The sequence below is a fragment of the Aegilops tauschii genome, chromosome 3 (genome assembly GCF_002575655.3).
Source record: "Aegilops tauschii subsp. strangulata cultivar AL8/78 chromosome 3, Aet v6.0, whole genome shotgun sequence".
In the NCBI taxonomy this organism is placed as follows: Eukaryota; Viridiplantae; Streptophyta; class Magnoliopsida; order Poales; family Poaceae; genus Aegilops; species Aegilops tauschii.
Window position 1 is genome coordinate 469,344,072 of NC_053037.3, and position 72,089 is coordinate 469,416,160.

Sequence of the window (72,089 nt, forward strand, 5' to 3'; positions counted from 1 at the left end):
TTATCTGGGAGGGAGTTATATATATCGACAACGACGACATACATACATGGGAAAATAATGTTATCGGGGAGGGGGTATATCGACCCCCCCCCCACGTGTTGAAGTTATCGGGAGGGGGTCATATCGACAGCGACGACATACGTACATGGGAAAATAATATTATCGGCGGGGAGGGGGTATATCGACCCCCCTCGTGTTGAAGTTATCGGGAGAGGGGTATATCGACGACGACAGACCCGATAAAACATAAGAAAACGAAGAAGAAATAAAAAGAGGAGAAGAAGAAAAGGAATAGAGGAGAAGATCAAAGAAAAAAAAGAAGAAAAAAAAAGAGGAGAAGAAGAAAGGAATAGAGGAGAGAAGAAGAAAAAATAGATTTTTTTTCTATTTTTTTCTTCTTCTCTTCTATTCCTTTCTTCTTCTCCTCTTCTTTTTTCCTCTTCTTATTTATTTCTCCTCTTCTTCCTCTCCTCTTCTTCTCCTTTCTTCCTCTTCTTATTTTCCTTTTTATATGAACATATCATCATATATATGAACATACATTTTCTTTGCATATGCATATGAACATACATTTTCTTTGCATATGCATATGAACATACATACATACATACATTTTTCTTTCATATGAACATACATACATACATTTTCTTTGCATATGACCATACATACATTTTTCTTTGCATATGACCATTCATACATTTTCTTTGCATATGCTTTGCATATAAACATACATACATACATACATATAAACATAACATACATACACAAAAAATTCTAAAAATCTGCCTAAAAAATCATATGAAAAAAAAGCATACATCATCCATCCATCCATATAATGAACATATACATCATCCATCCATCCATATAATCAACATATGCATATGAAAAAAAATTATATGAAGAGGATCGAGGGGACAGGGAGGAAAGGGGGTCGCCGGAGCCGGACCGAACGGGGAGGAGGGGCGGCGTCGAGGCAGGGGCGGCAGTGGGGGCGGGCGCCGGCGACGACGACAATGGTGGGGGCGGGCCGTGGCGCGGCCGCGCGTGCTCGGGGACGGGGCAGGGGCATGGGGCGGCGGCCGGCGTGGGCTCGGGCGCGGGGCAGGGGCACGGGGAGACGGGGATGGCGGCCGGCGGCGGCGACGGCGACGAGGAGCGCGCGAGCGATTTGGGCAGCCTGGCGGCGGGGGCAACTGGCGAGGGAGGCGAGGGAGATGTGAAATTTTCACAAGTCCTGGTTATATAGCAAGGGCATTGGTCCCGGTTGGTGGCACCAACCGGGACTAAAGGGGGGGCATTGGTCCCGGTTGGTGCCACCAACCGGGACCAAAGGCCTCTTGCTGCCCGCGTCGCGGCCAAAAGTTTAGTCCCACCTCGCTAGTTGAGAAGGGCTCGGAGTGGTTTATAAGCCCCGCTGCGGCTGCTGTCTCGAACTCCTCTCTATAGCAGGCTTCTGGGCCTAACTTTGGCGCGCTGCCCGTTGAGCCCTCTAGCCCTTCTGGGCCTGTATTTGCAAACCCCGAGGGTTGGAGGGCCCAGCGGGCAGCGCCCCAACAATTTTTTTGCGACGCAAAGGGCGGGAAGGGGCGGCCTTTGGTCCCGGTTGGTGGCACCAACCGGGACTAAAGGGGGGGCATTGGTCCCGGTTGGTGCATCGAACCGGGACCAAAGGCCTCTTGCTGCCCGCATCGCGGCCAAAAGTTTAGTCCCACCTCGCTAGCCGAGGGGCGCCCGCACCAGTTTGAAAGCCGCGGCGCGGCTGCTGTTTCGAACTCCTCTCTATAGCAGGCTTCTGGGCCTAACTTTGGCGCGCTGCCCGTTTAGCCTCCTAGCCCTTCTGGGCCTGTATTTGCAAACCTGAGGGTTGGAAGGCCAAGCGGGCAGCGCCCCAACAATTTTTTTTGCTGTATTTAGTTTTTTTGTTTTCTTTTTTGCTTTATTTATTTTGTTTTGTTTCTACTTACAACAAAAAACTTATTTATTTTATTTTATTTTGTTTCTAATTACTTATTTATTTTACTTTATGATAATTCTTTTTGCTATTAAAGTTTCTATCAAAAAAAGTTCTTTATGAATTTTTTTTGTTGTATTTAGTTTTTTTGTTTTCTTTTTTGCTTTATTTATTTTGTTTTGTTTCTACTTACAACAAAAAACTTATTAAAAATAAAAAAGAGGCGCAATGCTCGTTGATTTGCTTCAAGCCTTTCGGAATAGTGTAGACTGCACTGCACATAGCTCGATGCAGTCTACCTTATTCCTCAAGGCTTGAAGCTAAGCAACGTGAGCATTGCGCCTCTTCTTCATCGTCTCTGCACTCAGGGCTTATAAACCGCTCCTAGTGCCTCTCAGCTAGCGAGGTGGGACTAAAAAACTGCTTAGTAAGAAACTCTAGTACCGGTTCGTGCCACGAACAGGTACTAAAGGTGCTCGTGGGGCCACAGCCTCATTAGTACCGGTTCGTGGCACCAACAGGGACCAAAGGGTGGAATTGGTCCCGGTTCGTGCCACCAACCGGGACCAATGGCCTTGCACAGCGGCGTGGTGGTGAGTTTAGTCCCACCTCGCTAGCTAAGAGAGAGTCGCACCTGTTTATAAGGTGCGGTGCGCCTGAGCTGTCGAGCTCCTCTCTAAAGCAGGCTTACGGGCCTAACCTCTCTGTACATGCCTGTGGGCCTACTGGGCCTTCTGCGGGCCTGAATCCTGGCCCATGGATGGGTTTCTAATCGTATTCAGGCCGTGGTGGCCCAGTAGGTGGCATAATTTTTAATTTTTGGCCTGTTATTTTTCTTGCATTTACTAATTATTTTGAGCTATAAGACCCTAAAATTGAAAAACATTTCAAATGAACTCTGAAAAGGTTGAAAGTTGGCATGGTATCATCATTTCATCCACAAGCATGTGCAAGAAAGTTGAGAGGGTTACGGCAAAAACTAGATGCACTTCTTGTACAAAACGGACAATGGTATCATACTCGTCTATTACAAAGTTGGCATGGTATCATCATAATAGTTGCCAGAGAAAGTCTTCACTTTTTCTTCGCTTGTGTCATTTGCTTATTGCGCCGTAACCATGGATAATCTTCATCGTTTATCAGGATGCTTGGGTCAGCCTTGACTTTGAAGGGAGGAATTTTCATGAAACTTTTCATATCTTCAGACATGTCTGCCTTGCCCTCCACTCCCACGATGTCCCTTTTTCCTGAAAGAACTATGTGGCGCTTTGGCTCATCGTATGATGTATTCGCTTCCTTATCTTTTCTTTTCCTCGGTCTGGTAGACATGTCCTTCACATAGATAACCTGTGCCACATCATTGGCTAGGACGAACGGTTCGTCAGTGTACCCAAGATTGTTCAGATCCACTGTTGTCATTCCGTACTGTGGGTCTACCTGTACCCCGCCTCCTGACAGATTGACCCATTTGCACTTAAACAAAGGGACCTTAAAATCATGTCCGTAGTCAAGTTCCCATATGTCCATTATGTAACCATAATATGTGTTCTTTCCCCTCTCGGTTGCTGCATCAAAGCGGACACCGCTGTTTTGGTTGGTGCTCTTTTGATCTTGGGCGATCGTGTAAAATGTATTCCCATTTATCTCGTATCCTTTGTAAGTCAATACAGTCGAAGATGTTCCCCTGGACAATGAGTACAACTCATCACAAACAGTGGTGTCACCTCTGAGACGTGTTTCCAACCAACTGCTGAAAGTCCTGATGTGTTCACATGTAATCCAGTCGTCACACTGCTCCGGGTGTTTGGAGCGCAGACTGTTCTTGTGTTCATCGACATACGGAGTCACCAAGGTAGAGTTATGTAGAACTGTATGGTGTGCTTGAGACCAAGAATATCCGTCCCTGCATATTATTGAGTCCCCCCTCCAAGCGTGCCTTTTCCAGTCAGTCTCCCCTCATACCGCGATTTAGGGAGACCTATCTTCTTAAGGCCAGGAATGAAGTCAACACAAAACCCAATGACATCCTCTGTTTGATGGCCCATGGAGATGCTTCCTTCTGGCCTAGCGCGGTTACGGACATATTTATTTAGGACTCCCATGAACCTCTCAAAGGGGAACATATTGTGTAGAAATACGAGCCCCAGAATGACAATCTCGTCGACTAGATGAACTAGGACATGCGTCATGATATTGAAGAAGGATGGTGGGAACACCAGCTCGAAACTGACAAGACATTGCGCCACATCACTCCTTAGCCTTGGTATGATTTCTGGATCGATCACCTTCTGAGAGATTGCATTGAGGAATGCACATAGCTTCACAATGGCTAATCGGACGTTTTCCGGTAGAAGCCCCCTCAATGCAACCGGAAGCAGTTGCGTCATAATCACGTGGCAGTCATGAGACTTTAGGTTCTGGAACTTTTTCTCTGGCATATTTATTATTCCCTTTATATTCGACGAGAAGCCAGTCAGGACCTTCATACTGAGCAGGCATTCAAAGAAGATTTCTTTCTCTTCTTTCGTAAGAGCGTAGCTGGTAGGACCTTCATACTGCTTCGGAGGCATGCCGTCTTTTTCGTGCAAATGTTGCAGGTCCTCCCGTGCCTCAGGTGTATCTTTTGTCTTCCCATACACGCCCAAGAAGCCTAGCAGGTTCACGCAAAGGTTCTTCGTCATGTGCATCACGTCGATTGAAGAGCGGACCTCTAGCTCTTTCCAGTAGGGTAGGTCCCAAAATATAGATTTCTTCTTCCACATTGGTGCGTGTCCCTTAGCGTCATTCGGAACAGCTAGTCCGCCAGGACCCTTTCCAAAGATTACGTGTAAATCATTGACCATAGCAAGTACGTGATCACCGGTACGCATGGCGGGCTTCTTCCGGTGATCTGCCTCGCCTTTGAAATGCTTGCCTTTCTTTCGACATTGATGGTTGGTCGGAAGAAATCGACGATGGCCCAGGTACACATTCTTCCAGCTTTTGTCCAGGTATATACTTTCAGTGTCATCTAAACAGTGCGTGCATGCGTGGTATCCCTTGTTTGTCTGTCCTGAAAGGTTACTGAGAGTGGGCCAATTGTTGATGGTTACAAACAGCAACGCGTGCAGGATAAATTCCTCCTATTTGTGCTCATCCCACGTACGTACACCGTTTCCATTCCACAGCTGTAAAAGTTCTTCAACTAATGGCCTTAGGTACACATCAATGTCGTTGCCGGGTTGCTTAGGGCCTTGGATGAGAACTGGCATCATAATGAACATCCGCTTCATGCACATCCAAGGAGGAAGGTTATACATACATAGAGTCACGGGCCAGGTGCTGTGATTGCTGCTCTGCTCCCCGAAAGGATTAATGCCATCCGTGCTTAAACCAAACCATACGTTCCTTGGGTCAGCTGCAAACTCAGCCCAGTACTTTCTCTCGATTTTTCTCCACTGCGACCCGTCAGCGGGTGCTCTCAACTTCCCGTCTTTCTTACGGTCCTCACTGTGCCATCGCATCAACTTGGCATGCTCTTCGTTTCTGAACAGACGTTTCAACCGTGGTATTATAGGAGCATACCACATCACCTTCGCAGGAACCCTCTTCCTGGGGGGCTCGCCGTCAACATCACCAGGGTCATCTCGTCTGATCTTATACCGCAATGCACCGCATACTGGGCATGCGTTCAGATCCTTGTACGCACCGCGGTAGAGGATGCAGTCATTAGGGCATGCATGTATCTTCTGCACCTCCAATCCTAGAGGGCATACGACCTTCTTTGTGCGTATGTACTGTCGGGCAATTCGTTATCCTTTGGAAGCTTCTTCTTCAATATTTTCAATAGCTTCTCAAATCCTTTGTCAGGCACAGCATTCTCTGCCTTCCACTGCAGCAATTCCAGTATGGTACCGAGCTTTGTGTTGCCATCTTAGCAATTGGGGTACAACCCTTTTTTGTGATCCTCTAACATGCGATCGAACTTCAGCTTCTCCTTTTGACTTTCGCATTGCGTCCTTGCATCGACTATGACCCGGCGGAGATCATCATCATCGGGCACTGGTTCCTCTTGATCTTCAGCAGCTTCCCCCCTTGCAGCATCATTGGGCACATCGTCTGGTTCCTCTTGATCTTCAGCAGCTTCCCCCGTTGCAGCATCACCGTATTCAGGGGGCACATAGTTGTCATCGTCCTCTTCTTCTTCGCCGTCTTCCATCATAACCCCTATTTCTCCGTGCCTCGTCCAAACATTATAGTGTGGCATGAAACCCTTGTAAAGCAGGTGGGTGTGAAGGATTTTCCGGTCAGGGTAAGACTTCGTATTCCCACATATAGGGCATGGACAACACATAAAACCATTCTGCTTGTTTGCCTCAGCCACTTCGAGAAAATCATGCACGCCCTTAATGTACTCGGAGGTGTGTCTGTCACCGTACATCCATTGCCGGTTCATCTGCGTGCATTATATATAATTAAGTGTGTCAAAAACCATTACAGAACATCATGAATAGATAATTAAGTGACCAAATTAATAGAAGTTCATCATCACATTAGAACCAAAGTACATACATAGTTCTCATCTAACAACATATATATAGCTCTCCAGAGCATCTAATTAATTAAACCATACATTGAAACTATGTAAAACATTTCAATGCGAAAACAAATGCGATCATAATCGCAACCAAGGTAACAATTGATCCAACGGCATAATGATACCAAGCCTCAGTATGAATGGCATATTTTCTAATCTTTCTAATCTTCAAGCGCATTGCATCCATCTTGATCTTGTGATCATCGACGACATCCGCAACATGCAACTCCAATATCATCTTCTCCTCCTCAATTTTTTTATTTTTTCCTTCAAGTAATTGTTTTCTTCTTCAACTAAATTTAACCTCTCGACAATAGGGTCGGTTAGAATTTCCGGTTCAACCACCTCCTAGATAAATAAAATCTATGTCACGTTGGTCGGTATATTTGTCATAAACAATAAATGAACCAAATAGTTATAAAAAGATAATATATACCACATCCGAATCATAGACAGGACGAGGGCCGACGGGGGCGGATACCAAAACCATCGCACTATGTAATAAGAAGGAATAATAAAAGTAACAAAATTAGACAAGTAACTATCTAAAGTAAGAATTTTTTCCTTTCAGAAAGAAGATAAGAACAAGAGGCTCACCACGGTGGTGCTGGCGACGAGATCGGCGCGGGCGATCGACGGCGGTGAAGACGGGGACGGGACGTGACGGACCGCTAAACCTAGACAAATCTCGGGGAAAATGGAGCTCGGAGGTCGAGTTTCGAGAGGACAAAGATTAACTAGTGTGGCTCAGACATTTCATCGAACACCTCATGTGCATAGGAGGTGAGCTAGAGCACCCAAATGCCCTCCCCTCGCCGGCCAGAAAAAACAGAGCACTGTGGAGTGCTCTGCTGTGGCGATGGGGTATATATAGGGAACTCTTTGGTCCCGGTTCGTGGCACCAACCGGGACTAAAGGCCTTTGGTCCCGGTTGGTGCCACGAACCGGGACCAATGCCCCCTTTAGTCCCGGTTGGTGGCACCAACCAGCACCAAAGGCCTTGTGCTGCCCCGCGTCAAAAGTTTAGTCCCACCTCGCTAGTTGAGAGAGCTCGAGAGTGGTTTATAAGCGCTGCTGCGCCCACCCTCTCGAACTCCTCTCAACTGCAGGCTTTCGGGCCTAACTGTTCTCTTTGCCTGTGGGGCCTACTGGGCCTTCTGCGGGCCTGAATCCTGGCCCTTGGATGGGTTTCTAGTCGTATTCAGGCCGTTGTGGCCCAGTAGGTGGCATAATTTTTTTCCTCTGTTTTTTTCTCTTTTGCTTTATTTGTTTTGTTTTGTTTCTACTTACAACAAAAAACTTATTTATTTTATTTCTAATTACTTATGTATTTTACTTTAATTATTTTATTTTTATTTATTTTACTCCTGCTATTTTTATTTATTTTACTGCTGCTATTTTTACTTAATTTATTAAGGTTTATTTATTGTAGTTACTATAGTTTATTTTATTTTATTTTATTAAGGTTTATTTAGTTTTATTTATTTTATTAAGGTTTATTTATTTTATAAATATAAAAAAATGAACATAGATGTGCTTATAGAGAAAATTAAACCTAAATTCATAGTAAATTTCTATAAAATTTACTGTGAATTTAGGTCAAATTCCCTGTATAAGGGCATCTATTTTCACTTTAAGAGAAGCTCAACAAGGCATAGAGGGACGGGCTTATAAACTAGTGTGAGCGCCCTTCGGTTGGCGAGGTGGGACTAAACACTGGCCGCAACTAGGACCAGCCCTTTAGTCCCGGTTTGTGGTAGGAACCGGGACTAAAGGGTGGTGGGCCAGGAGCGTGGCCCATTGGTCCCGGTTTGTCCCACCAACCGGGACCAATGCCCCCACGAGGACCGGCAGGCCCCTGGCCGCACGAACTGGGACCAGTGCTCACATTAGTCCCGGTTCGTGACTGAACCGGGACTAATGTGAATATTGCCCTGTGACCAAAGCCCAGTTTTCTACTAGTGATAGTTCATAGAGGAAAGTACCCTTTCAACAGATTTTGACAAAAAGATACATTAGTAGATCACTACATGTCTACATCTACATCACAAGAACAATTACATCTAAACCACAAGAACAAAGTAGCAAATCAGTGGCATGGACTTATAAAAAAGCTTGTGATTTGTTAAAAATCAAAGAAGACATTAACTGAAGAAACTTGTTGTGGCAGCAGTACTGGCCGTGGATGGATGTTTTGGGGGCTTCGGGAGGCAGCCAACCAGGACAGCCGTCAACCGGAGGAGCGGGACTGCGGTACGGGAGGCCTGCCGCCGCAAAAACCTGGCTCCTCGGAGCGACGGAGGGAGAGGGCCGCCGCCGCTGCCCGGCTGGGCGCGTGGTTGCCGTCGTTGGCCGGCGCCGCCGTCAGGAGTCAGCTAGGGTTGGGAATCGGCCGACTGGCAGGGAGTGCGATCGTTCGTGTCGAGTGTGGCGTGGAATGGACCTGTGGATGCAGAGACTGACGGGTGGGCTGCCCTGCCGCTTTGGGCTTCATTCCCTTTTCTTTTTGGATGGATTTGGAGGGAAGCCGCGTCTTCCTCCTTTCACTCCGGAAAACCCCACTGCTCTCCGTCTCGCTCTAAAGAAAGAAAACCCTACCCCGTCGCTGCTGCCGGGCGGCTGCCACCCACGCCATGCCCCGTCCGGCCGTCGCGCTCGGGCATTCGGCGTTCGCTCTACCCAGCAGGCTGGCAATCTCCCCCTTCAGTCTCCTTCTTCGTTGCTTCCCCAAGCAATTGCCCCGGCGAGGCGTCGACCCCGTTCGATCTCGAGGAGGAGCAACCCCGGCGGCCTGCGCCCTTCGGCATTCCGCCTCAGCAGCAGCAGCAACAAAGGTATACCGCATCTCAGACTCTCCCGATTCCCAGATCCCAATTTTCATCTTGTTAATGCTGAAAAGAGATGCCTCTTATGTGTTTATCAAATGCTGAAATACAAAGCGATGCATTTATCTCTTTTCTGTTGTTGCTGACCTCAAACATATAGCCATTTGCCTGGATTGAAACATGATCTTCAATTCCATGGATATAGCCATTTGCCCTGGTTCGAGACTTTCAGCCTGTTATCTGATAACACCGTAACTTGAAAGCTTTACATGCGTTTGTTTCACATGGCCTGTACTTAGGTCCCATATAATCGGTTTACATCACAGCTCATGGTCGATACCGCACACTCCCCAGCTGAATTGGAAACCGTTACCGGGTCGAGCGAATCGCTCACATTTAGGTTCTCCCACACAGATCCTGCATGCCTGGCAATTTACATGTGCAATTTTGATCCTTTTCATCCATTTGTTTTGGATTTGGATCCATTACTTCCTTTTTTTCAAGGTAATGCAGAGTTGCTGTTCAGAAAAGATTTTTGCTAACTGTGTTCACTAGTAGGAAAAGGGGCTTTTACCCCGGTTTGTAAGGGCCTTTTGTCCCGGTTTTCGAACCGGGACTAAAGGGTCGTTACTAAAGCCCTAACCCTTTAGTCCCGGTTCTTACACGAAGTGGGACAGAAGGTCCTCCACGTGGCCACTGCTGCCAGCCCAGGCAGGGGGCCCTTGGTCCCGGTTGGTGCCACCAACCGGGACCAATAGGCAGGGCCTTTTGTCCCGGTTGGTATATCACCAACCGGGACCAATACATCCACGCGTCAACATTTCAGGGGCTGAGGTTTTTGTTTTTTTTTGAAAGGGGGGGTTGGGGGGTTAATTTAGGTGTTTCATATATTGTGTTAGCTAGCTAATTAATAGAGAGAAGTGTCCTCTCTTATCCCCGTGCTTGGTCGACGCTACGTACTATATCCGTATGGAGAGGAGTAGACACGCTAGCTAGTAATCAAATGAAGGAAACAGAAGATCGTCATGAACATATGCATACAGAGAGAAGTGATATCGACCACCTCTCCTTCTCCGAGATATTGGTCGAACAACAAGTTCTCGTATATCTATCCGACACTACCGGCTACATATATACAATAATTATCTCTTACAATACAATCTACTAATTAAATTGTAGGAACACAGGGTCCACATAGTATTCTCCGTTTTTAGCGATCACGTGGTCAAGGAAGAATGCCGCCAATTCCTCTTGAATTCCTCGCATACGATCTGGTGCTAGGAGTTCATCCCGCTTCCGAAACATCTAATTTGAAGAAGGGGGTCAATACATATATATATGAATAAATGAAACTCAACACAAATGATGGTAATAAAATAAAATTGTGAATATTATTGCTTACGCACTTCATATTGTTCTTCAGTGTAGCCCCGCTCACAGGTCGTGTAGCGGATGGACTCGCAAACGTAGTATCCATAGTAATTATTCCCGGGTTCCTGCCACAACCACTTTACAAGAAATAGAGGTCAATCAAACTGATAAGCAAGTATGCTAAATGGTATTGATGAAACTAGCGCTTGAATCACTAGGAGATGCGCGGAACATGCTACTATAGTACTTACTTTCGGGTGATTAAATTGCAGCTTCTTCGGCAGTCCCGGAGCTTTTGAGGTGAATTTTCTCCAAACCCTGCCAGACAAAGAAAACAATTACTTGATATCAGGAAATGAACAAAGTTGCTGATATGGTGGATAATGATCGATTTAACTTACTTCTCGAGCATTTGAGTCATGTTCGCATAGTCCTGGGGATCTTTTCATCTCGAGTCTAAGACGGTTACTACTCCCTGCTCAAGCTTAATCTCTAGGAGAATATAGTGGAAGCTGTGCATGCATGCATAAGTCATCAATTACATTACCATAACCTGGACTAATAAGGGAAACCGAATATGCACAAGACAGTAACACTCACTTGAAGTTGTAAGGAAAGAGTATTATATCTTTGTTTTGATTTAATACCAACGATTGTAGCAAGTTGGCCTCGGCTTCTTTGGGATGTTTTTCAACCGTATATGCATCTATGAGATTTGTGTTAATGAACCCAATATCACCGATTTGTCTTTTCTTCAATTCGGCGATCTTCAATCTGCGTAATATAGTGAGGATAATTATAAATACATGCAATGAAAGAGCTGACCTATATAGAGAGACTTAATGACAGAAGTAGTACTACTTACAGACAGTAGCAAGTGATCGTTGTTTTATCGAGGGCCTTTTGATTGTAAAACTGGAAGAAATCCTCAAATGGAACATTCAGCAGATCAATTCCAACGAGGTCATGCTCCGGTTTAACTCTCAGCGTCAAAGTATTCCTCCCATCAGACTCTCTGCAGGTTTTCATGTATCAATCATGTAGTCTTCGCATCATCGTTGTTAGAGATCTTTCATCTTTGACGAGAGGCTTCCCGTAATGGTATCTGTGTTCGTCCACCTCCATGATTTCATAATGTACATCGTCGGGCAGGTAATCTCCAAGATTGCTATAACCGGGCACCATACTCGGATCATTAGCGACGATGTCTTTTGACACCTTGAGCGGGGGGCACGATTGGTTCGCTTGTTCGCTGAGCTGGGCAATTTTTTTCCCAGCTCGTCGTTCTTTTAACCTTTGATCACTGACAGTACTTCCCGACCGCTCCGCTTCGGCATATGTCTTTGCAAGAATGCGCTCATAGTTGCCTCTCGGCGGAGACTTTGGTGGTTTTGTCAGCGCAGCCAGAGTGCGCTTTGCTTTCACCGGATCTACCTTCTCCTCCGGAGGTGGATGTTTCTTTGCTTTCACCCCTTCAAAGAAGTTTGTCACTTCAGCTCGCACGATCTTCCTGGTTTCCTCCTCGGTCCTCTCGTATGGTAACTTCTCTGGAGTCTTCAGAGAAGGACCGAATCTGTATTGCCTCCCGCCTCTGGCAGCTGTACTGCTAGACGCTGGCAGAGCAGACGAAGCGGTTGCGGCTGTCTTCTTTCCTTGCTTACGAGGCGGAGGAGAAGGACTACAACGCGCCGGAGCAGCCGCAGCGGCGGCGGGTCTCTTCCGCCCTTGCTGACGAGGCGGAGAAGGAGGAGGCTGGCTGCTCTGGCGCGCCGGCGCAGGCGAAGAAGGAGGCGGAGTGCCGCCACGCGCCCGAGAAGGAGGTTGAGTGCTCTGATCACTCGCCGGAGGAGGAGGCGGAGGAGGAGGCGGAGTGCCGCCACGCGCCAGAGAAGGAGGCTGAGTGCCCTGATCACTCGCCGGAGGAGGAGGCGGACTGCCCTTACTCGCCGGAGCCGTCCAGTTCGGAAGGTTGATGAGCTCCTTCCGCCATAGGCACGGAGTCTTCAGAGCTAAACCCAGCCGAGTCTCCCCTTCACCGGTAGGGTGGTCAAGCTGGAGGTCCTCAAATCCCTCCGTTATTTCATCCACCATCACCCTAGCATATCCTTCTGGAATCGGCCGGCAATGGTAGGTTGCGCCGGGTTCAGGAGGTAAAACAGAGCCAACAGCCGCCTTGACTTTGAAGTTCTGCCATTGCGCCATAAGGTGGCAATGTTGAGACTCCGTGATAGCATCCACGGGGTAGCTAGCAGGAGCCGTCAAGACATGCTCCAGCTGAAGCAGCTCGGTGGAAGCCACGCTGCTTCTCCGCTGAGATGGCGGGGTAGCTTCGGGGGTAGTTTCGGCATGTCGATTGCTGTCTCGTTCCTCTAGTGCTTGAACCCTTTCGTGCAGCTTCTGAATTTGGGTCTGCTCCATTTTTTTCCTCCTCTCCTGGCTTTTGTAACCGCCTGCGTCCGGAAAACCAGCCTTCCACGGAACGGAGCCTGGCGTGCCTCGTGTCCGTCCAGGGTGCTCAGGATTCCCGAGGGCCATTGTGAGCTCGTCGTTCTCTCTGTCTGGAACGAACGTCCCTTCCTGCGCTGCATCGATATATTGCTGAATCTTCTTGACTGGTATTCTCAAAAGCTCGTTCGTCCAAACGCACCTCCCTGATACAGGGTCCAAGGTTCCGCCAGCCCCGAAGAACCAAGTCCGGCAAAGGTCTGTCCAGTTCATTGTCTGTGGTTCGATCCCTTTTTCAAGCAGATCATTCTCAGCCTTGGCCCACTTAGGCCGGGCTTTGAGGTAGCCACCTGACCCCGTGCGATGGTGAAGCTTCTTCTTCGCAGCATTCTTCTTGTTTGTCGCTGACATCTTCTTACTCTTTTCCGATGTCTTGTGGGCCACAAATGCGGGCCAGTGATCTCTGATCTTCTCATACCGGCCGATGAATTCTGGTGTCTCTTCTTTGTCGACAAACGTTTTCAGCTCATTCTTCCACCTCCTGAATAGGTCTGCCATCTTCTTAAGAGCATGAGACTTGATTAATTGCTCTTTAACTGGCTTCTCCGGATCCTCCTCTGGCGGTAGGGTGAAATTTGCCTTCAACTCAGTCCAAAGATCATCTTTCTGCATATCATTGACATAAGACACCTCAGGGTCTTCCTTCTTAGGCTTATACCATTGGTGGATGCTGATCGGGATCTTGTCCCTAACTAGAACCCCGCACTGAGTAGCAAATGCATCCTTTGTCCGGATGGATTCAATCGGTTGGCCGTCGCGCGCGATTGCTGTGATCTCAAACCTTTCATCCGAGCGCAACTTTCTCTTCGGGCCTCGTCTCTTTACCGCAGTTGTGCTCGATCCGGAGGGCTAGAAAAAAGAAGAAAGACGAGTGTTAATTAATATGTGTACATACCAAAACAATGAATGCATCAATTAGCTAGTCAGCATAGGCTTAACTAATATATTTACATGGCCGGACTCTGTTCGGTCACCGGAGCCATCACCACGGGCTCCTTCTTGCACCAGCATTGGGTCACCGGAGCCATCATAATCATGTCTTTCCTCCTCCACTCTTCGATCACCGTAGCCTGCTTCTTCACCCTGTTCTTCCAGACCATCATTGTCGTTAAGATACGACAAGATATCACCTCAGGCTAAGATTATGTCCCCCAACACCTCTTCTGCTTGCTCGTCTCGTCCGTGCTCCATTGTTTCTACAAATATTACAACATGGCAATTATTACACAAACATGACAGCAGGTGGTTAGTGCAAACGTAGACCTAGCTTATTCCGGGTTTGGGGTGGCCTAGGCAACGCTTCAAGGGTAGGGGCGCGGCGGGAGGGGGTAGGAGACCGACATCGTTTTTTTTCTACGGTTTGGGTGTGATCGAGAGTTTTGGTCGAGCGAGAGGGCCGGGGGGTGCTCCCGTGGTATAAGTTATCACGGTCGAGAGGGGGTATAAATATCGACCGTCCATCATGTCGAAGTTATCTGGGAGGGAGTTATATATATCGACAACGACGACATACATACATGGGAAAATAATGTTATCGGGGAGGGGGTATATCGACCCCCCCCCACGTGTTGAAGTTATCGGAAGGGGGTTATATCGACAACGACAATGAACGTACATGGGAAAATAATATTATCGGGGAGGGGGTATATCGACCCCCTTCGTGTTGATGTTATCGGGAGAGGGGTATATCGACGACGACAGACCCGATAAAACATAAGAAAACGAAGAAGAAACAAAAAGAGGAGAAGAAGAAAAGGAGTAGAGGAGAAGATCGAAGAAAAAAAAGAGGAGAAGAAGAAAGGAATAGAGGAGAGAAGAAGAAAAAATAGAATTTTTTCTATTTTTTCTTCTTCTCTTCTATTCCTTTCTTCTCCTCTTCTTTTTCTTCTTTTTTCCTCTTCTTATTTATTTCTCCTCTTCTTCCTCTCCTCTTCTTCTCCTTTCTTCCTCTTCTTATTTTCCTTTTTCCTCTCATTCATAAAAAAAATTCAAATAGAAAATTTCGAAAAAATGTAAAGGTTTTGCCTAATGCATTGTTCATATGAATATATAAACATTTGCATATTCTACAATAATTAATATCACCAAAAAAATCTATAAACAGAAAAAAATCCTAACTTTTCTAAAAATCTATCTTTTGCATATATACATGAACATATATATACACAGAGAACATATATACATACATATACACAGAGAAAATGCAAAAAAAAGATCTAAAAAAAGGACATATAAACAGATATACACACATACATATACTCATAGATATACATATAAGCATATAAATGTGCAGAAAAAACAGGGAGGAATTAGGGGGCAGTGTCGGCCCTGACCAAGGCGACGGCGGCGCGTCGGGGCAGGGGCAGAGGCGACGGCGGCCTGGTCGGGGCAGGGGCAGAGGCGTCGGCGGCGAAGGGCGGGGCAGGGCGACGGCGACGACGGGGACGGGCCGGGGCGGCGCGCGTCGGGGCAGGGCGCGGCTGATGGCGAGGGCGCGGGCAACGGCGACGGCGACGACGGGCACGGGCGACGGCGACGGCGGGGGCGGCGGCCGGCCTCGGGGCAGCCTGGCGGCGTCGGGGCGGCGGGCGGCGTCGGCGTCGTCGGGGCGGCAACTGCTAGGTAACTCTGAAAATTTCCTAAGTGTGAACTTATATAGCAAAGTCTTTAGTCCCGGTTCGTGGCACCAACCGGGACTAGGTAGGCATTGGTCCCGGTTGGTGCCACCAACCGGGACCAAAGGCCGCCGCTTCCCGCCCTTTGCGCTGCTGAAAAGAGGGCTTTGGTCCCGGTTGGTGGCACCAACCGGGACTAAAGGGGGGCATTGGTCCCGGTTGGTCCCATGAACCGGTACCAATGCACCCCTTTAGTCCCGGTTGGTGGCACCAACCGGGACCAAAGGCCTCTTGCTGCCCGCGTCGCGGCCAAAAGTTTAGTCCCACCTCGCTAGTTGAGAAGGGCTCGGAGTGGTTTATAAGCCCCGCTGCGACTGCTGTCTCGAACTCCTCTCGATAGCAGGCTTCTGGGCCTAACTTTGGCGTGCTGCCCGTTGAGCCCTCTAGCCCTTCTGGGCCTGTATTTGCAAACCCGAGGGTTGGAGGCCCAGCGGACAGCGCCCCAACAATTTTTTTTGCTGTATTTAGTTTTTTTGTTTTCTTTTTTGCTTTATTTATTTTGTTTTGTTTCTACTTACAACAAAAAACTTATTTATTTTATTTTATTTTGTTTCTAATTACTTATTTATTTTACTTTATGATAATTCTTTTTGCTATTAAAGTTTCTATCAACAAAAAGTTCTTTATGAAAATTCTTTTTGCTGTATTTAGTTTTTTGTTTTCTTTTTTGCTTTATTTATTTTGTTTTGTTTCTACTTACAACAAAAAACTTATTTATTTTATTTTATTTTGTTTCTAATTACTTATTTATTTTACTTTATGATAATTCTTTTTGCTATTAAAGTTTCTATCAAAAAAAGTTCTTTATGAAAATTCTTTTTGCTTTTAAATATTTTGAACAGAAAATACTTCGATAATTTTAGTTGCATCAATTTTATATGATTTTAGTTCCAATAGTACTAGAGGTTTCTTATAATGTTTTGAACAAAAAAATACTTCGTTAATTTTAGTTTCATAAATTTTATTAAAGTTTATTTTATTTTGTCGGAACACAAGAAGTCCGGAGTTGTAATAAGTTATTAAAAATAAAAAAGAGGCGCAATGCTCGTTGATTTGCTTCAACCCTTTCGGAATGGTGTAGACTGCACTGCACATAGCTCCATGCAGTCTACCTTATTCCTCAAGGCTTGAAGCTAAGCAACGTGAGCATTGCGCCTCTTCTTCATCGTCTCTGCACTCAGGGCTTATAAACCGCTCCTAGTGCCTCTCAGCTAGCGAGGTGGGACTAAAAAACTGCTTAGTAAGAAACTCTAGTACCGGTTCGACCGGTACTAAAGGTGCTCATGGGGCCACAGCCTCATTAGTACCGGTTCGTGGCACCAACCGGGACCAAAGGGTGGAATTGGTCCCGGTTCGTGCCACCAACCGGGACCAATGGCCTTGCACAGCGGCGTGGTGGTGAGTTTAGTCCCACCTCGCTAGCTGAGAGAGAGCCGCACCTATTTATAAGGTGCGGTGCGCCTGAGCTGTCGAGCTCCTCTCTAAAGCAGGCTTACGGGCCTAACCTCTCTGTACATGCCTGTGGGCCTACTGGGCCTTCTGCGGGCCTGAATCCTGGCCCATGGATGGGTTTCTAATCGTATTCAGGCCGTGGTGGCCCAGTAGGTGGCATAATTTTTAATTTTGGCCTGTTATTTTTCATGCATTTACTAACTATTTTGAACTATAAGACCCTAAAATTGAAAAGCATTTCAAATGAACTCTGAAAAGGTTGAAAGTTGGCATGGTATCATCATTTCATCCACATAGCATGTGCAAGAAAGTTGACAGGGTTACAGCAAAAACTAGATGCACTTCGTGTACAAAACGGACAATGGTATCATACTCGTCTGTTACAAAGTTGGCATGATATCATCATAATAGTTGCAGGAGAAAGTCTTCACTTTTTCTTCGCTTGTGTCATTTGCTTATTGCGCCGTAACCATGGATAATCTTCATCGTTTATCAGGATGCTTGGGTCAGCCTTGACTTTGAAGGGAGGAATTTCATGAAACTTTTCATAATATTCAGACATGTCTGTCTTGCCCTCCACTCCCACAATGTCCCTTTTTCCTGAAAGAACTATGTGGCGCTTTGGCTCATCGTATGATGTATTCGCTTCCTTATCTTTTCTTTTTCTCGGTCTGGTAGACATGTCCTTCACATAGATAACCTGTGCCACATCATTGGCTAGGACGAACGGTTCGTCAGTGTACCCAAGATTGTTTAGATCCACTGTTGTCATTCCGTACTGTGGGTCTACCTGTACCCCGCCTCCTGACAGATTGACCCATTTGCACTTAAACAAAGGGACCTTAAAATCATGTCCGTAGTCAAGTTCCCATATGTCCATTATGTAACCATAATATGTGTCCTTTCCCCTCTCGGTTGCTGCATCAAAGCGGACACCGCTGTTTTGGTTGGTGCTCTTTTGATCTTGGGCGATCGTGTAAAATGTATTCCCATTTATCTCGTATCCTTTGTAAGTCAATACAGTCGAAGATGGTCCCCTGGACAACGAGTACAACTCATCACAAACAGTGGTGTCACCTCTGAGACGTGTTTCCAACCAACTGCTGAAAGTCCTGATGTGTTCACATGTAATCCAGTCGTCACATTGCTCTGGGTATTTGGAGCGCAGACTGTTCTTGTGTTCATCGACATACGGGGTCACTAAGGTAGAGTTCTGTAGAACTGTGTAGTGTGCTTGAGACCAAGAATATCCGTCCCTGCATATTATTGAGTCCCCCCCTCCAAGCGTGCCTTTTCCAGTCAGTCTCCCCTCATACCGCGATTTAGGGAGACCTATCTTCTTAAGGCCAGGAATGAAGTCAACACAAAACCCAATGACATCCTCTGTTTGATGGCCCATGGAGATGCTTCCTTCTGGCCTAGCGCGGTTGCGGACATATTTCTTTAGGACTCCCATGAACCTCTCAAAGGGGAACATATTGTGTAGAAATACGGGCCTCAGAATGACAATCTCGTCGACTAGATGAACTAGGACGTGCGTCATGATATTGAAGAAGGATGGTGGGAACACCAGCTCGAAACTGACAAGACATTGTGCCACATCACTCCTTAGCCTTGGTATGATTTCTGGATCGATCACCTTCTGAGAGATTGCATTGAGGAATGCACATAGCTTCACAATGGCTAATCGGACGTTTTCCGGTAGAAGCCCCCTCAATGCAACCGGAAGCAGTTGCGTCATAATCACGTGGCAGTCATGAGACTTTAGGTTCTGGAACTTTTTCTCTGGCATATTTATTATTCCCTTTATATTCGACGAGAAGCCAGTCGGGACCTTCATACTAAGCAGGCATTCAAAGAAGATTTCTTTCTCTTCTTTCGTAAGAGCGTAGCTGGCAGGACCTTCATACTGCTTCGGAGGCATGCCGTCTTTTTCGTGCAAACGTTGCTGGTCCTCCCGTGCCTCAGGTGTATCTTTTGTCTTCCCATACACGCCCAAGAAGCCTAGCAGGTTCACGCAAAGGTTCTTCGTCACGTGCATCACGTCGATTGAAGAGCAGACCTCTAGCTCTTTCCAGTAGGGTAGGTCCCAAAATATAGATTTCTTCTTCCACATGGGTGCGTGTCCCTCAGCGTCATTCGGAACAGCTAGTCCGCCGGGACCCTTTCCAAAGATTACGTGTAAATCATTGACCATAGCAAGTACGTGATCACCGGTACGCATGGCGGGCTTCTTCCGGTGATCTGCCTCGCCTTTGAAATGCTTGCCTTTCTTTCGACATTGATGGTTGGTCGGAAGAAATCGACGATGGCCCAGGTACACATTCTTCCTGCATTTATCCAGGTATATACTTTCAGTGTCATCTAAACAGTGCGTGCATGCGTGGTATCCCTTGTTTGTCTGTCCTGAAAGGTTACTGAGAGCGGGCCAATCGTTGATCGTTACAAACAGCAACGCGTGCAGGTTAAATTCCTCCTGTTTGTGCTCATCCCATGTACGTACACCGTTTCCATTCCACAGCTGTAAAACTTCTTCAACTAATGGCCTTAGGTACACATCAATGTCGTTGTCGGGTTGCTTAGGGCCTTGGATGAGAACTGGCATCATAATGAACTTCCGCTTCATGCACATCCAAGGAGGAAGGTTATACATACATAGAGTCACGGGCCAGGTGCTGTGATTGCTGCTCTGCTCCCCGAAAGGATTAATGCCATCCGCGCTTAAACCAAACCATACGTTCCTTGGGTCAGCTGCAAACTCAGCCCAGTACTTTCTCTCGATTTTTCTCCACTGCGACCCGTCAGCGGGTGCTCTCAACTTCCCGTCTTTCTTACGGTCCTCACTGTGCCATCGCATCAACTTGGCATGCTCTTCGTTTCTGAACAGACGTTTCAACCGTGGTATTATAGGAGCATACCACATCACCTTCGCAGGAACCCTCTTCCTGGGGGGCTCGCCATCAACATCACCAGGGTCATCTCGTCTGATCTTATACCGCAATGCACCGCATACCGAGCATCCGTTCAGATCCTTGTACGCACCGCGGTAGAGGATGCAGTCATTAGGGCATGCATGTATCTTCTGCACCTCCAATCCTAGAGGGCATACGACCTTCTTTGCTGCATATGTACTGTCGGGCAATTCGTTATCCTTTGGAAGCTTCTTCTTCAATATCTTCAATAGCTTCTCAAATCCTTTGTCAGGCACAGCATTCTCTGCCTTCCACTGCAGCAATTCCAGTACGGTACCGAGCTTTGTGTTGCCATCTTCGCAATTGGGGCACAACCCTTTTTTGTGATCCTCTAACATGCGATCGAACTTCAGCTTCTCCTTTTGACTTTCGCATTGCGTCCTTGCATCGACAATGACCCGGCGGAGATCATCATCATCGGGCACTGGTTCCTCTTGATCTTCAGCAGCTTCCCCCCTTGCAGCATCATTGGGCACATCGTCTGGTTCCTCTTGATCTTCAGCAGCTTCCCTCGTTGCAGCATCACCGTATTCAGGGGGCACATAGTTGTCATCGTCCTCTTCTTCTTCGCCGTCTTTCATCATAACCCCTATTTCTCCATGCCTCGTCCAAACATTATAGTGTGGCATGAAACCCTTGTAAAGCAGGTGGGTGTGAAGGATTTTCCGGTCAGAGTAAGACTTCGTATTCCCACATATAGGGCATGGACAACACATAAAACCATTCTGCTTGTTTGCCTCAGCCACTTCGAGAAAATCATGCACGCCCTTAATGTACTCGGAGGTGTGTCTGTCACCGTACATCCATTGCCGGTTCATCTGCGTGCATTATATATAATTAAGTGTGTCAAAAACCATTACAGAACATCATGAATAGATAATTAAGTGACCAAATTAATAGAAGTTCATCATCACATTAGAACCAAAGTACATACATAGTTCTCATCTAACAACATATATATAGCTCTCCAGAGCATCTAATTAATTAAACCATACATTGAAACTATGTAAAATATTTCAATGCGAAAACAAATGCGATCATAATCGCAACCAAGGTAACAATTGATCCAACGGCATAATGATACCAAGCCTCGGTATGAATGGCATATTTTCTAATCTTTCTAATCTTCAAGCGCATTGCATCCATCTTGATCTTGTGATCATCGACGACATCCACAACATGCAACTCCAATATCATCTTCTCCTCCTCAATTTTTTTATTTTTTCCTTCAAGTAATTGTTTTCTTCTTCAACTAAATTTAACCTCTCGACAATAGGGTCGGTTAGAATTTCCGGTTCAACCACCTCCTAGATAAATAAAATCTATGTCACGTTGGTCGGTATATTTGTCATAAACAATAAATGAACCAAATAGTTATAAAAAGATAATATATACCACATCCGAATCATAGACAGGACGAGGGCCGACGGGGGCGGATACCAAAACCATCGCACTATGTAATAAGAAGGAATAATAAAAGTAACAAAATTAGACAAGTAACTATCTAAAGTAAGAATTTTTTCCTTTCAGAAAGAAGATAAGAACAAGAGGCTCACCACGGTGGTGCTGGCGACGAGATCGGCGCGGGCGATCGACGGCGGCGAAGACGGGGACGGGACGTGACGGACCGCTAAACCTAGACAAATCTCGGGGAAAATGGATCTCGGAGGTCGAGTTTCGAGAGGACAAAGATTAACTAGTGTGGCTCAGACATTTCATCGAACACCTCATGTGCATAGGAGGTGAGCTAGAGCACCCAAATGCCCTCCTCTCGCCGGCCAGAAAAAACAGAGCACTGTGGAGTGCTCTGCTGTGGCGATGGGGTATATATAGGGAACACTTTGGTCCCAGTTCGTGGCACCAACCGGGACTAAAGGCCTTTGGTCCCGGTTGGTGCCACGAACCGGGACCAATGCCCCCTTTAGTCCCGGTTGGTGGCACCAACCGGGACCAAAGGCCTTGTGCTACCCCGCGTCAAAAGTTTAGTCCCACCTCGCTAGTTGAGAGGGCTCGAGAGTGGTTTATAAGCGCTGATGCGCCCACCCTCTCGAGCTCCTCTCAACTGCAGGCTTTCGGGCCTAACTGTTCTCTTTGCCTGTGGGGCCTACTGGGCCTTCTGCGGGCCTGAATCCTGGCCCACGGATGGGTTTCAAGTCGTATTCAGGCCGTGGTGGCCGAGTAGGTGGCATAATTTTTTTTCTTTGTTTTTTGTTTTCTCTTTTGCTTTATTTGTTTTGTTTTGTTTCTACTTACAACAAAAAATTTATTTATTTTATTTCTAATTACTTATGTATTTTATTTTAATTATTTTATTTTTATTTATTTTACTGCTGCTATTTTTATTTATTTTACTGCTGCTATTTTTATTTAATTTATTAAGGTTTATTTATTTTAGTTACTATAGTTTATTTTATTTTATTTTATTAAGGTTTATTTATTTTTATTTACTATAAAAAATGAACATAGATGCGCCTATAGAGAAAATTCAACCTAAATTCATAATAAATTTCTATGAAATTCAAAGAAATTTACTGTGAATTTAGATCAAATTCTCTGTATAAGAGCATCTATTTTGACTTTGAGAGGAGCTCAACAAGGCAGAGAGGGACGGGCTTATAAACTGGTGTGAGCGCCCTTCGGTTGGCGAGGTGGGACTAAACACTGGCCGCAACTAGGACCAGCCCTTTAGTCCCGGTTTGTGTTATGAACCGGGACTAAAGGGTGGTGGGCCAGGAGCGTGGCCCATTGGTCCCGGTTTGTCCCACCAACCGGGACCAAAGGGTCCGGACGAACCGGGACCAATGCCCCCACGAGGCCCGGCAGGCCCCTGACCGCACGAACCGGGACCAATGCTCACATTAGTCCCGGTTCGTGACTGAACCGGGACTAAGGTGAATATTGCCCTGTGATCAAAGACCAGTTTTCTACTGGTGGTTCTAAACCAAACATTGCACTGTACTTGTAGTTGTATGCTGTTACATTGCAAAACTAACAAAGTTGAGTTTCCCCCACTCCTTTTCCATTACCAACTTATTCCAATCCTGGCTCCGCCACTAGCTCCACGGATGGGCGCCGTCGCGGGAGCTCTGCGGAAGACGGCGACGGACGGCTCCGGGGACGGAGGAAGAGGAGCAGAAGTGCCGCATCTGCCGCCACCCCGCCGAGCCAGAGCGCCCCCTGCGCCACCCCTGCGCCTGCCGTGGCAACATCCGCTTCGTCCATGATGACTATCAGCTCCGGTGGCTCTCCACCACCCGCCAGCGCCGCTGTGAGGTACCTATCACCCTCTCCTCATTCCCTGCCTAGGGTTTCCACCCTCTCCCAGCAGATCCCCGCAAACTTTTTTTAAGCTGAACAGCAAACACATGTAAGAAAAGGCCAATATACAATACTGCTTAGTTTGTACTCTATCGATTTTACAAGTTGATGTGATCAACGTAGAACAAAAAAACTACAGCTGCCTGCCTCATATGTGAGTTCCTGAACTATAACAAAAGAGAAAACTGCAAATGCTTGAAGAATATAGCACCATGATCAATTTTGCATACTACTTACTCCGTTTCTCAATATAAGACCTTTTAAAGATTTCAATACAGACTACATACGGATGTATATAGACATATTTTAAAGTGTAGAGTCACTCATTTTGCTCCATATGTAGTCTATATTGAAATCTTTAAAAGGTGTTATATTTAGGAACGGAGGGAGTAGCTGCTACACACATCCAGATTTTACTATGAATAATTACTCTAAGCGGGCTCGCAGACGTCCGCGTCCGCCTGCATCCTGAGGCTGAAGCACTGCGAAGAAATAGTCCCTTTATATCCTCTTTTCTTTTGTTTCTTGACCCGACAGATCCTCTTACCTTTATGTAAAATGGGGCCAACTGACAAGTGCTGAACTTTGATTTATCAGGTGTGCGGACAGGAGATCTCCATCCGCCCCATCCACGGTGTGGGTGCCTCGGCCCTGGCAAAGCTTGCGAGTCTCATCGTATCACTGTTGTGCCTCATCCTGACAGTCAAGGTTGCCTTGGAGCTCACCAGCCTGTACCTATGGCGCCTCGCGCTCGCCAGGAGCCGCGCCGAGGCCTTCCGTCTGCTCTCCGCCCGCCCCTTTGAACCCCCCGTCCTTGCTCAACTGGCGCTCCGGGCTGAACGCGTGTTTCACGCAAAGTACGGGGGACGTCGGAGCCGCTGCCAGGTCGCCGTGCTGCGCCTCCTTCAGTTTTCCGTGGCGGTATGCTTACTCTCCTTGCTCCTCAACCAGTCTAGTATATCTGCTGATACTTTATTAATATTGTGGTTTTGATACTACAATGATGTTGTGCTACATTCTTCCCATACTAGTAAAGCACCAATTAACGTGCCTGTGTTCTCTACTACTCCCTCCCTTAACTGTTATAAGATATTTTTACTTTTTTCTGAATCGTTTTACTGTGTTTGTTCACTCATTTCAGTCCGTATCTATGGGGGTGTTTGGATTGAGGCCTATCAGGCAGCTATTCACTCAGGCAGAGATCTGAGCCTCAGGCCTCCAAAATCGGACGCCTGAGAATCATGCCTGACTCAGGCTGCTTTTTGTGGAAGCGATCCAAACAGCCCGCTAGTCTATATTGAAATATCCAAAATCTTATAATAGTGAACGGAGGGAGTAGCATTTAGCACATCTTGTTGCCATGGTTTCCCACATTGGTTTAAGGTTACATGTTATGGCTAGAGATTGCCAAAGGTAAATGATGTCCATATTGAAGAAACCTGTATGAGTTGTTGTATAAGTAAGATGATACTCATTTCCTTGCTCTGTGTTCTGCCCTGCAATTGTGCCTACTGCCAATTAATCGGTACTGATAAATACATTGATAAGAGGAGCATTCCCAAATTTAGGTGCAGTATAATCTTCTGGTTATTTTGACAGGGAAGCCGTAGGGGTGCCCCCGACAGTAAATGTTAGACAAAACTGTACAAGTATATACAGTAGAAAAAGAGCCGGGGTAATGTGCAACATGGTAGGGACCTAAACAAGGGAGTTTAGCCAAGAGATAAAAGGGCCAGCACGCTCAGCAGAGTCTGAAAGTCTGTCTGCACAACTGACAGTGTCTTAACTTGTTCTTTTTGGTGCTTTCCTGTTGTGCTAATGCAGTGTTTTTTAGGCTAATCCTAACCGGGCTTTTACAAGGTTTTGGCTTAGTTCCATGCTTTTGGAATGGACGCTTTACATTTCTTTTTCTGCTTGTCATTTTACATGTCTCTACAAAATTCTTACATATGCCTATCTAATCAGGTAACAATGGTTGACATGGTTCTGGCCTGTACATCTGCATTTATCCCTTTCACACTTGGAAGGATAATCCTATTGCGCACAGGTGAATTCGACTCCTTTGCTGCAACATCCTCGGTCCTCCTAGTCGGATACGGGTTTATCTTCTCGCTGGCGCTGGGTGCCACTTTCGCTTGGCTTCTTCATACTACTGGGTAAGCCCTGTAGTTTTGTTTCATTTTCTAATATAGTCTAATTTTCATTTTAATTCCAAGATATGTGTCTTCTTCCAAATTATGGTTTACATGATAGAAACCTTTTTTCTTTCTAATATATTTGCCAGGGGCGTCTTCCCGAGACTCGCCAGGGGCTTCCGCGCGCTCTGCCGTCTACCGGAGCTGGCCTGGGACTTCTGCGTCTATGACCTTGATAAGTATGTTGTGGATGAGCCTATTGTCATTGGGCAGAGGTTGGAAGACGTCGCCGACGGTAGGTGAAGGCGGGGAACTCTGTTTCCAGTAGTTGGTAGGAACAGGGATCTGGTGATATATACAGTATATATATATAGCATGGTTATATAGGCCACGTTATTGAGATGATTCTAGGCATATACATTTCTGGTGAAACTTGTAGATGTGGATGCAGTTTCCCATGTGGAAGTTACCGTGGGTCATATCGGTCGGTCAGTTCGACAGCTTCTTTCCTTTTTTGTTGAACTGAACTGTTCGTAAATTTCTGCCCCTTTTTACTGTGGACCACTGGCAGGATAGGCTGAGGAGAAACGAGATGATGCTGGTTGCCTTTCTTAATTTTTGCAATTCCTTTCAGTTTCACTGGATGGTTTTTGGTGCATGCCAGATATGCTTTGTCCCTGTCAAAAGGCATGTATATACTTGTTTGTTTTGGCAGAGTAGCCACTAAATGCTTCAGGCAATCAGCTTAGAGTTTCTCGCGAGTTTGGGGAAGTTTATCTTGGAGCCTGTTTTGCCAAGATGTCGGCAATCAGCTTAGAATTTCTCGGGAGTTTGGGGAAGTTTATCTTGGAGCCTGTTTTGCCAAGATGTCACAAATTCAGCACGGAAATTTGTTTTTTATATGCGGTTCTGTTATCACTCAGATATGTTGGGATTGTGAGCAAAGTGTACCCTACACAATTTTTGGCTGACCAAAAAAGCAGTGCTTGTTCGGATGACCCTACACAACATGGCATCCTGCAAACTAAAGACCCAAACGAGCGAATTGTGCGTCGTAGGAGTCGCTCGGTTGTATAACTAAGTGCCTCTTCGGTTCCTCGACTGCCCTCCTGGAGCAGAGCAGGCTGCAGCTCATTTTCTCGGAGCGGCTCAAACCGAGCTCCATAGGTCCCCAAAGTGGAGCGGGGTGGAGAGATTCCGAACAGAGCCTAAATATGTAACTTTCGCCAAATACATTTTCCCTTTAGAAAAATGTTGATGAAGATTGCCGTGGAACATAAAAATCATCAGAGAGAGCATATTCTGCCGGCCCTGAATACTCTGTAGCTCCATTGTCAATCTGCTACGCATTGGCCAACTCAAATACAGTTCAGACTGAAGTGTCAAAAGCATCCAAATTTCACTCTCAGGAAGATCAGCTAACAAACGATTGCAATCCGGCAGCTTCCAAACTATACTAAGTATATCAATAATATTGCCATGTCAATAAGTCAATTTACCTGAAAGCCTGTACTTGTGCTAGAAATGTATCTGGTAAATCAGGCAATAATAACTTACTTCAGGAGAAAAAAAAACTGTAGTTCAGACAAGAAACACACTCATAAAGGCAGATAGCTCAGTAACAAACGATCAAATATCACGATGCTAATCTGGAGCACTGGGTCTTACTGTTGACTCCAAGTTTACAAACCATGTAGGTCTCTAGGTGCATATTTGCTACTCAGGCAAGCATACAAATCTTTGCAGCCAAGTACATGGCAATGCACGAACAATCACACACCAGTTCTATGCAAATTCCTAGATCCTCGTCAAGTTTCTTCATCAAAATACACTAACAGATCTTGCTGTCATATTATGAGGCATTAAGATGTTAATCAATGTTCTCTTCTCACTGTACAAATGAAATTGTTTGCTCATAAAGGAAATATAACAAGTGGGCAAGAAGCAAAACTAAGACTTGGCAAAATGACAGCAGTGATTGAATTCGCCTAGTTTGCAACACAAGCAATCCAAATTACCCCTGGTCTCACTGGCAACATTTGAAGCTAAAAGAAATAAGCAGAAGTGAAGATTTACCACAGTACATAGACAAATATAAGTTAAATCCTGCATCTGTATAGTATGATCAACATCACAAGGAGGAGAAATTGAACAGGTAGGGCTGCATTTCCTGTCATCATGTATCCCCTCACAGCAACACTCTAGAGCTCGAACTCCTCCTCACGGAGAGCCATCTCCGCAGCCTCCTCCTCATCGTCATCCAGAGCAAAGTACTGGTTCCTCTCAGCCGGCTTGAACATGTAGAACATGAACATGTAGAATGCCATGGTGGCCACCTCCTCTGCCGCGACACTCACCCATCTGTACTTGTAGTTGGTGATTGTCTTGAGCGCGTAGACAATGATCCTTGTGAAGTACAAGTATCCAATCACAACGACGTAGAACTGGCGGAAGAGCGTGAGCTTGGCAAGGGTTCGTGCAGCCTTGCCGTCTGTCTTGGATGACTCGCGCAGCGAACGCATCGACCACACAACTGGGAAGAGCACCGCGCAGCAGCAGGCCACATCAACAAACAAGAAGATCTGGTTCCATGTCACCCATGCTTGCAAGTACTGCCCGGTCTCACCAACGACGGCTGCAGCAATGTTAGCTGCAACCTGCAACGGGATCACCACCATGAGCACCTTCTTCTCCTTGTCCTGCAGGAAGGGCTTGAGGAACGACCAGCCGGTACCAATCAGCGCGATCACGGCGAACAAGATCACACCCTTAACAAGCTGGAACAGATAGAACATCACGTCCCACCCATGCGAAGATCCGGCGACGCGGATGTAGTGCTGGTCCTCAGCGGCCGAGATGCAGTAGAGCATACGGGCGAGGAGCAGGCAGGACATGAGGTGGTGGATGCGGTGCGCCGAGAGGCGGTTGTGGTAGAGGGTGAGGTAGAGCCAGCCGGCCAGGAAGGCGACGTAGCCGAGCGCGAAGAAGGCGTAGATCGTCGGGACGGGGGCCTGGCCGACGGAGAGGTAGTCCTTGGAGCCGTCCGGGTTGGTGTTGTACATGTCGGTGCGTACCTCCATGGTGACGGCGGTCTCGGGCGCGCAGTTGGCGAAGAAGAGGCTGTACTCGTCGGGGTGGGAGACGGGGAAGGTCTTGTTGCAGTTGCCGCTGGCGTCGAGTTCGGCGAAGGTGAAGAGCGGGATGACGTAGCGGCTGGCGAGGACGCAGCCCGTGTTGGGGTCGGGGTTGGGGTTCAGATCCGTGGGCGGCGGCTGCTCGTAGATGGCCTCGAAGAGGGCCTCGTCGGAGAGGAGGAAGAAGCCAAGCTGCGCGGGGTCCGGCTTGGCGAGCTTGGAGACGGCCTTGGCGCCGGTGAGCGCGATGGAGACGGACCCGCGGTGCGAGAAGCCGAACTTCTCGAAGAGGATGGTCCCGCGGGAGTCGTCCTTGAAGGACTCCTGCTTGATCTCCGCCGCGGCCGGGCGGAGGACGGCCCCGGCCACCGCGAGGAGGAGGAGCAGGCGGCGCGCGGCATCGGCGGGCGCCATCGCGGCGAGATCTGGTTGGGGGAGGGGGGGAGGGGGGGCAGGCCGGGTCGTGGAGGTGCGCGTATTGGCCAGACGCGTCTGGTAGACTTTCACTTGGGCTCAGGCGCAGCTTATGGAGACGGGATAGCGGGCGAACGAGCCGTTGGATCCGCCTCGAGATTGGTGAGGCCGCCGTGGGGAGACTTTGACCGGCGACCTTACCCGGGAAGCATCATGGGGGGTTTCGCGGTTCGGCTGGAGCGTTGGATTCTCATCGAACGGACGGGTGAAATGTGTCGAGCGCGTTGATGCGGCCGTGACGGGCGAAGCTTTGCAACGGGGGAGATTGTCGCAGCGTCTCGCCGGGTCAAGCAAGTTCGCCACGGTCGTCGTCGTCGTCGCCGTCGCCGAGGGGCTAAATACGCAGAGCGACGTGCTGATCGACGGACGCACTGATTGACGTGCAGAAGCAGAAAAGTTGTTAACCGCAAGAATGGAAATATTCGCCGAAAAATATATGTTAGGAAAAGGTGCCCTGCTAGCCAGAGTGGGCGCTGCCCCTTTCATTTTTGCGAAGAAGCCACCGGAGTGGTGGTGACAGTGACATCCTATACTTCTAAGACAATAATGGTGCGATCCTTGTTCGCTTCGCCCGGAATGGCGCCGCGAAGTTTCTGAGGTTTCTAGGGAGCGAAAAGGGGACACGGCAACAACCGACCAAGCAGGACCGAACAGCTCTGCTCTGCTCGCCGTGCACGGCCGTCTCGTTGCCGTCCAGAGTAGGATTCATCACGAGTGTATCGTGTAGTGTCGCGACCCGCAGAACGCACCGAGCGGCACGGCTGGCCGGCGGGTCATGCCGCAGCACCAGCACGCTCCACGGTACACACATTGCTGCTCATGCAGGCATGGGGCGTGCGCCGCTCTGGCTCGACGCCACGTTCGGCGTGGCCGGGTCGCCTCCACGAGAACGGCGGTGGCGCATGGGCGCCTGCCGCGCGAGGGGTGCCACCGAAAGGATTTTTCAGGCATCGTGCCGACGACAGGTGACAGAGGATTTCTCCATTTCTCTCTGGGCTTCTGGCGTCTTGGGTGTAAGAGCATCTCCACCCGCGTCCTCAACAGGCCCCCTCTTCAGATTTTTTTTGCCGTCGACGTTTAAAAAACGGCTCAGTCGTGCCTCAGGAGCCCGTTTTTCGTCGGTTTGGGCCGAAACTGGCGCCGGCGGCCCCAGACCGAACCGGGCGCGCCTGGGGGCGCCGGGGGACGCGGTTTTGGCACGAACGGGGATGGGCGCGCCGAGTCAGCGAAACGCCGCTTCGTCGTCCTCATTGCCTCGGTTCCCGCGAGAATCAATGCCAAGGCTGGTCAAGGCTACCGCGCCGGTTAGCCTCCATTGATGCCTCACGGGCGGCGCAGTGAAGGCGCCACCGACGCGCGTCCCGCCCGCTCCCACCACGCATCACCCGGCATGCAAGCTCTCACCGCCCCGCTTCGGCTATAAAAGCCGATCTCCCCGCCGGTGAACGCCATAGTTGCCACGCCTCGCCTCGTGGAACTACGCAAAGCAACACTCCCCCTCTTCCCTGCCGCTGAGCAATGGTTGAGAGGTACCCCAGCGACGCCGCGGCGGCGAACGGCTTCGGCCGCCGCCATCTCCACGAGGATGAGGCCCGCCTCCTCTACAAGGACGACTACCCGGCGCCCCGAACATGCGTGTGCCAGGGGCATGGAAGTTGAGCGTCGGCGGCGTCCCGGTGCCACCGGTGCCCGAAAGGGCTGCACGGCGGGCCGAGATCGCCCGCATCCGCGCGTCCCTGACGGAGGAGCAGCGGAACGAGCCGAGGTACGTCGTCGACAGCGAAACACTGTGGACGATGTACTTCGAGCGCCGCCGCCAAGAGCAGATCGCCTCCACCAATGGCCCCATCCCCCGCGGCCGCCTCAACTCCGACGGGCGGCGCGGGTGGTGGGGCGTGCCCGGCCGCACCCTTGAGGCCGTCGTCGACTACATCGAGACCGGCAACACGCCGCGCCCATTATTCTCTCGCCACGGCGGCGGATGGAGCCGGGGACGTCCTCCTCATCAGGCTCCGGCTCGCCGGCGCTACGCTCCGTCAGGCCAGAGCCGGAGGAGACTCCGCTTCGGCGCCGCACTCGTCGCAGCGCCCTCGTCATCAACGAGGGCGGCCGCCCCTCCCTGTGCTCCCTCCGCCTAGTCCGGCTGAAGCCCGAGCCGGGCCTGCTCCCCGTGAAGCCGGAGCACGTCGACATGGTGACCCCCGACGACGAGGCCGCCCTAAAATGGGCGAAAGAGGACTACGTCCGCGAGTAGGTGCACCACCAGCGCCGGGCATACGCGGAGCTCCAGGCCAGGCGCTGCGGGCGCGAGGAGGGCGGCGTCATCGTCTTGGACAGCGACGACGAGGACGAGGTCGGGCCGTCCAGCGCCCCACCGCGCGTCGACGACCCTGGACAGGGGTGCAGCAGGGACGGCGGCGGCGGCCACGGCGGGGCGCGCGACGACGGCGGCGGCGACTACACCCGTTTCTACAGGCTACTCAGCATGTAGATGGCGGGCGGCAGCCGCGGCGTAGCAGGGCTAGGTGTAGTTCTAGGCGTAGTTTGCATGTTTATCTGTTTTTTTACAAATTTCTATCGAATATCGTCGAGTTTGTACAAATTCGATGCAATATCGTCGAGTTCGTGCTTTTTCGCGGCGACCTGGGGCCTCTGTTGGAAACACAATCACCCCACGTGCCAAGGAAACGCCGGTTCAGTTTCAGGCTGCTCTTTTTCGACGTGGCCCGCCAGGCTGGGACGTCGAGTGGTCGAGCAGACGTGCTGTGATTTTGAAAGGTTCAGCTCGCTGGTCGCCTGGCCTGGGAGAAGGACAATGCCTGGACTGGGCTGCCAACCTGCCAAGTGCCATCCAGACACAAGTCTCGGCACTTTTCCTCCCATTCTTCTTACAAGTCACTGTTCTTCGGCAGCTGGCCCAAGAACTTCAGAAGCCGAATAAATCGTCCTTGTTCATGTCATGTGTCGAGTTTCTGTTTAGGGCAGGTCCATTTTCATTGTGTTTGTAAAGATTGCAGTTGCTAATCTTTGCATTAGCTCGGGTGTATTTTAAACTACACAAAGTTAGTCTTTTGTATTCGCCTTCTATAAAAACAAACAGTATGTCTTATCATACTCTTGAAAAAAAAGGAGTGTTAGCTTGCGTTTGGATGATTCTCCTTAGTGTTGCTCGCGTGTACAAGCGTCACCGGTCGTAAGTGCACTCGGTGACCGAAGAGCCGTTGAAGCGGCCGCGTACACATCTCCCAATGTTTTCTGTTTTTTGTTCATTTATTTAGGCTTTTTAGATGTTTTATCTCATGACCCGTGAGTCCAAATCTCGAACCATTTTCATCGTTGTGCTTCTCGTGTCGAGATCTTCAAAATTAGGTCTCATGTTAACAGATTTGAACAAACATTTTCCAAAAAAAATCCAGTGAGAAAACAGAAATTTTAAAAATGGGAAAAACAAAAATAAAGAAGAACTAGAAAAGAGGGGAAACTGAAGCCAAAAAAGGGAAACCAAAATAATTTGAAAAAGGGAACTAGAAGCACATATGTCCTTTTCAATTTTTTTGAAAAGTTGTGCCTTTTCACTTTCGGGATATACACCTGTGATTTTCACTTTCCAAGAAGCACCGTTGTGGAAAGCACAGATACGCAGAAACACAATTGTGCTTTTTCACTTTCGACAATCACAGTCGGGCTTCATGGAAAAAACATATATGTTGTTCACCGTGAATCACAACTATATTTTTCCGCACGGTGTGCTTCAGGTAAGAGAAAGAAAGTAAAAAAAATCATGAAAATCTAGAAAAAATCAAAGTAAAACCATAAACCCGAGAAAACTAAAACAAACCCAAAAACGCATCCAAAAAAAAATGTGTTGACAACGCTGGCCACAAGGGGTACCCATCGTTCCCAAAGAAGATGAGATGTGGGACACGACAACGAGTGCAAGCTAGGATCGGCCAAAGAGAGAGAGTTGAAGCAAAATCAATCCACTTACTTGATAGGCTTAAATCTTCAATTTAGTATGACAGGCCTGATTTATTATTATTTTCTGACAAATGATGGATTAAAAGAACTCCTATTTTTCTAGGATAACGAGAACTCCTAGTTCACGCTCGTGCGTCAACTAGGAGTGGCTTCACTTAAGCCTGCACGAATCCGCCGGCCCACTTTGCCAACAAAGCGGGTTTCTCCTTTTTAGGTCTTTCCTCTTTATATTTTCATCAAAACCCCCAAAAAACAAATTGTTTTTTATAAGCTAGAAATTTCTAAAACATATTAAAAATTAGAAAAATATATTTTCGAAAATTGTTCAATATATGTTTTATAAAAAGTTTAGTTTACATTAAAAAAGTTCACCATAATAAAAAATATGTTCGGTGTGTATTAAAAATGTTTGGTGTGTATTAAACAAATATTCAGCATATATTTAAAACGTTCAATGCATATACCAGATATATTCATCATATAAAAAAAAGTTCAGATTGTAATTTAAAAAAAGTTCACAAAATGCTAAAAAAAAGTTAGTGTGCATTCGAAAAAAAATCAACAGCATTAAAAAGTTCAGTCTGCATCTGAGAAAAGTTCACCATATATTGCAAACCTATAAAAAAGAAATAAGTGCAAAAATAAAATACCAAAATGGCAGAAGAAAACCCACGATCTGAAAAAAAAGGAAAAAAACGAAGGTAAAAAATGAAACAGAAGTAGCTCGTTAATTGGGCCGGCCCATCTGAGGTCCCTTTCGCGAAGCACACAGGCACACACACACATCAAAGTTCATGCAATCCCCAAAAAAGTAATGTGCATATGATCATCACAATCCTTAATGTAGGTCAGTACGGCAACCACAAACAGACCATCATTCTCATCTTGTTAGCATCTCTCTTAATCTTTGGCATATGAAAAATTAGTCGGAGATGCATGACTACACGCACCTCTTTCATCAAATTACCCATCAAGAGAATCATAAGACGAAAACTTATGCACATACAAACTACCAGTCTTAAGAATAATCGGGTTATGCAAGGTGATAAAATATGGAGGTCAGCTAGAACTTGGCCTCTTCCCAGGGGCAGAGACCTACATGGGTTGACCCTGATGCACACAACTCAAATTAGGCTAGCATTATCACTGCATGGAACAGAGTTGCCCAAAAAAAACTACATGGTACAGAGCAAAACAAAAGCACAACATCTGGTTTGATGATAACTATGAGAAAGGCTCAGATTATTTAATCATTCAGTTCCTGTTTTTCTTTAACCAAGAAGTAATAAAACATGTACATCGAAATACAAAAATCATCAAGTTTCTGTGGTGGCTCAAGTGTGGCTGATGTTAAGATTTTGATATGACAAACAATGGTGGGACAGAAGTATGGGCAATAAGACAGCCCAAATGTTGAGACATGGTAGTTGAAGGTTCTCTCTTAGTTAAAAAAGTATTACAACATGACTAAGATATGGCCGTATAACTAGGGGAGCATAACCGGAAGTTTATTTTACCCCAACAAAAGCATTTCTGAATACATGTTTGGTACCCTGCAGTCTCAAAGGTCAGAGATAAAGTCTGGAAAAAAACTCAATTTGACTCTTGAAGGTGTTCAAGTTGTCTCCTTCAGACAACCATGTTAGATGCCACCTCAATCAAATACTCCTTCCGTCCCAAATTACTTGTCTTAGAGTTACACTTGTCTAGATACATCCGTGTCTGGACAAATCTAAGACAAGTAATTCGGACCGAGGTTGTGTTAGACAAAGAAACTAACTAGGGATGACGAATATTTTCCAGTTGCAACGTTGACCATTAACAACAGGTTAATGATGAACTCAGAACGCACAAGCTCCATCATGCATGGGATTCTTGAACATCATGATGACTGAAACAAACAAACACCAGAGATACCAAGAAAATGCTACAACGCAGTCTATTATCACGCATCTAACGACCAGCAAAACAGTAGCTAAGCATAGATTGCACTTGACAGCAAAACTGCGAGCAAAAAATGATACTGTAGAAAATTTGTAGGCACAGCTGAACCTGAAACCACCAGGGCAAATCAAGGCAGTTAGCAAGGTATCTTAATTTTGCAATGGCCAACAGTCACAACTCATATCCAGGCAACTGTTAAGAACTCACTAGTCCTTTCCATTCCCCAGAATGGAAACAAAGCATTTACTATCAAAATCACATGAATGGACTGAACACATGTTATAATTTCCTTTCTTTTGATAGGCACTGACCATATTGACCACATATAGGTGATACGGCTTTCCAAGAGGATGAAAGCAGATATCCAGACAAAAGAAGGAAGCTATTTTTTTTTCATAACACATTCAGGTAACACAACATCCATGTCATACTCAGAAGTTCAGCAACTAATATCATAAAACATGTTTGCGACACTGGACCAATAAGTAACATGACTACTTGTTCTTCCCGGTCTTCTTCTTACCCCCGGTCGTTGCTGGTGCGCTGCTGATCTGAGGGCGGGGGTGGCGATCAGCCTCGGCGGCGTCGAGCCACTTGAGCGGGTGCCGATTGAAGAAGGGCCAGTTGGGGACGGTGACGAGGGTCGTGAGGACAACCCCGCCGGCGTAGACGAGCAGCATCAGCTGGAAGTCGGCCATCGCGTACCCGACCAGGAACGCCGCCACCGCCGACGCCACCAGCAGCACCTGCATCAGCATCTCCGCGCTCTTCTGCCCCTGCCAATCCATCTACGCACCAGGAAAGGAGAGGACGAGGTCAGGCGGTTTGATTGGTCCAAGAAAAGGGGCGGATCGTGGATGGATCTGGGGCGCTGGGATCGTGGTTTCCATGGATCCATGTCAAGATAAGACGAATTCTTAGAGGAATATGGGGTGGAGAAGAGGAGGACGAGGAGGACGGGTGCTGGGGTATTACCTTGCTTGCCGCCTTGCCGGCCGTGCGCGGCGCTGGAGTCGCCGGAGGGGGAGAGGACCGTGAGAGAGATGGCGAGAATAGGGAGATCTGTCGTGGGTTCGCGGCGCCGGCCTGCCTATCGGAAATAGGTGCGTCTAGGTGCAGAGGGGACGAATTTGGCTAGTAGGAAAATCCGAGAGCTCCTATTGGACGCTCTTTGCGTCAAATTGGTGGCCAGACGCACAGGGGCAGCTCGACTGGGCCGGCCCATGAAGCTTCACCGCGGGACGAAAAAATGGCAAAAAGAAAAGTCAGGCGCGACGAGGATTCAAACTTGTGACCAAGTGCTTGCGACCACGCACACATCGCCAACACAGTAGACTAGCACAGTTTGTTAAAGAGCAGCGCATGTATTAAAGAACAAAACCTGACTTGTGCACTGTAGGGAACAGGAACCAATTACTGCAGTGAACCCAAAATTACTTGTTGTATTGATTTGTTTTAAAGTATAGTTTCTTTGAATGTGTATCTTTAAAAAAGTGCGCACATTTTTTGAATTCATGAAAAAATAGAGACAAGAACATTTTTCGAATATGTGAACAAAAAAAATTGAAAAGTCAGAAATTGTTTTTGTGATAACGTGAACAATTTTTTGAATTGGTGAACAAATTATGAAATCCCAAACAAATTTGAAACCATGTGAACAAATTATGAAATTCCAAAGAAATTTGTAACCGCAAACATTTTTTGAATTTGTGAACAAATTATGAAATTCCACACAAATTTGAAACCGCGAACTTTTTTGAATTTGTGAACAAAAATTTAAAGAATGGAACATTTCTTGATATTCCGAACAAAAATTCAAACAGTGAACATTTTTTGAATTGGTGAACAAAAAAAATTAAAAATGGAAACTTTCATGAAAGCATGAACAAAAGTTTATAACCACAAACATTTTTTAAAATTATTGAACATTTTCAAATTTTCTATCCAAATTTTGAAAACGTGAACATTTTTTGAAAATGCGAATACTTTTTGAAAAACATGAACAATTTTCGAAAATTGGGAACAAATGTGAAATTCGAAAACTATTTTGAAATTTGAACAAATTTGTAAATGCGAACATTTTTTGAAAATCACGAGAAAATTTTGAAAAATGGGAACAAATGTGAAATTTCAAAACTTGTTGAAATTTTGAACAAATTTGAAAACGCGAACATTTTCTGAAAATCACGAACAAATTTTGAAACACCGAACACATTTTGAAACACAAACAAATTTTGTACATTTTTTGAAAAGAACGGAATGTTATTTGAAACCTGAACAAAAAAATCAAACATTTTTTATAAAAAGCCGAATAAAGTATTGAATATATTGAGCTTTTTTAAAATTGCGATATTTCTAAAACAAAAATAAAATAAAGAAAGAAACAGGAAAACGAAAAACAAAAGAACGTGAAAGAAAGGAACATATAATACCAGACCTCTTTGTACTTATAGGACACTAGTGTTGTTAAGGTCGAGAGGCTAGACTCGCATCCCCAGAAGTGGGAGGTTTGAGGTTCGAGTCCTCCCTATCTTCATTTTTTTTAGCAATTTTCTCTGTAGGATGCATCCGACATGGGCCGGCCCACGAACGGTCGATGGGTGTGCGGCAGGTCGACATTTTGTCGCAAAATGCGGCGAATAGGGAATTCCGGAAAATCCTACTTGCCGCTCAATGCGGCAAATAGATGTCCAAGCGCACAGGCGTGGTGCAGTTGGGTCAGGCCCATTAGCGGTTTCGCTGGCGTTTTTCTTTTCTCCCTTGTTTCGTTCTTTGGTTTTATTCTTTTTTTAATCTTCGGGTTTTTAGATGTCATTTCCTTTACTTTTCCCAAATGATAACGCCCACACATGTGGCATGTTTGCACATCACTCACACGCCTTGATCCGCTTTAATTCTGTTTTGCACGAATCCTAAAGGAATCTGTTAGAATCTGAGTGTCACGTGGGCATCATCGTGTGTGTGGGCGTTGGAGAGTTCGCCCACATGCCCCGCAAGACGCGTGGATTGCCAGCTGCGCTGTGTGGGCGAACTAGTTTCTGCTCACACAACCACCACCTAGACCACGCGCGTGTGGGTGAACTGCTTTTCGCCCACACGACACTCATACGTTGTTGGATGGCAACTGCAGTTGCGCGTACGTGGCAACTAGGTAAACACACATAGCAACTATGATTCGTTGCTAGACGGCAACTGCAATTGCGCGTACGTGGCAACCAAGATAAACACACATGGCAACTATGATTAACCATACATGGCAACTATGGTTGGACCACACGTGGCAACTGTTGGGTAATGTAGTAATAATTCAAAAAATTCCTACGTGTCACCAAGATCAATCTAGGAGATGCTAGCAACGAGAGAGAGGGAGTGCATCTTCATACCCTTGAAGATCGCTAAGCGGAAGCGTTGCAAGGAACGCGGTTGATGGAGTCGTACTCGCGGCGATTCAAATCGCGGAAGATCTGATCTAGCGCACGGACGGCGCCTCCGCGTTCAACACACGTATAGCGTGGGGACGTCTCCTCCTTCTTGATCCAGCAAGGGGAGAGGAGAAGTTGAAAGAGAACTCCGGCAGCACGACGGCGTGGTGGTGGAGCTCGTGGTTCTCCGGCAGAGCTTCGCTAAGCTCAATGGAGGAGGAGGAGGAGGTGTAGGAGGGGGGAAAGGTTGCGCCAGGGGCTGAGGTGTGGCTGCCCTCCCACCCCTCCTCTATTTATAGGGTGAAGGGGAGAGGGGGCTAGCCCCCCTAGATGCATCTTGAGGGGGGCGGCGGCCAAGGGGGGGTGCTTACCCCCCAAGTTGGTGGGGGCGCCCCCCACCCCTAGGGTTTTAACCCTAGGCGCCTTGGGTCCCTTGGGGGCGCACCAACCCACTAGGGGGCTGGTTCCCACCCATATTCAGCGCACTTGGTCTCCCGGGGTAGGTGGCCCCATCCGGTGGACCCCCGGAAACCTGTCGGTGGTCCCGGTACAATACCAATATGAAGGAAATATGTCCTAGAGGCAATAATAAAGTTGTTATTTATATTTTCTTATATCATGATAAATGTTTATTATTCATACTAGAATTGTATTAACCGGAAACTTAGTACATGTGTGAATACATTGACAAACAAAGTGTCCCTAGTATGCCTCTACTTGACTAGCTCGTTAATCAAAGATGGTTAAGTTTCCTGACCATAGACATGTGTTGTCATTTGATCAACGGGATCACATCATTAGAGAATGATGTGATCGACAAGACCCATCCATTAGCTTAGCATAATGATCGTTTAGTTTTATTGCTATTGCTTTCTTCATGACTTATACATATTCCTCTGACTATGAGATTATGCAACTCCCGAATACTGGAGGAACAATTTGTGTGCTATCAAACGTCAGAACGTAACTAGGTGACTATAATGATGTTCTACAGGTGTCTACGAAGGTGTTTGTTGGGTTGGCATAGATCAATATTAGGATTTGTCACTCCGTGTATTGGAGAGGTATCTTTGGGCCCTCTCGGTAATGCACATCACTATAAGTCTTGCAAGAATGTTACTAATGGGTTAGTTGCGGGATGATGCATTACGGAACGAGTAAAGAGACTTTCCGGTAACGATATTGAACTAGGTATGATGATACCGACGATCGAATCTCGGGCAAGTAACATACCGATGACAAAGGGAATAACTTATGTTGTTATGCGGTTTGACCGATAAAGATCTTCGTAGAATATGTAGGAGCCTATATGAGCATCCAGGTTCCGCTATTGGTTATTGGCCGGAGATGTGTCTTGGTCATGTCTACATAGTTCTCGAACCCGTAGGGTCCGCTCGCTTAACGTTCGATGACGATTTGTATTATGAGTTATGTGTTTTGGTGACCAAAGTTTGTTTGGAGTCCCGGATGAGATCACAGACATGACGAGGAGTCTCGAAATGGTCGAGAGGTAAAGATTCATATATTGGAAGGTCATATAGGGACACCGAGATGGTTCTGAAGAAGATCAGGGATTTTTCGGAGTACCAGGAGGTTACGGGAACCCCCCCCCCCGGGAAAGTTAATGGGCCTATTGGGCCATAGTGGAGGAGAAGAGGCAGGCCACGCGAGGATGCGCGCCCCCCCTTGCCCAATCCGAATTGGACAAGGGGAGGGGGCGCGACCCCCTCTTTTCTTCTCCCTCTCCCTCCTTTCCCCTTTCCCCCTCTCAGTTGGAAGGAAAGGGGGCTGAATCCTATTAGGAACGGAGTCCTAGTAGGACTCCCCCTCTTGGCGCGCTCCCCCTTGGGCCGGCCTCCTCCTCCTTTATATACGTGGGCAGGGGGCACCCCAAAGGCACAACAGTTATCTCTTAGCCGTGTGCGGTGCCCCCCTCCACAGTTTAATCCTCCAGTCATAGCATCGTAGTGCTTAGGCGAAGCCCTGCGCCGATCGCATCACCAACACCGTCGCCACGCCGTCGTGCTGACAGAACTCTCCCTCGACACTCTAATGGATCAAGAGCTCGAGGGACGTCATCGAGCTGAATGTGTACTGAACACGGAGGTGCCGTACTTTCGGTACTTGGATCGGTTGGATCGTGAAGACGTTTGACTACATCAACCGCATTGACATAACGCTTCCACTTTCGGTCTACGAGGGTACCTGGACACACTCTCCTGTCTCGTTGCTATGCATCTCCTAGATAGATCTTGCATGATCTTAGGAAATTTTTTGAATTACTACATTCCTCAACAGTGGCATCCGAGCCAGTCTATGCGTAGATGATATGCACGAGTAGAACACAAACTGTTGTGGGCGATAATAGTCATACTGCTTACCACCAACGTGTTACTTTGATTCAGCGGTATTGTTGGATGAAGCGGCCCAGACCAACATTACATGACCGCGTTCATGATACTAGTTCTACCGACGTGCTTCGCACACAGGTGGCTGGCGAGTGTCTGTTTCTCCAACTTTAGTTGAATCGAGTTTGACTATGGCCGGTCCTTATTAAAGGTTAAAATAGCACACTTGATGAAAAATCGTTGTGGTTTTGATGCGTAGGTAAGAACGGCTCTTGCTAGAAGCCCATAGCAGCCATGTAAAACTTGCAACAACAAAGTAGAGGTCGTCTAACTTGTTTTTGCAGGGCATGTTGTGATATGATATGGTCAAGACGTGATGCGATATAAATTGTTGTATGAGATGATCATGTTTTGTAAAAGTTATCGGCAACTGGCAGGAGCCTTATGGTTGTCGCTTTATTGTATGAAATGCAATCGCCATGTAATTGCTTTACTTTATCACTAAGCGGTAGTGATAGTCGTAGAAGCAATAGTTGGTGAGACGACAATGATGCTACGATGGAGATCAAGGTGTCAAGCCGGTGACGATGGAGATCATGACGGTGCTTTGGAGATGGAGATCAAAGGCACAAGATGATGATGGCCATATCATGTCACATATTTTTATTGCATGTGATGTTTATCTTTTATGCATCTTATTTTGCTTAGTACGACGGTAGCATTATAAGATGATCCCTCACTAAATTTCAAGGTATAAGTGTTCTCCCTGAGTATGCACCGTTGCTACAGTTCGTCGTGCCGAGACACCACTTGATGATCGGGTGTGATAAGCTCTACGTTCACATACAATGGGTGCAAGCCAGTTTTGCACATGCAGAATACTCGGGTTAAACTTGACGAGCCTAGCATATGCAGATATGGCCTCAGAACACTGAATCCGAAAGGTCGAACGTGAATCATATAGTAGATATGATCAACATAGAGATGTTCACCATTGAAAACTACTCCATCTCACGTGATGATCGGACATGGTTTAGTTGATATGGATCACGTGATCATTTAGATGACTAGAGGGATGTCTATCTAAGTGGGAGTTCTTAAGTAATATGATTAATTGAACTTTAATTTATCATGAACTTAGTACCTGTTAGTTTTTGCATGTCTATGTTGTTGTAGATCAATGGCCCTTGCTACCGTTCCCTTGAATTTTAATGTGTTCCTTGAGAAAGCTAAGCTGCAAGATGATGGTAGCAACTACACGGACTGGGTCCGTAACTCAAGGATTATCCTCATTGCTGCACAGAAGAATTACGTCCTGGAAGCACCGCTAGTTGCAAGGCCCGCTGCAGGAGAAACTGCGGACGTTATGAACGTCTGGCAAAGCAAAGCTGATGACTACTCGATCATTCAGTGTGCCATGCTTTATGGCTTAGAATCGGGACTTCAAAGACGTTTTGAACGTCATGGAGCATATGAGATGTTCCAGGAGTTGAAGTTAATATTTCAAGCAAATGCCTGAGTTGAGAGATATGAAGTCTCCAACGAGTTCTATAGCTGCAAAATGGAGGAGAATAGTTCTGTCAGTGAACATGTACTCAAAATGTCTGGGTATCATAACCACTTGACTCAGCTGGGAGTTAATCTTCCTGATGATAGTGTCATTGACAAAGTTCTTCAATCACTGCCACCAAGCTATAAAGGCTTCGTGATGAACTATAATATGCAAGGGATGGAAAAGGCAATTCCCGAGCTCTTCGCAATGCTAAAGGTTGCGGAGGTAGAAATCAAGAAGGAGCATCAAGTGTTGATGGTTAACAAGACCACTAGTTTCAAGAAAAAGGGCAAAGGGAAGAAAGGGAACTTCAAGAAGAACGGCAAGCAAGTTGCTGCTCAAGGGAAGAAGCCCAAGTCTAGACCTAAGCCTGAAACTAAGTGCTTCTACCGCAAAGGGACTGGTCACTGGAAGCGGAACTGCCCCAAGTATTTGGCGGATAAGAAGGATGGCAAAGTGAAAGGTATATTTGATATACATGTTATTTATGTGTACCTTACTAATGCTCGTAGTAGCGCCTGGGTATTTGATACTGGTTCTGTTGCTCATATTTGCAACTCGAAACAGGGGCTATGGATTAAACAAAGATTGGCTAAGGACGAGGTGACGATGCGCGTGGGAAATGGTTCCAAAGTCGATGTGATCGCCGTCGGCATGCTACCTATACATCTACCATCGGGATTAGTTTTAGACCTAAATAATTGTTATTTGGTGCCAGCGTTGAGCATGAACATTATATCTGGATCTTGTTTGATGCGAGACGGTTATTCATTTTAATCAGAGAATAATGGTTGTTCTATTTATATGAGTAATATCTTTTATGGTCATGCACCCTTGATGAATGGTCTATTTTTGTTGAATCTCGATAGTAGTGATACACATATTCATAATATTGAAGCCAAAAGATACAAAGTTAATAATGATAGTGCAACTTATTTGTGGCACTGCCGTTTAGGTCACATTGGTGTAAAGCGCATGAAGAAACTCCATGCTGATGGGCTTTTGGAATCACTTGATTATGAATCACTTGATGCTTGCGAACCATGACTCATGGGCAAGATGACTAAGACTCCATTCTCCGGAACAATGGAGCGAGCAACTGACTTGTTGGAAATAATACATACTGATGGATGCGGTCCGGTGAGTGTTGAGGCTCGCAGCGGGTATCATTATTTTCTGACCTTCACAGATGATTTGAGCAGATATGGGTATATCTACTTAATGAAACACAAGTCTGAAACATTTGAAAAGTTCAAAGAATTTCAGAGTGAAGTGGAAAATCATCGTAACAAGAAAATAAAATTTCTACGATCTAATCGTGGAGGTGAATATTTGAGTTATGAGTTTGGTCTTCATTTAAAACAATGTGGAATAGTTTCGCAACTCACGCCACCTGGAACACCACAACGTAATGGTGTGTCCAAACGTCGTAACCATACTTTATTAGATATGGTGCGATCTATGATGTCTCCTACTGATTTAGCACTATCGTTTTGGGGTTATGCTTTAGAGACGGCTGCATTCACGTTAAATAGGGCACCATCCAAATCCGCTAAGACAACACCATATGAACTGTGGTTTGGCAAGAAACCTAAGCTGTCATTTCTTAAAGTTTGGGGTTGTGATGCTTATGTGAAAAAGCTTCAACCTCATAAGCTCGAACCAAATCAGATAAATGCGTCTTCATAGGATACCCAAAGGAGACTGTTGGGTACACCTTCTATCACAGATCCGAAGGCAAGATATTCATTGCTAAGAATGGATCCTTTCTAGAGAAGGAGTTTCTCTCGAAAGAAGTGAGTGGGAGGAAAGTAGAACTTGATGAGGTAATTGTACCTTCTCCCGAATTGGAAAGTAGTTCATCACAGAAATCAGTTCCAGTGATTCTTACACCAATTAGCGAGGAAGCTAATGATAATGATCATGAAACTTCAGATCAAGTTACTAGCAAACCTCATAGGTCAACCAGAGTACGATCCGCACCAGAGTGGTACTGTAATCCTATTCTGGAGGTCATGTTACTTGACCATGACGAACCTACGAACTATGAGGAAGCAATGATGAGCCCAGATTCCGCAAAATGTCTTGAGGCCATGAAATCTGAGATGGGATCCATGTATGAGAACAAAGTATGGACTTTGGTTGACTTGCCCGATGATCGGCAAGCCATAGAGAATAAATGGATCTTCAAGAAGAAGACTGACGCTGACGGTAATGTTACTGTCTACAAAGCTCGACTTGTTGCAAAAGGTTTTGGACAATTTCAAGGAGTTGACTACGATGAGACCTTCTCACCCGTAGCGATGCTTAAGTCTGTCCGAATCACGTTAGCAATTGTCGCATTTTATGATTATGAAATTTGGCAAATGGATGTCGAAATTGCATTCCTTAATGGATATCTTAAAGAAGAGTTGTATATGATGCAACCAGAAGGTTTTTGTCGACCCTAAAGGTGCTAAAAAAGTGTGCAAGCTCCAGCGATCCATTTATGGACTGGTGCAAGCATTTCGGAGTTGGAATATACGCTTTGATAGTGTGATCAAAGCATATGGTTTTATACAGACTTTTGGAGAAGCATGTATTTACAAGAAAGTGAGTGGGAGCTCTGTAGCATTTCTAATATTATATGTGGATGACATATTGTTAATTGGAAATAATACAGAATTTTTGGATGCCTAAAATGATACTTGAATAAGAATTTTTCAATGAAAGACCTCGGTAAAGCTGCTTATATATTGGGCATCAAGATCTATAGAGATAGATCAAGACACTTAATTGGACTTTCACAAAGCACATACCTTGATAAAGTTTTTGAAGAAGTTCAAAATGGATCAGTCAAAGAAAGGGTTCTTGCCTATGTTACAAGGTGTGAAGTTGAGTCAGACTCAATGCCCGACCACTGCAGAAGATACAGAGAAAAATGAAAGTCATTCCCTATGCCTCAGCCATAGGTTCTATCATGTATGCAATGTTGTGTACCAAACCTGATGTGTGCCTTGCTATAAGTTTAACGGGGAGGTACCAAAGTAATCCAGCAGTGGATCACTGGACAACGGTCAAGAACATCCTGAAATACCTGAAAAGGACTAAGGATATGTTTCTCGTTTATGGAGGTGACAAAGAGCTTGTCGTAAATGGTTACGTCGATGCAAGCTTTGACACTGATCCGGATGACTCTAAGTCACAAACCGGATACGTATTTATATTAAATGGTGGAGCTGTCAGTTGGTGTAGTTCCAAGCAGAGCGTCGCGGTGGGATCTACATGTGAAGCAGAGTACATAGCTGCTTCGGAAGCAGCAAATGAAGGAGTCTGGATGAAGGAGTTCATATCCGATCTAGGTGTAATACCTAGTGCGTCGGGTCCAATGAAAATCTTTTGTCACAATACTGGAGCAATAGCCTGGGCGAACGAATCCAGATTTCACAAGAGAACCAAACACATCAAGAGACGCTTCAATTCCATCCGCGATCAAGTCAAGGAGGGATACATAGAGATTTGCAAGATACATACGGACCTGAATGTTGCAGACCCGTTGACTAAGCCTCTTCACGAGCAAAACATGATCAACACCAAGTCTCCATGGGTGTTAGATTCATTACTATGTAATCTAGATTATTGACTCTAGTGCAAGTGGGAGACTGAAGGAAATATGCCCTAGAGGCAATAATAAAGTTGTTATTTATATTTCCTTATATCATGATAAATGTTTATTATTCATGCTAGAATTGTATTAACTGGAAACTTAGTACATGTGTGAATAAGCTCGTTAATCAAAGATGGTTAAGTTTCCTGACCATAGACATGTGTTGTCATTTGATCAACGGAATCACATCATTAGAGAATGATGTGATGGACAAGACCCATCTGTTAGCTTAGCATAATGATCGTTTAGTTTTATTGCTATTGCTTTCTTCATGACTTATACATATTCCTCTGACTATGAGATTATGCAACTCCCGAATACCGGAGGAACACTCTGTGTGCTATAAAACGTCACAACGTAACTGGGTGATTATAAAGATGCTCTACAGGTGTCTCCGAAGGTGTTTGTTGGGTTGGCATAGCTCAAGATTAGGATTTGTCACTCCGTGTATTGGAGAGGTATCTCTGGGCCCTCTCGGTAATGCACATCACTATAAGCCTTGCAAGCAATGTGACTAATGAGTTAGTTGCTGGATGATGCATTACGGAACGAGTAAAGAGACCTGCCGGTAACGAGATTGAACTAGGTATGATGATACCGACGATTGAATCTCGGGCAAGTAACATACCGATGACAAAGGGAATAACGTATGTTGTTATGCGGTTTGACCGATAAAGATCTTCGTAGAATATGTAGGAGCCAATATGAGTATCCAGGTTCCGCTATTGGTTATTGGCCGGAGATGTGTCTCGGTCATGTCTACATAGTTCTCGAACCCGTAGGGTCTGCACGCTTAACGTTCGATGACGATTTGTGTTATGAGTTATGTGTTTTGGTGACCGAAGTTTGTTCGGAGACCCGGATGAGATCACGGACATGACGATGAGTCTCAAAATGGTCGAGAGGTAAAGATTCATATATTGGAAGGTTATATACGGACACCGGAATGGTTTCGAAGAAGATCGGGGATTTTTCGGAGTACCGGGAGGTTACCGGAACCCCCCGGGAAAGTTAATGGGCCTATTGGGCCATAGTGGAGGAGAGGAGGTAGGCCACGGGAGGAGGCCCGTGCCCCCCCCCTTGCCCAATCCGAATTAGACAAGGGGGGGGGCGCGGCCCCCTCTTTCCTTCTCCCTCTCCCTCCTTTCCCCTTTCCCCCTCTCCGTTGGAAGGAAGGGGGGGCAAATCCTACTAGGAACGGAGTCCTAGTAGGACTCCCCCCTCTTGGCGCCCTCCCCCTTGGGCCGGCCTCCTCCTCACCCCTCCTTTATATACGTGGGCAGGGGGGCACCCCAAAGGCACAACAGTTGTGTCTTAGTCGTGTACGGTGCCCCCCTCCACAGTTTACTCCTCCGGTCATAGCGTCGTAGTGCTTAGGCGAAGCCCTGCGCGGATCACATTACCAACACCGTCGCCACGCTGTCATGCTGACGGAACTCTCCCTCGATCCTCTACTGGATCAAGATCTCGAGGGACGTCATCGAGCTGAACGTGTACTGAACACTAAGGTGCCGTACGTTCGGTACTTGGATCGGTTGGATCGTGAAGACGTTCGACTACATCAACCGCGTTGACATAACGCTTCCGCTTTCAGCTACGAGGGTACGTGGACACACTCTCCCGTCTCGTTGCTATGCATCTCCTAGATAGATCTTGCGTGATCGTAGGAATTTTTTTGAATTACTATGTTCCCCAACACGATAACCCCCGGAACTTTTTCGGCGACTGAAACTAGACTTCCCATATATAAATCTTCACCTAGACCATTTCGGAACTCCTCGTGGCGTCCGGGATCTCATCCGGGACTCCGAACACCTTTCGGTAACCACATACAATTCCCATTACAACTCTAGCGTCACCGAAGCGTAAGTGTGTAGACCCTACAGGTTCGGGAACCATGCAGACATGACCGAGACACCTCTTCGGCCAATAACCAATAGCGGGATCTGAATACCCATATTGGCTGCCACTTGTTCCACGATGATCTCATCGGATGAACCACGATGTCGGGGTTTCGATCAATCCCATATACAATTCCATTTGTCCATCGGTATGTTACTTGCCCGAGATTCGATCGTCGGTATCCCCATACCTTGTTCAATCTCATTACCGGCAAGTCTCTTTACTCGTTCTGTAACACATGATCCCATGGCTAACTCCTTAGTCACATTGAGCTCATTATGATGATGCATTACTGAGTGGTCCCAAAGATACCTCTCCGTCATACGGAGGGACAAATCCTAGTCTCGATTCGTGCCAACCCAACAGACACTTTCGGAGATACCTATAGTGCACCTTTATGGTCACCCAGTTACGTTGTGAAGTTTGATAGACCCAAAGCACTCCTACGGTATCCGGGAGTTGCACAATCTCATGGCCTAAGGAAATGATACTTGACATTAGAAAAGCTCCAGCAAACGAACTACACGATCTTGTGCTATGCTTAGGATTGGGTCTTGTCCATCACATCATTCTCCTAATGATGTGATCCCGATATCAAGGACATCCAATGTCCATGGTTAGGAAACCACAACCATCTATTGATCAATGAGGTAGTCAACTAGAGGCTCACTAGGGACATGTTGTGGTGTATGTATTCACACATGTATTACGGTTTTCGGTTAATACAATTATAGCATGAACAATAGACAATTATCATGAGCAAGGAAATATAATAATAACCATTTTATTATTGCCTCTAGGGCATATTTCCAACAGTCTCCCACTTGCACTAGAGTCAATAATCTAGTTACATTGTGATGAATCGAACACCCATAGAGATCTGGTGCTGATCATGTTTTGCTCGTGGAAGAGGTTTAGTCAACGGATCTGCGACATTCAGATCCGTATGTACTTTACAAATATCTATGTATCCATCTTGAATATATTCACGAATGGAGTTGAAGCGGCGCTTGATGTGCTTGGTCTTCTTGTGAAACCTGGGCTCCTTGGCAATGGCAATAGCTCCAGTGTTGTCACAAAAGAGAGTCATCGGGCCCGACGCATTGGGAATCACTCCTAGGTCAGTGATAAACTCCTTAATCCAGACTCCTTCCCGCGTTGCTTCTGAAGCAGCTATGTACTCCGCTTCACATGTAGATCCCGCCATGACGCTTTGCTTGCAACTGCACCAGCTGACCGCCCCACCATTCAAAATATACACGTATCCGGTTTGTGACTTGGAGTCATCCGGATCTGTGTCAAAGCTAGCATCGATGTAACCCTTTACGACGAGCTCTTCGGCACCTCCATAAATGAGACACATATCCTTAGTCCTTCTTAGGTACTTCAGGATATTCTTGACAGCTGTCCAGTGTTCCATTCCGGGATCACTTTGGTACCTCCCTACCAAACTTATGGCAAGGTTCACATCAGGTCTGGTACACAACATGACATACAAAATAGAGCCTATGGCTGAGGCATAGGGATGACACTCATCTTTTCTCTTTCTTCTGCCGAGGTCGGGCATTGAGCTGCGCTCAATCTCACACCTTGCAATACAGGCAAGAACCCCTTCTTGGACCGATCCATATTGAACTTCTTCAATATCTTGTCAAGGTATGTGCTTTGTGAAAGACCAATGAGGCGTCTCGATCTATCTCTATAGATCTTGATGCCTAATATGTAAGCAGCTTCTCCAAGGTCCTTCATTGAACAACACTTATTCAAGTAGGCCATTATGCTTTCCAAAAGTTCTATATCATTTCCCATCAACAGTATGTCATCCACATATAATATGAGAAATGAAGGAAATATGCCCTAGAGGCAATAATAAAGTTGTTATTTTATATTTCCTTATATCATGATAAATGTTTATTATTCATGCTAGAATTGTATTAACCGGAAACTTGATACATGTGTGAATACATAGACAAAACAAAGTGTCCCTAGTATGCCTCTACTAGACTAGCTCGTTAATCAAAGATGGTTAAGTTTCCTAACCATAGACATGAGTTGTCATTTGATGAACGGGATCACATCATTAGAGAATGATGTGATTGACAAGACCCATCCATTAGCTTAGCACGATGATCGTTTAGTTTGTTGCTATTGCTTTCTTCATGACTTATACATGTTCCTATGACCATGAGATTATGCAACTCCCGAATACCGGAGGAACACTTAGTGTGCTATCAAACGTCACAACGTAACTGGGTGATTATAAAGATGCTCTACAGGTGTCTCTGATGGTGTTTGTTGAGTTGGCATAGATCGAGATTAGGATTTGTCACTCCGATTGTCGGAGAGGTATCTCTAGGCCCTCTCGGTAATGCACATCACTATAAGCCTTGCAAGCAATGTGACTAATGAGTTAGTTACGGTATGATGCATTACAGAATGAGTAAAGAGACTTGCCGGTAACGATATTGAACTAGGTATTGAGATACCGACGATCGAATCTCGGGCAAGTAACATACCGATGACAAAGGGAACAACGTATGTTGTTATGCAGTTTGACCGATAAAGATGTTCGTAGAATATGTAGGAGCCAATATGAGCATCCAGATTCCGCTATTGGTTATTGACTAGAGATGAGTCTCGGTCATGTCTACATAGTTCTCGAACCCGTAGGGTCCGCACGCTTAACGTTCGATGATGATCGGTATTACGAGTTTATGTGTTTTGATGTACCGAAGATTGTTCGGAGTCCCGGATGTGATCACGGACATGACGAGGAGTCTCGAAATGGTCGAGACATAAAGATTGATATATTGGACGATGTTATACGGACACCGGATGAGTTCCGGGGGTCACCGGATAAATATAGGAGTGCCGGGGGGTTATCGGAAACCCCGGGGGAACTAACAGGCCAACATGGTCCTTGTGAGAGAGAGAAGGGGCCCCTAGGGCTGCCCGCGCCCCCCTTGAGGAGTCCGAATTGGACTAGGAGGGGTGGCGCCCCCCTCTTTCCTTCTCCCTCTCTCCCTCTCCTTCCTTCCCCCTCTCTTCCCTTGTTGGAAACCTACTAGGAATAGGATTCCTAGTAGGAATCCTACTTGGGGGCGCCCCATGAGGGCCGGCCGGCCTCCCCCTTGCTCCTTTATATACGGGGGCAGGGGGGCACCCTAGAACACACAAGTCAACCGTTGTTTTAGCCGTGTGCGGTGCCCCCCTCCACAGATTTCCACCTTGGTCATATCGTTGTAGTGCTTAGGCGAAGTCCTGCGTCGGCAACTTCATCATCACCATCATCACGCTGTCGTGCTGACGAAATTGTCCCTCGGCCTCAGCTGGATCAAGAGTTCGAGGGACGTCACCGAGCTGAACATGTGCAGATCGCGGAGGTGCCGTGCGTTCGGTACTTGACCGGTTGGATCGCGAAGACGTTCGACTACATCAATCGCGTTACTTAACGCTTCCGCTTTCGGTCTACGACGGTACATGGACACACTCTCCCGCTCGTTGCTATGCATCACATAGATAGATCTTGCGTGATCGTAGGTAAATTTTTGAAATACTGCGTTCCCCAACAGTGGTATCCGAGCCGGGTCTATGCGTAGATGTTATATGCACGAGTAGAACACAAAGAGTTGTGGGCAATAATAGTCATACTGCTTACCAACATGTCATACTTTGATTCGGCGGTATTGTTGGATGAAGTGGCTCAGACCGACATCACGCGTACGCTTGCGCGAGACTGGTTCTACCGACGTGCTTCGCACACAGGTGGCTAGTGGGTGTCTGTTTCTCCAACTTTAGTTGAATCGAGTGTGACTATGCCCGGTCCTTGTTGAAGGTTAAAACAGCACACTTGACAAAAAATTATTGTGGTTTTGATGCGTAGGTAAGAACGGTTCTTGCTAAACCCATAGCAGCCACGTAAAACTTGCAACAACGAAGTAGAGGACGTCTAACTTGTTTTTGCAGGGCATGTTGTGATGTGATATGGTCAAGACGTGATGATATAAATTGTTGTATGAGATGATCATGTTTTGTAACAGAGTTATCGGCAACTCGCAGGAGCCATATGGTTGTCGCTTTATTGTATGCAATGCAATCGCCATGTAATTGCTTTACTTTATCACTATGCGGTAGCGATAGTCGTGATAGCAATAGTTGGCGAGACGACAACGATGCTTCGATGGAGATCAAGGTGTCAAGCCGGTGGCGATGGTGATCATGACGGTGCTTTGGAGATGGAGATCAAAGGCACAAGATGATGATGGCCATATCATATCACTTATATTGATTGCATGTGCTGTTTATCCTTTATGCATCTTATTTTGCTTAGTTCGGCGGTAGCATTATAAGATGACCTCTCACTAAATTTCAAGGTATAAGTGTTCTCCCTGAGTATGCACCGTTGCGACAGTTCGTCGTGCCGAGACACCACGTGATGATCGAGTGTGATAAGCTCTACGTTCAACATACAACGGGTGCAAGCCAGTTTTGCACACGCATAATACTCGGGTTAAACTTGACGAGCCTAGCATATGCAGATATGGCCTCGGAACACTGAGACCGAAAGGTCAAGCGTGAATCATATAGTAGATATGATCAACATAGTGATGTTCACCATTGAAAACTACTCCATCTCACGTGATGATCGGACATGGTTTAGTTGATTTGGATCACGTGATCACTTAGATGATTAGAGGGATGTCTATCTAAGTGGGAGTTCTTAAGTAATATGATTAATTGAACTTTAAATTATCATGAACTTAGTACCTGATAGTATTTTGCATGTCTATGTTGTTGTAGATCAATGGCCCGTGCTACTGTTCCTTTGAATTTTAATGCGTTCCTAGAGAAAGCTAAGTTGAAAGATGATGGTAGCAACTACATGGACTAGGTCCGTAACTTGAGGATTATCCTCATTGCCGCACAGAAGAATTACGTCCTGGAAGCACCGTTAGGTGTACCACCCGCGTCGGCAACTGCAGCCATTGTGAATGCTTGGCAGTCGCGTGTTGATGACTACTCGATAGTTCAGTGTGCCATGCTTTACGGCTTAGAACCGAGACTTCAGTGACGTTTTGAACGTCATGGAGCAGATGAGATGTTTCAGGAGTTGAAGTTAATATTTCAAGCAAATGCCCGGATTAAGAGATATGAAGTCTCCAATAAGTTCTACAACTGCAAAATGGAGGAGAATAGTTCTCTCAGTGAACATATACTCAAAATATCTGGGTATCATAATCACTTGACTCCGCTGGGAGTTAATCTTCCGGTTGATAGTGTCATTGACAGAGTTCATCAATCAATGCCACCAAGCTACAAAAGCTTCGTAATGAACTATAATATGCAAGGGATGGATAAGACAATTCCCGAGCTCTTCGCGATGTTAAAGGCTGCGGAGGTAGAAATTAAGAAGGAGCATCAAGTGTTGATGGTCAACAAGACCACCAGTTTCAAGAAAAAGGGTAAAGGGAATAAAGGGAACTTCAAGAAGAACGGCAAGCAAGTTGCTGCTCAAGTGAAGAAGCCCAAGTCTGGACCTAAGCCTGAGACTGAGTGCTTCTACTGCAAAGGGACTGGTCACTAGAAGCGGAACTGCCCCAAGTATTTGGCGGATAAGAAGGATGGCAAAGTGAACAAAGGTATATGTGATATACATGTTATTGATGTGTACCTTACTAATACTCACAGTAGTACCCGGGTATTTGATACTGGTTCTGTTGCTAATATTTGCAACTCGAAACAGGGACTACGGATTAAGCGAAGATTGGCTAAGGACGAGGTGACGATGCACGTGGGAAATGGTTCCAAAGTCGATGTGATCGTCGTCGGCACGCTACCTCTACATCTACCTTCGAGATTAGTTTTAAACCTGAATAATTGTTATTTGGTGCCAGTGTTAAGCATGAACATTATATCTAGATCTTGTTTGATGCGAGATGGTTATTCATTTAAATCTGAGAATAATGAGTAATATCTTTTATGGTCATGCACCCTTGAAGAGTGGTCTATTTTTGTTGAATCTCGATATAGTGATACACATATTCATAATATTGAAGCCAAAAGATGCAGAGTTGATAATGATAGTGCAACTTATTTGTGGCACTGCCGTTTGGGTCATATTGGTGTAAAGCGCATGAAGAAACTCCATACTGATGGACTTTTTGAATCACCTGATTATGAATCACTTGGTACTTGCGAACCATGCCTCATGGGAAAGATGACTAAAACTCCGTTCTCCGGAACAATGGAGCGAGCAACGGATTTATTGGAAATAATACATACTGATGTATGCGGTCCGATGAATGTTGAGGTTCGCGACAGGTATCGTTATTTTCTAACCTTCACAGATGATTTGAGCAGATATGGGTATATCTACTTGATGAAACATAAGTCTGAAACATTTGGAAAGTTTAAAGAATTTCAGAGTGAAGTGGAAAATTATCATAACAAGAAAATAAAGTTTCTACGATCTAATCGTGGAGGAGAATATTTGAGTTACGAGTTTGGTCTTCATTTGAAACAATGCGGAATAGTTTTGCAACTCACGCCACCTGGAACACCACAGCGTAATGGTGTGTCCAAACGTCGTAACCGCACTTTATTGGATATGGTGCGATCTATGATGTCTCTTACTGATTTACCTCTATCATTTTGGGGTTATGCTTTAGAGACGGCTGCATTCACGTTAAATAGGGCACCATCTAAATCCGTTGAAATGACACCTTATGAACTGTGGTTTGGCAAGAAACCCAAGTTGTTGTTTCTTAAAGTTTGGGGCTGCGATGCTTGTGTGAAAAAGCTTCAACCTGATAAGCTCGAACCCAAATCGGAGAAATGTGTCTTCATAGGATACCCAAAAGAGACTGTTAGGTACACCTTCTATCACAGATCCGAAGGCAAGATATTCGTTGCTAAGAATGGATCCTTTCTAGAGAAGGAGTTTCTCTCGAAAGAAGTGAGTGGGAGGAAAGTATAACTTGATGAGGTAATTGTACCTGCTCCCTTATTGGAAAGTAGTTCATCACAGAAATCAGTTCATGTGATTCCTACACCAATTAGTGAGGAAGCTGATGATGATGATCATATAACTTCAGATCAAGTTACTGTCGAACCTCGTCGGTCAACCAGAGTAAGATCCGCACCAGAGTGGTACGGTAATCCTGTTCTGGAGATCATGTTACTTGATCATGACGCACCTACGAACTATGAGGAAGCGATGATGAGCCTAGATTCCGCGAAATGGCTTGAGGCCATGAAATCTGAGATGGGATCCATGTATGAGAACAAAGTGTGGACTTTGGTTTACTTGCCCGATGATCGGCAAGCCATAGAGAATAAATGGATCTCCAAGAAGAAGACTGACACTGACGGTAATGTTACTGTCTACAAAGCTCGACTTCTTGCGAAAGGTTTTCGACAAGTTCAATGAGTTGACTACGATGAGACCTTCTCACCCGTAGCGATGCTTAAGTCCGTCCAAATCATCTTAGCAATTGCTGCATTTTATGATTATGGAATTTGGCAAATGGATGTAAAAACTGCATTCCTGAATGGATTTCTGGAAGAAGAGTTGTATACGATGCAACCAGAAGGTTTTATCGGTCCAAAGGATGCTAACAAAGTGTGCAAGCTCCAGCGATCCATTTATGGACTGGTGCAAGCATCTCGGAGTTGGAATAAACGTTTTGATAGTGTGATCAAAGCGTATGGTTTTATGCAGACATTTGGAGAAGCCTGTATTTACAAGAAAGTGAGTGGGAGCTCTGTAGCATTTCTAATATTATATGTGGATGTCATATTATTGATTGGAAATGATATAGAATTTCTGGATAGCATAAAAGTATACTTGAACAAGATTTTTTTTAATGAAATACCTCGGTGAAGCTCCTTATATATTGGGCATCAAGATCTATAGAGATAGATCAAGACGCTTATTTGGACTTTCACAAAGCACATACCTTGATAAAGTTTTGAAGAAGTTCAAAATGGATCAAGCAAAGAAAGGGTTCTTGCCTGTGTTACAAGGTGTGAAGTTGAGTCAAACTCAATGCCCGACCACTGCAGAAGATAGAGAGGAAATGAAAGTCATTCCCTATGCTTCAGCCATAGGTTCTATCATGTATGCAATGCTGTGTACCAGATGTTGGGGATCGTAGCAGAAATCAAAAAAATTCTACGCATCACCAAGATCCATCTATGGAGTTTACTAGCAACGAGAAGGAAGGAGTGCATCTACATACCCTTGTAGATCGCGAGCGGAAGCGTTCAAGTGAACAGGGTTGATGGAGTCGTACTCGTCGTGATCCAAATCACCGATGACCGAGCGCCGAACGGACGGCACCTCCGCGTTCAACACACGTACGGAGCAGAGACGTCTCCTCCTTCTTGATCCAGCAAGGGGGAAGGAGAGGTTGATGGAGATCCAGCAGCATGAAGGCGTGGTGGTGGAAGTAGCGGGATCCCGGCAGGGCTTCGCCAAGCGCAAGCAGAGAGGAAGAGGTGTCACGGGAGGGAGGGAGGCACCAGGGCTTGGGGGTGCTGCTCCCATGCGCCTCCCCACTATATATAGGGGTGGAGGGGGCTGGTTTCTTGCCCTCCAAGTCCATTGGGGCGTTGGCAAAGGTGGGGGAAAGAAATCCCATCATTTCCCTTCCCCACCGATTGTTATCCCCCTTTTTTAGGCATCTTGATCTTATCCCTTCGGGATATGATCTTATTCCTTCTAAGGTGGGATCTTGGTGCGCCTTGACCAGGGGTGTGGGGCCTTGCCCCCACTACCCACGTTCATGTGGGCCCCCCATGCAGCTGGGCCCCACTTCGGAACCTTCTAGAACCTTCCCGGTACAATACCGAAAAATCCCGAACATTTTCCGGTGGCCAAAATAGGACTTCCCATATATAAATCTTTACCTCCGGACCATTCCGGAACTCCTCGTGACGTCCGGGATCTCATCCGGGACTCCGAACAACTTTCGGTTAACCACATACTAATATCTCTACAACTCTAGCGTCACCGAACCTTAAGTGTGTAGACCCTACGGGTTCGGGAGACATGCAGACATGACCGAGACGACTCTCCGGTCAATAACCAACAGCGGGATCTGGATACCCATGTTGGCTCCCACATGTTCCACGATGATCTCATCGGATGAACCACGATGTCGAGGATTCAATCAATCCCGTATACAATTCCCTTTGTCAATCGGTACGTTACTTGCCCGAGATTCGATCGTCGGTATCCCAATACCTTGTTCAATCTCGTTACCGGCAAGTCACTTTACTCGTACCGTAATGCATGATCCCGTGACCAAACACTTGGTCACATTGAGCTCATTATGATGATGCATTACCGAGTGGGCCCAGAGATACCTCTCCGTCATACGGAGTGACAAATCCCAGTCTCGATTCGTGCCAACCCAACAGACACTTTCGGAGATACCCGTAGTGCACCTTTATAGCCACCCAGTTACGTTGTGACGTTTGGCACACCCAAAGCACTCCTATGGTATCCAGGAGTTGCACAATCTCATGGTCTAAGGAAATGATACTTGACATTTGGAAAAGCTCTAGCAAACGAACTACACGATCTTGTGCTATGCTTAGGATTGGGTCTTGTCCATCACATCATTCTCCTAATGATGTGATCCCGTTATCAATGACATCCAATGTCCATAGTCAGGAAACCATGACTATCTGTTGATCAACGAGCTAGTCAACTAGAGGCTCACTAGGGACATGTTGTGGTCTATGTATTCACACATGTATTACAATTTCCGGATAACACAATTATAGCATGAACAATAGACAATTATCATGAACAAGGAAATATAATAATAACCATTTTATTATTACCTCTAGGGCATATTTCCAACAGTCTCCCACTTGCACTAGAGTCAATAATCTAGTTACATTGTGATGAATCGAACACCCATAGAGTTCTGGTGTTGATCATGTTTTGCTCTAGGGAGAGGTTTAGTCAACGGATCTGCTACATTCAGGTCCGTATGTACTTTACAAATATCTATGTCTCCATTTTGAACACTTTCACGAATGGAGTTGAAGCGACGCTTGATATGTCTGGTCTTCCTGTGAAACCTAGGCTCCTTGGCAAGGGCAATAGCTCCAGTGTTGTCACAGAAGAGAGTCATCGGGCCCGACGCATTGGGAATCACCCCTAGGTCAGTAATGAACTCCTTCATCCAGATTGCTTCTTGCGCTGCCTCTGAGGCCGCCATGTACTCCGCTTCACAAGTAGATCCCGCCACGACGCTTTGCTTGCAACTGCACCAGCTTACTGCCCCTCCATTCAAAACATACACGTATCCGGTTTGTGACTTAGAGTCATCCAGATCTGTGTCGAAGCTAGCGTCGACGTAACCCTTTACGACGAGCTCTTCGTCACCTCCATATACGAGAAACATATCCTTAGTCCTTTTCAGGTACTTCAGGATATTCTTGACCGCTGTCCAGTGTTCCATGCCGGGATTACTTTGGTACCTTCCTACCAAACTTACAACAAGGTTTACATCAGGTCTAGTACACAGCATGGCATACATAATAGACCCTATGGCCGAGGCATAGGGGATGACACTCATCTTTTCTCTATCTTCTGCCGTGGTCGGGCATTGAGCCGTGCTCAATTGCACACCTTGCAATACAGGCAAGAACCCCTTCTTGGACTGATCCATATTGAACTTCTTCAATATCTTGTCAAGGTACGTACTCTGTGAAAGACCAATGAGGCGTCTTGATCTATCTCTATAGATCTTGATGCCTAATATATAAGCAGCTTGTCCAAGGTCCTTCATTGAAAAACACTTATTCAAGTAGGCCTTTATACTTTCCAAGAATTCTATATCATTTCCCATCAATAGTATGTCATCCACATACAATATGAGAAATGCTACAGAGCTCCCACTCACTTTCTTGTAAACACAGGCTTCTCCATAAGTCTGTGTAAACCCAAACGCTTTGATCATCTCATCAAATCGAATGTTCCAACTCCGAGATGCTTGCACCAGCCCATAGATGGAGTGCTGGAGCTTGCATACCTTGTTAGTATTCTTAGGATTGACAAAACCTTCCGGCTGCATCATATACAATTCTTCCTTAAGAAAGCCGTTAAGGAATGCCGTTTTGACGTCCATTTGCCATATCTCATAATCATAGTATGCGGCAATTGCTAACATGATTCGGACGGACTTCAGCTTCGCTACGGGTGAGAAAGTCTCATCGTAGTCAACCCCTTGAACTTGTCGATAACCCTTAGCGACAAGTCGAGCTTTATAGATGGTAACATTACCATCCGCGTCTGTCTTCTTCTTAAAGATCCATTTGTTTTCTATCGCTCGCCGATCATCGGGCAAATCTGTCAAAGTCCACACTTTGTTTTCATACATGGATCCTATCTCGGATTGCATGGCTTCAAGCCATTTGTTGGAATCTGGGCCCGCCATTGCTTCTTCATAGTTCGAAGGTTCACCGTTGTCTAACAACATGATTTCCAGGACAGGGTTGCCATACCACTCTGGTGTGGAACGTGTCCTCGTGGACCTATGAAGTTCAGTAGTAACTTGATCCGAAGTACCTTGATCATCATCATTAGCTTCCTCTCTAGTCAGTGCATGCACCACAGGAACATCTTCCTGAGCTGCGCCACTTTCTGGTTCAAGAGGTAGTACTTCATCAAGTTCCACTTTCCTCCCACTTACTTCTTTCGAGAGAAACTCTTTCTCCAGAAAGGACCCGTTCTTGGCAACAAAGATCTTGCCTTCGGATCTGAAGTAGAAGGTATACCCAATGGTTTCCTTAGGGTATCCTATGAAGACGCATTTTTCCGACTTGGGTTCGAGCTTTTCAGGTTGAAGTTTCTTGACATAAGCATCGCATCCCCAAACTTTTAGAAACGACAGCTTAGGTTTCTTCCCAAACCATAATTCATACGGTGTCGTCTCAACGGATTTCGACGGAGCCCTATTTAAAGTGAATGCGGCAGTCTCTAAAGCATAGCCCCAAAATGAGAGCGGTAGATCGGTAAGAGACATCATAGATCGCACCATATCCAATAGAGTGCGATTACGACGTTCAGACACACCATTTCGCTGAGGTGTTCCAGGCAGCGTGAGTTGTGAAACTATTCCACATTTCCTTAAGTGTGTGCCAAATTCGTGACTCAAATATTCCCCTCCACGATCTGATCGTAAGAACTTTATTTTCCTGTCACGTTGATTCTCAACCTCACTCTGAAATTCCTTGAACTTTTCAAAGGTTTCAGACGTGTGTTTCATTAGGTAGACATACCCATATCTACTTAAGTCATTAGTGAGAGTGAGAACATAACGATAGCCACCGCGAGCCTCAACACTCATTGGACCGCACACATCAGTATGTATGATTTCCAATAAGTTGGTTGCTCGCTCCATTGTTTCGGAGAACGGAGTCTTGGTCATCTTACCCATGAGGCATGGTTCGCACGTGTCAAATGATTCGTAATCAAGAGACTCCAAAAGTCCATCTGCATGGAGCTTCTTCATGCGTTTGACACCAATGTGACCAAGGCGGCAGTGCCACAAGTATGTGGGACTATCGTTATCAACTTTACATCTTTTGGTATTCACACAATGAATATGTGTAACATCACGTTCGGGATTCATTAAGAATAAACCATTGACCAGCGGGGCATGACCATAAAACATATCTCTCATATAAATAGAACAACCATTATTCTCGGATTTAAATGAGTAGCCATCTCGAATTAAACAAGATCCTGATACAATGTTCATGCTCAAAGCTGGCACTAAATAACAATTATTGAGGTTTAAAACTAATCCCGTAGGTAAATGTAGAGGCAGCGTGCCGACGGCGATCACATCGACCTTGGAACCATTCTCGACGCGCATCGTCACCTCGTCCTTCGCCAGTCTCCGCTTATTCCGCAACTCCTGTTTTGAGTTACAAATATGAGCAACCGCACCGGTATCAAATACCCAGGAGCTACTACGAGTACTGGTAAGGTACACATCAATTACATGTATATCACATATACCTTTGGTGTTGCCGGCCTTCTTGTCCGCTAAGTATTTGGGGCAGTTCCGCTTCCAGTGACCACTTCCCTTGCAATAAAAGCACTCAGTCTCAGGCTTGGGTCCATTCTTTGGCTTCTTCCCGGCAACTGGCTTACCGGGCGCGGCAACTCCCTTGCCGTCCTTCTTGAAGTTCTTCTTACCCTTGCCTTTCTTGAACTTAGTGGTTTTATTCACCATCAACACTTGATGTTCCTTTTTGATCTCCACCTCCGCTGATTTCAGCATTGAATATACCTCAGGAATGGTCTTTTCCATCCCCTGCATATTGAAGTTCATCACAAAGCTCTTGTAGCTCGGTGGAAGCGACTGAAGGATTCTGTCAATGACCGCGTCATCCGGGAGATTAACTCCCAGCTGAGACAAGCGGTTGTGTAACCCAGACATTTTGAGTATGTGCTCACTGACAGAACTATTTTCCTCCATTTTACAACTGAAGAACTTGTCGGAGACTTCATATCTCTCGACTCGGGCATGAGCTTGGAAAATCATTTTCAGCTCTTCGAACATCTCATATGCTCCGTGTTTCTCAAAACGCTTTTGGAGCCCCGGTTCTAAGCTGTAAAGCATGCCGCACTGAACGAGGGAGTAATCATCAGCACGTGACTGCCAAGCGTTCATAACGTCTTGGTTCTCTGGGATGGGTGCTTCACCTAGCGGTGCTTCTAGGACATAATCTTTCTTGGCAGCTATGAGGATGATCCTCAGGTTCCGGACCCAGTCCGTATAGTTGCTGCCATCATCTTTCAGCTTGGTTTTCTCTAGGAACGCGTTGAAGTTGAGGGCAACGTGGGCCATTTGATCTACAAGACATATTGTAAAGATTTTAGACTAAGTTCATGATAATTAAGTTCATCTAATCAAATTATTCAATGAACTCCCACTCAGATAGACATCCCTCCAGTCATCTAAGTGAAACATGATTCGAGTTAACTAGGCCGTGTCCGATCATCACGTGAGACGGACTAGTCAAGATCGGTGAACATCTTTATGTTGATCGTATCTTCTATACGACTCATGCTCGACCTTTCGGTCTTCCGTGTTCCGAGGCCATGTCTGTACATGCTAGGCTCGTCAAGTCAACCTAAGTGTATTGCGTGTGTTCCGAGGCCATGTCTGTACATGCTAGGCTCGTCAACACCCGTTGTATGCGAACGTTAGAATCTATCACACCCGATCACCACGTGGTGCTTCGAAACAACGAACCTTCGCAACGGTGCACAGTTAGGGGGAACACTTTCTTGAAATTATTGTGAGGGATCATCTTATTTAAGCTACCGTTGTTCTAAGCAAATAAGATGTAAAACATGATAAACATCACATGCAATCAAATAGTGACATGATATGGCCAGTATCATATTGCTCCTTTGATCTCCATCTTCGGGGCGCCATGATCATCTTCGTCACTGGCATGACACCATGATCTCCATCATCATGATCTCCATCATCGTCTCTTCATGAAGTTGTCACGCCAACGATTACTTCTACTTCTATGGCTAACATGTTTAGCAATAAAGTAAAGTAATTTAGATGGCGTTATTCAATGACACGCAGGTCATACAAAAAATAAAGACAACTCCTATGGCTCCTGCCGGTTGTCATACTCATCGACATGCAAGTCGTGATTCCTATTACAAGAACATGATCAATCTCATACATCACATATATTTCATTCATCACATCCTTTTGGCCATATCACATCACAAGGCATATGCTGCAAAAACAAGTTAGACGTCCTCTAATTGTTGTTGCATGTTTTTACGTGGCTTCTATAGGTTTCTAGCAAGAACGTTTCTTACCTACGTAAAACCACAACGTGATATGCCAACTTCTATTTACCCTTCATAAGGACCCTTTTCATCGAATCCGATTCGACTAAAGTGGGAGAGACAGACACCCGCTAGCCACCTTATGCAACTAGTGCATGTCAGTCGGTGGAACCTGTCTCACGTAAGCGTACGTGTAAGGTCGGTCCGGGCCGCTTCATCCCACGATGCCGCCGAAACAAGATAAGACTAGTAGTGGCAAGAAAATTGACAACATCTATGCCCACAACAAGTTTGTGTTCTACTCGTGCATAGAAACTACGCATAGACCTAGCACATGATGCCACTGTTGGGGATCGTAGCAGAAATCAAAAAATTTCTACGCATCACCAAGATCCATCTATGGAGTTTACTAGCAACTAGAAGGAAGGAATGCATCTACATATATATAGGGGTGCTGCTCCCATGCGCCTCCCCACTATATATAGGGGTGGAGGGGGCTGGTTTCTTGCCCTCCAAGTCCATTGGGGCGTTGGCAAAGGTGGGGGAAAGAAATCCCATCATTTCCCTTCCCCACCGATTGTTATCCCCCTTTTTTAGGGATCTTGATCTTATCCCTTCGGGATATGATCTTATTCCTTCTAAGGTGGGATCTTGGTGCGCCTTGACCAGGGGTGTGGGGCCTTGCCCCCACTACCCACGTTCATGTGGGTCCCCCCATGCAGGTGGGCCCCACTTCGGAACCTTCTAGAACCTTCCCGGTACAATACCAAAAATCCCGAACATTTTCCGGTGGCCAAAATAGGACTTACCATATATAAATCTTTACCTCCGGACCATTCCGGAACTCCTCGTGACGTCCGGGATCTCATCCGGGACTCCGAACAACTTTTGGTTAACCGCATACTAATATCTCTACAACTCTAGCGTCACCGAACCTTAAGTGTGTAGACCCTACGGGTTCGGGAGACATGCAGACATGACCGAGATGAATCTCCGGTCAATAAGAAACAGCGGGATCTGGATACCCATGTTGGCTCCCACATGTTCCACGATGATCTCATCGGATGAACCACGATGTCGAGGATTCAATCAATCCCGTATACAATTCCCTTTGTCAATCGGTACGTTACTTGCCCGAGATTCGATCGTCGGTATCCCAATACCTTGTTCAATCTCGTTACCGGCAAGTCACTTTACTCGTACCGTAATGCATGATCCCGTGACCAAACACTTGGTCACATTGAGCTCATTATGATGATGCATTACCGAGTGGGCCCAGAGATACCTCTCCGTCATACGGAGTGACAAATCCCAGTCTCGATTCGTGCCAACCCAACAGACACTTTCGGAGATACCCGTAGTGCACCTTTATAGCCACCCAGTTACGTTGTGATGTTTGGCACACCCAAAGCACTCCTATGGTATCCAGGAGTTGCACAATCTCATGGTCTAAGGAAATGATACTTGACATTTGGAAAAGCTCTAGCAAACGAACTACATGATCTTGTGCTATGCTTAGGATTGGGTCTTGTCCATCACATCATTCTCCTAATGATGTGATCCCGTTATCAATGACATCCAATGTCCATAGTCAGGAAACCATGACTATCTGTTGATCAACGAGCTAGTCAACTAGAGGCTCACTAGGGACATGTTGTGGTCTATGTATTCACACATGTATTACGATTTCCGGATAACACAATTATAGCGTGAACAATAGACAATTATCTTGAACAAGGAAATATAATAATAACCATTTTATTATTGCCTCTAGGGCATATTTCCAACACCAGACCTGATGTGTGCCTTGCTATTAGTTTAGCAGGGAGGTACCAAAGTAATCCAGGAGTGGATCACTGGATAGCGGTCAAGAACATCTTGAAATACCTGAAAAGGACTAAGGATATGTTTCTCATTTATGGAGGTGACAAAGAGCTCGTCGTAAATGGTTACGTCGATGCAAGCTTTGACACTGATCCGGATGACTCTAAGTCACAAACCGGATACGTATTTATATTGAACGGTTGAGCTGTCAGTTGGTGCAGTTCTAAGCAAAGCGCCGTGGCGGGATTTATGTGTGAAGCGAAGTACATAGCTGACTCAGAAGCAGCAAATGAAGGAGTCTGGATGAAGGAGTTCATATCCGATCTAGGTGTCATACCTAGTGCATCGGGTCCAATGAAAATCTTTTGTGATAATACTGGTGCAACTGCCTTGGCAAAGGAATCCAGATTTCACAAGAGAACCAAGCACATCAAGAGACGCTTCAATTCCATCCGCGATCAAGTCAAGGAGGGAGACATAGAGATTTGCAAGATACATACGGATCTGAATGTAGCAGACCCGTTGACTAAGCCTCTCTCACGAGCAAAGCTTGATCAGCACAAAGACTCCATGGGTGTTAGAATCATTACTGTGTAATCTAGATTATTAACTCTAGTGCAAGTGGGAGACTGAAGGAAATATGCCCTAGAGGCAATAATAAAGTTGTTATTTATATTTCCTTATATCATGATAAATGTTTATTATTCATGCTAGAATTATATTAACCGGAAACTTAGTACATGTGTGAATACATAGACAAACAGAGTGTCACTATTATGTCTCTACATGACTAGCTCGTTAATCAAAGATGGTTAAGTTTCCTAACCATAGACATGAGTTGTCATTAGATGAACGGGATACATCATTAGAGAATGATGTGAATGACAGGACCCATCCGTTAGCTTAGCACGATGATCGTTTAGTTTGTTGCTATTGCTTTCTTCATGACTTATACATGTTCCTATTACTATGAGATTATGCAACTCCCGAATACCGGAGGAACACTTAGTGTGCTATCAAACGTCACAACGTAACTGGGTGATTATAAAGATGCTCTACAGGTGTCTCCGATGGTGTTTGTTGAGTTGGCATAGATCGAGATTAGGATTTGTCACTCCGATTGTCGGAGAGGTATCTCTAGGCCCTCTCGGTAATGCACATCACTATAAGCCTTGCAAGCAATGTGACTAATGAGTTAGTTATGGGATGATGCATTACGGAACGAGTAAAGAGACTTGCCGGTAACGAGATTGAACTAGATATTGAGATACCTACGATCGAATCTCGGGCAAGTAACATGCCGATGACAAAGGGAACAACGTATGTTGTTATGCGGTTTGACCGATAAAGATCTTCGTTGAATATGTGGGAGCCAATATGAGCATCTAGGTTCCGCTATTGGTTATTGACAGGAGATGAGTCTCGGTCATGTCTACATAGTTCTCGAACCCGTAGGGTCCGCACGCTTAACGTTTGATGACGATCGGTATTATGAGTTTATGTGTTTTGTACCGAAAACTGTTCGGAGTCCCGGATGTGAGCACGGACATGACGAGGAGTCTCGAAATGGTCGAGACATAAAGATTGATATATTGGACGATGTTATTCGGCCACCGGATGAGTTCCGGGGGTCACCGGATAAATATCGGAGTGCCGGGGGGTTATCGGAAACCCCGGGGGAACTAATGGGCCAACATGGGCCTTGTGAGAGAGAGGAGGGGCCCCTAGGGCTGGCCACGCCCCCCCTTGAGGAGTCCGAATTGGACTAGGAGGGGGCGGCGCCCCCCTCTTTCCCTCTCCCTCTCTCCCTCTCCTTCCTTTCCCCTCTCTTCCCTTGTTGGAAACCTACTAGGAATAGGATTCCTAGTAGGAATCCTACTTGGGGCGCGCCCCATGAGGGCCGGCCGGCCTCCCCCTTGCTCCTTTATATACGGGGGCAGGGGGGCACACTAGAACACACAAGTCAACAGTTGTTTTAGCCGTGTGCGGTGCCCCCTCCATAGATTTCCACCTCGGTCATATCGTTGTAGTGCTTAGGCGAAGTCCTACGTCGGTAACTTCATCATCACCATCATCACGCCGTCGTGCCGACGAAAGTCTCCCTCGGCCTTAGCTGGATCAAGAGTTCGAGGGACGTCACCGAGCTGAACGTGTGTAGATCGCGGAGGTGCCGTGTGTTCGGTATTTGATCGGTTGGATCGCGAAGACGTTCGACTACATCAACCGCGTTACTTAACGCTTCTGCTTTCGGTCTACGAGGTTACATGGACACACTCTCCCTCTCGTTGCTATGCATCACATAGATAGATCTTGCGTGATCGTAGGTAAAATTTTGAAATACCGCGTTCCCCAACAGATTATGCAACTGCCGAATACCGGAGGAACACCTTGTGTGCTATCAAACGTCACAACATAATTGGGTGATTATAAAGATGCTCTACAGGTGTCTCCGAAGGTGTTTGTTGGGTTGGCATAGATCGAGATAAGGATTTGTCACTCCGAGTATCGGAGAGGTATCTTTGGGCTCTCTCGGTAATGCACATCACTATAAGCCTTTCAAGCAATGTGACTAATGAGTTAGTTACGGGATGATGCATTACAGAACAAGTAAAGAGACTTCCCGGTAATGAGATTGAACTAGCTATGATCATACCGACAATCGAATCTCGGGCAAGTAACATACCGATGACAAAGGGAACAACGTATGTTGTTATGCGGTTTGATCGATAAAGATCTTCGTAGAATATGTAGGAGCCAATATGAGCATCCAAGTTCCGCTATTGGTTATTGACTGGAGATGTGTCTCATTCATGTCTACATAGTTCTTGAACCCGTAGGGTCCGCACGCTTATCATTCGATGATGATTTGTATTATGAGTTATGTTATTTGATGACCGAAGTTTGTTTGGAGTCCCGGATGAGATCACAGACATGACGAGGAGTCTCGAAATGGTCGAGAGGTAAAGATTCATATATTGGAAGGCTAAATTCAAACATCGGAAAGGTTCCGAGTGATTCGGGTATTTTTCGGAGTACCGGGGAGTTACGGGAATTCACCGGGAGAAGTAATGGGCCTTATTGGGCCATACGAGAAAAGAGGAGGCAGGCTAAGGGGAGGTGGTGCCCGCCCCCGCCCCCATGGGTCCGAACTGGACTAGGGGAAGGGGCGGCTCCCCCCTTGCCCTTTCCTAGTCCCTCTCTCTTTCCCTCTTTCCCTCGTTCCTTCTCTCCTACTCCGAAAAGGAAAGGGATTCCTACTAGGACTTGGAAGTCCTAGTAGGACTCCATACTCTTGGCACGCCCCTAGGGGGCCGGCCTCTCTCCCTCCCTCCTTTATATACGTGGGCAGGGGGCACCCCAAAGGCACTCCAAGATTTGTCTTAGCCGTGTGCAGTGCCCCCCTCCACAGTTACACACCTCGGTCATATCGTCCTAGTGTTTAGGTGAAGCCCTGCGCCGGTAACTTCATCATCACCATCACCATGCCATCGTGCTGATGAAACTCTCCCTCGCCCTCAACTAGATCAAGAGCTCGAGGGACGTCATCGTGCTGAACGTGTGCTGAACACGGAGGTGCCGTACGTTCAGTACTTGGATTGGTTGGATCGTGAAGACATTCGACTACATCAACCGCGTTACTAAATGCTTCCGCTTTCGGTCTACGAGGGTACGTGGACACACTCTCCCCGCTCGTTGATGTAAATCTCCTAGATAGATCTTGCGTGATCGTAGGAATTTTTTTGAAATACTGCGTTCCCCAACAAGAAATGCTACCGAGCTCCCATGCACTTTCTTGTAAGTACAGGCTTCTCCAAAAGTCTGTATAAACCCAAACACTTTGATCATTTCATCAAAGCGAATGTTCCAACTCCGAGATGCTTGCACCAGCCCATAGATGGAGCGCTGGAGCTTGCATACCTTGTCAGCATTCTTAGGATCGACAAAACCTTCCGGCTGCATCATATACAATTCTTCCTTAAGGAAACCGTTAAGGAATGCCATTTTGACTTCCATTTGTCAGATCTCATAATAATAGAATGCGGCAATTGCTAACATGATTCGGATAGCGACAAGCCGAGCCTTATAGATGGCCACATTACCATCCGCGCCAGTCTTCTTCTTAAAGATCCACTTATTCTCTATGGCTTGTCGATCATCGGGCAAGTCCACCAAAGTCCATACTTTGTCATACATGGATCCTATCTCGTATTTCATGGCTTCAAGCCATTTGTTGCAATCCGGGCCCGCCATCGCTTCTTCATAGTACGAAGGTTCACCATTTCACACCTCACTCACCTCCCACGCCTAAAATGTCTCCAGGTTTGTCTAACAACATGATTTCCAGGACAGGGTTGTCGTACCACTCTGGTGCGGAACGTGTCCTCGTGGACCTACGAAGTTCAGTAGCAACTTGACCAGAAGTTTCATGATCATCATCATTAACTTCCTCTCTAGCCGGTGCAGGCACCACAGAAACATCTTCCTGAGCTGCGCTACTCTCCGGTTCAAGATGGGGTACCTCATCAAGTTCTACTTTCCTCCCACTTACTTCTTTCGAGAGAAACTCTTTTTATAGAATGGATCCATTCTTGGCAACAAAGATCTTGCCTTCGGATCTGGGGTAGAAGGTATACCCAATAGTTTCCTTAGGGTATCCTATGAAGACGCACTTTTTCGATTTGGGTTCGAGCTTTTCAGGTTGAAGTTTCTTGACATAAGCATCACGTCCCCAAACTTTCAGAAATGACAGCTTGGGTTTCTTCCCAAACCATAATTCATACGGTGTTGTCTCAGCGGATTTAGACGGTGCCCTATTTAAAGTGAATGCGGCAGTCTCTAAAGCATAACCCCAGAATGATAGCGGTAGATCGGTAAGAGACATCATAGATCGCACCATATCCAATAGAGTGCGATTACGACGTTCGGACACACCATTACGCTGAGGTGTTCCAGGCGGCGTGAGTTGTGAAACAATTCCATATTTCCTTAAGTGTGTGCCAAACTCGTGACTCAAATATTCTCCTCCACGATCAGATCGTAAGAACTTTATTTTCCTGTCACGTTGATTGTCTACCTCGCTCTGAAATTCCTTGAACTTTTCAAAGGTCTCAGATTTGTGTTTCATTACGTAGACATACCCATATCTACTTAAGTCATCAGTGAGGGTGAGAACATAATGATAGCCACCGCGAGCCTCAACGCTCATTGGTCCGCATACATCAATATGTATTATTTCCAACAAGTTGTTTGCTCGCTCCATTGTTCCGGAGAATGGAGTCTTGGTCATCTTGCCCAGGAGGCATGGTTCGCACGTGTGAAATGATTCATAATCAAGAGACTTCAAAAGTCCATCTGCATGGAGTTTCTTCATGCATTTGACACCAATATGACCAAGGCGCCAGTGCCACAAGTATGTGGGACTACCATTATCAACCTTACATATTTTGGCATTTACACTATGAATATGTGTAACATCACGTTCGATATTCAATAAAAATAAACCATTGACCAGCGGGGCATGACCATAAAACTTATCTCTCATATAAATAGAACAACCATTATTCTCGAATTTAAATGAGTAGCCATCTCGCATCAAACGAGATCCAGATACAATGTTCATGCTCAAAGCTGATACTAAATAACAATTATTGAGGTTTAAAACTAATCCCGAAGGTAGATGTAGAGGTAGCGTGCCGACGGCGATCACATCGACCTTGAACCATTCCCGACGCGCATCGTCACCTCGTCCTTCGCCAGTCTCCGCTTATTCCGCAGCTCCTGTTTTGAGTTACAAATGTGAGCAACCGCACCGGTATCAAATACCCAAGAGCTACTACGAGCGCTGGTAAGGTATACATCAGTAACATGTATATCATATATACCTTTGACGTTGCCGGCCTTCTTATCCGCTAAGTATTTGGGGCAGTTCCGCTTTCAGTGACCATTTCCCTTGCAATAAAAGCACGCAGTCTCAGGCTTGGGTCCATTCTTTGGCTTCTTCCCGGCAACTGACTTACCGGGCGTGGCAAATCCCTTGCCGTCCTTCTTGAAGTTCTTCCTACCCCTGCCTTTCTTGAAACTAGTGGTCTTATTCACCATCAACAGTTGATGTTCCTTTTTGATCTCCACCTCCGCTGATTTAAGCATCGAATATAACTCAGGAATGGTCTTCTCCATCCCTTGCATATTGAAGTTCATCACAAAGCTCTTGTAGCTAGGTGGAAGTGACTGGAGGATTCTGTCAATGACCGAGTCATCTGGAAGATTAACTCCCAGCTGAGACAAGCGGTTGTGCAACCCAGACAATTTGAGTATATGCTCGCTGACAGAACTGTTTTCCTCCATCTTACAACTGAAGAACTTGTCGGAGACTTCATATCTCTCGACCCGGGATGAGCTTGGAAAACCATTCTCAGCTCTTGGAACATCTCATATGCTCAGTGTTGCTCAAAACGCTTTTGGAGCCCCGGTTCTAAGCTGTAAAGCTGTAAAGCAAACCAGGGAGTAATCATCACTACGCGACTTCCAGGCATTCATAACGTCTTGAGTTGCTGGGAAAATGGGTGCGTCACCTAGCGGTGTTTCAAGGACATACGCTTTCTTGGAAGCTATGAGGATGATCCTCAAGTTACGGACCCAATCCGTATAGTTGCTTCCATCGTCTTTCAGCTTGGTTTTCTCTAGGAACGCATTGAAGTCGAGGGCAACATTAGCGTGTGCCATTGGGTTTACAAGATAGATTGTAAAGACAATTTTAGACTAAGTTCAAGATAATTAAGGTCATCTAATCAAATTATTTAATGAACTCCCACTCAGATAGACATCCCTCTGGTCATCTAAGTGATACATGATCCAAATCGACTAGGCCGTGTCCGATCATCACGTGAGACGGACTAGTCATCAATGGAGAACATCTCCATGTTGATCGCATCTACTATACAACTCATGTTTGACCTTTCGGTCTCTCGTGTTCCGAGGCCATGTCTGTACATGCTAGGCTAGTCAAGTCTACCTAAGTGTTTCACATGTGTAAATCTAGCTTACACCTGTTGTATGCGAACATTAGAATCTATCACACCCGATCATCACGTGGTGCTTCGAAACGATGAACCTTCGCAACGGTGCGCACTTAGGGGGAACACATTTCTTGAAATTTTAGTGAGGGATATGCTACCGTCCTTCTAAGCAAACAAGATGTAAACATGATAAACATCACATGCAAATCATAAAGTGA

At 46.1% G+C, this 72,089-nt stretch overlaps 3 protein-coding genes across 3 annotated transcripts; 1 reads left to right on the top strand and 2 right to left on the bottom strand.

Moving 5' to 3' along the window:
• The first annotated feature begins 9,160 nt into the window (after positions 1-9,160).
• LOC109746613 (uncharacterized) lies at positions 9,161-26,212 on the top strand. Its single transcript, XM_040402687.3, has 5 exons — positions 9,161-9,361; positions 23,385-23,600; positions 24,243-24,566; positions 25,611-25,801; positions 25,930-26,212. Exons 1-5 carry the CDS (start codon positions 9,161-9,163, stop codon positions 26,081-26,083), a joined length of 1,086 nt encoding a protein of 361 aa, XP_040258621.1. The 3' UTR covers positions 26,084-26,212.
• Positions 26,213-27,737: 1,525 nt separating this feature from the next.
• Positions 27,738-29,692, bottom strand: LOC109746615 (protein CANDIDATE G-PROTEIN COUPLED RECEPTOR 7). The gene has a single exon (XM_020305732.4). The coding sequence runs from the start codon at positions 29,326-29,328 to the stop codon at positions 27,982-27,984; it is 1,347 nt and encodes a 448-aa protein (XP_020161321.1). The 5' UTR covers positions 29,329-29,692; the 3' UTR covers positions 27,738-27,981.
• Positions 29,693-35,587: 5,895 nt separating this feature from the next.
• Positions 35,588-36,494, bottom strand: LOC109746616 (signal peptidase complex subunit 1). The gene is made up of 2 exons (XM_020305733.4): positions 36,286-36,494; positions 35,588-36,098 (listed from the first exon to the last, which is right to left on the bottom strand). The coding sequence occupies exon 2, from the start codon at positions 36,096-36,098 to the stop codon at positions 35,805-35,807; it is 294 nt and encodes a 97-aa protein (XP_020161322.1). The 5' UTR covers positions 36,286-36,494; the 3' UTR covers positions 35,588-35,804.
• Between the last annotated feature and the right edge of the window lie 35,595 nt (positions 36,495-72,089).

Excerpts from the sequence above, each read along its gene's own strand:
- LOC109746613 (XM_040402687.3), top strand. The coding sequence starts at position 9,161 with ATGCCCCGTCCGGCCGTCGCGCTCGGGCATTCGGCGTTCGCTCTACCC. Across the intron at positions 24,567-25,610 it reads TCCTTCAGTTTTCCGTGGCG|GTAACAATGGTTGACATGGT; the intron begins GTATGCTTACTC and ends CTATCTAATCAG. Across the intron at positions 25,802-25,929 it reads TGGCTTCTTCATACTACTGG|GGGCGTCTTCCCGAGACTCG; the intron begins GTAAGCCCTGTA and ends TATATTTGCCAG.
- LOC109746615 (XM_020305732.4), bottom strand. The coding sequence starts at position 29,328 with ATGGCGCCCGCCGATGCCGCGCGCCGCCTGCTCCTCCTCCTCGCGGTG.
- LOC109746616 (XM_020305733.4), bottom strand. The coding sequence starts at position 36,098 with ATGGATTGGCAGGGGCAGAAGAGCGCGGAGATGCTGATGCAGGTGCTG.